The following is a 71,816-nucleotide window of genomic DNA, read 5'->3' as shown; positions in this document are numbered from 1 at the left end:
ACTGAGCTGTATTTCTTTTGTCACATAAAATCCAATACCGTCTTGTACATGAGAAGAAAATGGTGATAAATAAATGTAAAATATTTGTTCTTATAAAAACAGATCTTACATTAGGGGAAAGAACTTTCCTGCTTTTGAACCTGAAAGAACACTATCAACCTATTTTGCATATTGAGATTTAACATATAATCACACAATTATTTTAAAACATACAATTTGTAAAAATGTAAGTATCTTATCTATTACTAATCATTAGCTGAATACAGGCAAAACCTTTCAAACTTAAAGCAGCATTATGCAAGAATTGTTTTTTTGAGCTCCCCCTACAGTTGCAGAGTGTAACTGACTCTTACGCAACTGTCATTAATACATGCTTTGAGGTCCCTTTCATGGACAGCTATAAACATGCATTTGTCAAGCTAAAAAAATCCGGCATGTTAAAGGAAAGACGCATGTGGACTAAGGCAGTAGAGTAATGTTACCAGATTTTACACAAATTGCAGTTGGCAAAAGGTCTTGTGCTCATTTTATTTGCTATATATGTGCCATGCACTGCTGGACATGTGTAGCACACACATGTGCTTTGCAACTGCTGTCCAATAAAGTGCCAAAATAAACAAAGCCTAATTGATTGCGTGGCCCACTGACCTATTATTCAGCACTATGTCAGCTCCACTAACACCCAAGCTGATAATGGCCTGAAGTCCAAACATGGTTTGTATGTAGGAAAGATACTGTGGTCATTTCCCAGGAGATGAACAAAAGTACATATATCACATAGCTATATGAGCAGGATTGGGTAGTAATGGAATACATGTAATGGCGTTACATAATCTGGATAAAAACTAGTTAATTCATTACTTTTTGTTTCTTTATTAATGACTTACAGTGCTCTAGTTGAGTCTAACAGCGCCCCTGGTGGAGACTCTTCAGCTTGCCTTCCCTGTCATGCTGTAAAAATACATTAAGGAATTGTCAGAATAATTTGTTTAAAGTGAAAAGAATATCACTCTCTACTGTAAGTTAGGCCTTCCAGCAGTAAATATACTCATACTTAGATGTGCTGTCATAACCCCATGAATATGGGGTTAGCTTACATGCTTACCTCATTTACATCAAGCAAATGAGGACAATTTGTACACACCTTAAATAAGGGCCCACATCTCAAAACTAAAGTGTACCCTAGCTACCCAGCCAACATGCCCATGTGGGGCTTGCATGAGTGGAACATAGGCTAGATGGGTTCCAGGTGGGCATGAGCTCTGAGTGAGTTTGTACATGGATAGTAACTGGGACCCAGTTGGGCTTTACCCCTACTGTTTAACTCCTACTGGTCCCATCTCTGACACTAGTGAGTATCCATATGTATATGGACAGCTGTATAACAAGTTAGCACTGAGGTTAACTTAAGTTTGCCTGCATAGATACCTGGCATACAATCCTCTGACTCTATGTCTGTGTTCAATGTGTTAAATGGATAAAGTATTAAATGGCATTGAGAGAAGTTCGACACTGGGTAATCAAACTGTTAATCAATATCAGTTAACTTCACATCCACATAAAATCCACATAAATGGCTGGTGGTCATTTGAAATCCAGTCTTCTCTCTTCATTCATCCAGTGATTGAAGTAAGGAGGCCCAGGAGCCTCAACAAGGAACAGTTAGTCTCACACTCCATATACAGTGTTTGTTTAGAACTTAACGGAAGGGGAAATTCTGGCCTGTGTTGAGACAGCGTGCCGTGCACAGGTAAACAGAGATCAAGGAGAAAAACTGAGTGTAAAAACTTGATTCATACAGAACACACAGTCCTGTGTTCTCGAGGATCTCCCAGAAGCCTAGAAACACCAGGGATGTGTTGAGTCAGTGATTTGATTTCTGTTAATCTGGCACCAGGATCACATCATTCCAGAGAAGCTTAGCTCAGTAAGAGTGATGACTTTTAAGTTCAGGCATGCGGCTGCGTCCAGACTGCCAGATGGAGCTGTTAGATGTGCTCTGTTAGAATATGCCCTGTTTTTATCTCTTTTGTAATATACCAGGCAGAGTAAATCCAGCAGGGTAGAGAAAGTGCAGTACTTTTTCTAGTCTGCAGTTTGGAAAACAAATCTATTCTCTAACTTTCAGAACATTCAATACTTATTACTGAATTCAGTTTTTTCTATATTAAAATGGGAATTCAAATGTTTTTCCAAAATTGCTGAGGTGATGAAGTTGAAAAGAATTTGAGTGGGGTAATGTGAAATGGCACAGAGAAAGTTACTGATTCAGATTTCTTTACATGTGGATTTTAAAAGCATTGTTTTAAACATCTGAAAAAATTGACATTTTAAATCTCGTGATTTAGATCTGGTCAATTTTACTAAACTAAAGGAAACCAGTGTTTATATGTAACATATTTTATTTATGTGTAACCATGATCACAATTGATCATGAACCAATCTTTTGATGTATCACCACCAGTCTACCTGACACTCTTATCCAGAGCAACTTGCATTGGAATCATGTTACACAGGTAGGATAATGCAGTGTTAGGAGTAAGTCTTGCCCAGGGACTCTTAATGGTGTAGTGTGGTGGAATTACCCGGCCTGGGAATCAGACCCTCGTTGGATCCTGCTAGTGTTAACCTTTACAAAAGCTGTAGAAATGGAAGTTTTTGTTTTTTTTGTTCAATCCAGTAAACATTAACATTACAAAATTAACTAAATTAGCATTACATTAGGTTTAGGAATCCAGCCATTTGTGTTTAGACAATGATGAGTGTTTCTAATGTTTTTGCAGTGGTATAATTTAGAACCGACCATAGCAATAAAACACTTGTATCAATCAAAATAGGGAAATGCCATGTATGAAAGTGTCCTGCTGTGGGTCCTATTTGTGTCCTGTATGAAAACACTGTTGCATCAGCTTTGTCTATGTATTTGTTGTTTGAGTGTGCTGGACGATGCAGCAGGACAGAAGTCAATTGACTTAATGCAGAACAAAATAAATACTCAGCTTATTTGATTAAAAAACTCTGTATTTACCCAATGGATATTATTAATGCTTAATCTTTCAGACATAAAAAGCCCCACTCCTGCTGTAGACTAGATTAATACACTTCTAGTAACATACTATGTGTGTTTGTGGTTCTGCTCGGGCTCACCCCGACTGTCTGTATGTCCCTCCAATGACGCATGAGGGCAATTTTAATACCACTAACAGCATCTGTCGTATATAAACAGTACAGCGTTGACCCTATTATAGTGAGGAAAAATACACTCATTCATTCATCCAGCATGTTTGTGCAAAGTGTTTGAGAGCAGGGTTACTAATCTAGAATCTGACTTCAGCTCCAGTATCAGGAAATACTTTGGAAAGAAATCTGATCCTAGGTCAGATCTCCTACTTTTGAATGTTTGTGAATATCTGAATAGACTTTAGTGTTTCTACAGATAGTAAAGACAAGTGAGGACAAAGCAGATGCTAAGATACAACTCAGTATAGACTTTTGGTTTTCTGCCCACATTTACAATAGAAAATTTATAATAGTAATAACAGGATTTGCAGTTCCACTCATTTGTCTTTTTGTCTTTTGACATGTCTGATCAGTCATAGGCACCCAGTGAAATAAAGTCCTCGTTTCTTAGATTCCTTGTATGTTTCTAAATCTTCCCTAAAAGCCATAGAAGGAAAACACTGAGAATTAAACCCCAGTTATTTCTAACCTTGTGATGTGGTTTACTGAGAGACGTTCTAAGAGTGCCAGTATTGCATGATAATGGTACTCTAACCAATTAAAGCTCTTCAAGGACTACTCCGTCACATACACATGCAACCTAGCAACGACACCATCACTTACAAGACAAAAACACCAGCCATAACAAAGCAGCACTGTTATTATTATACAAGTAAAAAACTGCCAACACGGATTATAATGAGCATAAAATTTATTGGATTTTTTCATTTATTTTGATTTTAAGTTTAGAAGATGATTAATGACTAGTCTGATACTTCCAAGGAAAACTAAAAGAACAAATGAAAGCTAAATGCTGGAGATTTCACGCTGTTATTCGCATGGCGTCCCAGAATGCACATAAGTAGACTAAACACAGACACTCTTGGCCCTATCTTACCCCCTGCGCAAGGCTCGTTGCGATGCTCATTGCTGTTTTACACCCCACCAACAATCTATTTTCACACCTTCCGCCTACATTGTTTAAATAGCAAATATATCTATGCAGATGGCACAGGCACATGCCCAATGCGCATACACTCCCGCTTTGCGCCATTGAAATAGCAATCCGCCCAACTCAGACCTCACCTGGCTCTTAAAGGGGAATTGCTGATTGGTTTATTGCACATTACGCCCAAAACAAACACATGAATTATTAAGAGACTATTAAGAGAGTACATGCCTTTTGTGGCGTTTTGAGGCACGCAAGTACGCCTTCTGGTCGTTACTATAGTCTACTAAAACGATCTCTACTAAAACGATCTCTAAAACAGGGCCCTGTGGGTTTAAAGCAGAACAATACTGATAAGAAGTGTTGCTAGGTACGTAGGTAGGGTACATCATGTAGTTTGAGACATGCAATTAGATCAGCCAATCAGAGGGAGCATGATCTGCTCTACAGAGTACAGAGTGGCCTAATACTAAACAAAGGATGTGTCCCGATTGCATACTAGTTTCTGAGTATGAACTATGTAGTATAGATCAGGTTTTGAGTGTGGTTACGCCAGACGCTATTATTATTATAATACACTCGAGGTTCATGCTACAATATAATATTACATACTGGCACTGGTTTGCTACGGTGGACTACGGCCATAGTGTAAACTGGCTTAGAAAACATTGAGCTCTCATTGCCCTATACCCACACACAAGTGGTATTTTGTGAAAAGTGACACTGTACAAGAGCTTTTACACTGAATGGCTGTTTTGCACGGTAAAGGCCAACACAACTTTGTTCATAAACATTAATTATACATTATTATTTATATTTTAATACAAACCTTGAAGAGTATGTTTGTGTTCTCTGTGCTTCATGCTTTGTCTCTGTTTGTGAGGGTCATCTTTACAAGGGCTGGTAGGCTACATGCACCTACCTTGCACCTTCTTCTGCAGGGCTTCACTAGCCATTTAAAGTAGTTGATAAGAAGCTGCTAAATGAAACAGTAGATGTGTTTAATGAGGTAGAATACTAAATACTTGTCTGTTTTCCATTCCTGTTTACCTGTCCTCATGTGCCTTTGTCCATGCACTTCTTCGTTTTGTTTTTTCAGGCATCGCCATAGTCCCACCTACTTCCTGCTCATCCCTCCACCCTCTTGTTATCTCCCTCAGGTGTGCCTTGTTTTGTTTTTACTTGGTCTCTGTTTGATTCCATGTTTTTAGTCAATGCTCCAGTCTAGGTTTGTTTTCTAGTTTTTAGAGATTTCAGTATCAGCTTCAGCTTTTTGTTGGTTTCCTTTGTTCTTTGTTCAGGTTTTTCTTCTTGTCACTCAGATTGAACATAGCTCGCACTTGCATTGTACCTCAACTCAGTTCTGGTTATGTGGCAAAAAAAAAAAGAAGTTGTATCAACATTTTTAAAGCACACTTTTATATAATATGCAATGAGTGCATGCATGTATTCATATATCTGTGCAATATCAAGTGCAACGTCAGATTATATTAAAAGTTATGCTGCAACTTTTTTGCTGCTTATACAAAATACAATTCCACACTGTTCTTAATTTCCATGCCATATCTTACAGAGGTTAGTTATATCTGCTAAATATGCTTTATTTTACTCCAATCATGCCTGCCTCTGTTCTGTCATGCCTGCCTCTGTTTTGTGTCACTATGTGCTCACAAGCAAATGGTTCTGTTTATCTTGTCTGTCCTAGCCCCTCCTGTTCATTAGTGTTCCCGCCTGTGCCTCCTCTGCAGCCACGCCCCTTTGTTAGTCCCAGATGTCCCCTGTTATATATCCCTGTATAAGTATCCCTTTGTTTGAGCATTCCCTTGTCTGGTCTTCTATGTTATCATGTTGGTTTGTGTTCATGGCAGTTTATGGTGTTCTAGCTTGGCCTGGTGTGTTTTGAGTGTTTTGGTTTGTACCTCTTTGTATTCTGTTTGTTCTGTTTAGTTGTATCTTTATTAAAAACCTGTATTTACTTCCGCCTTCAACTCCACACACTATTAATTGCATTATTAATATCATGACATGTAGAATTATTGACTCCTGGTGAAATCTGGTAAAAATATCTGCATTTTTTAATATTACAATACATATCACAGAACAAATATTGCAATTTCCAAAATCGTGCAGCTTTAATTCAAACCTTGTCAGCAAACATCAAACACATCTCCTCTGTACAAATGCAGTGTAAGTGGAATATTGTCAGATATTCTTCTACTGCTTACACCATCTTTCTCAATGCTGTTGATATCATAAAATCATTAATAGCAAGTTTTCAAGAGATTCTATATCTTCTCTGTTCAGTAGACATGTCTGTAGTGGTGGGAGTGCTTGTAACAGACTATTTGTATAAGAGCAAATATGAAACTTGTATGTGTAGCTGATAATAATGAGGAACATTATTTCATAATTAGTATTTTTGATTTTTTCATAAGCTAATAGGTTAATGGGTTAATAGTTTAATTACAGATATCAATTTTCTGATATCACAGCAGAAACAGCTTAAAATGTTACAAACAATGTTATATTACTCACTTTTTGGAGTTTCTTATTACTTACTACTTGATTTTTACAATTTGACTAAGCACATTCTTGGTTATTCTGCCCGGTGGTACATTGGTAAGCTTTAGTGAGCAAGTTGAGATAAAGAGTCTGAACTGTCTGTGTTGGATGCACAGTTCTGCAAGTTCATAGGGTTTGCAGCCTCAAATAGGAGTTCTACATGTCACACTTTTTGCCCTGATTTCTCAGTGGGACATTTCTTAAAGTTAGAGAAGCTGACAGAGCCCTGTGAGAGGCGGGGGACACGGGGCAGGATGGAGGTGGTAGGGGAGCTAAGAGAGCTGGGAGACAATGAAGAACTGGGATCTCTCCTTATTTTTCTGCTGGTGGCCAAGACATGGGGTCCGGCTTCCTCCACCAACCCCTCGAATAGCAACCCTAGACTCTGGCGAATCCGTGTGCAGAAGTGCGGGCAGCTGAAGGTATAGATGATGGGGTTCAGCACAGGGTTCAGAAAGGCGAAGACTGAAGACAAAGGCAACCCCACTTCTACCAGAGCCACCAGTGGTGATCCATTGGGAAAATACTGAGCCGCCACCTCAAGCAAGCAGAAAATATGATATGGTGCCCAGCAGAGGGCAAAGGTTGTGATCACTGAAGCAACCATCTTGGTGAAGCCTTTAGAGAATCTCTCAGCACCAGCTGATGACCTGTCCATTTTTTCATTAGTCGTTATGCTCAGCTTGCGGCTCTCCCGCCTCTGTCTGCGTACCCGGAGCTGTTGGCAGAAGTATCTATAACTCACGATGATGATGGCCAGAGGTACAAAGAATGCCAAAAGTGCCTTCGACACTGCAGTTGCTGTCTGCCGTACCTTGCAGTCCCACTCCAGTGTGGTGCGTGAGGAGTAGAGCGCAAAGTCATGGTAGCAGAGCTTCCGTTTGTCCTGTTTAATTGTCACGTGACGGAACAGGAAGTAAGGTAACGTGTTAAATGCTGCCCACAGCCAGCCCAGAATACATACCTTCCAGGCAGCTTCCACTGTACGCCGGTTCTGGCTCCAAACAGGCTTGACCACCAGCAGGCAGCGGTCCAGAGATATAGCAGCCAGCAGAAAAGCAGAGACAAACATGTTGAGGAAGAAGATGGAGGCCTCGGCAGAGCAGAGCGTCTGCCCCAGCTCCCAGCTGTGTCTCACTGACAGGTAGTATGTGAAGAGCGGTAGTGTCAGTGTGGCCAGGAAGTCGGAGAATGCCAGGTTGATGACCCACACTGCTGCCACAGTCTTCCTCCTTAGACGAAAGCCCAGCACCCACAGGACTAGAGCATTCTCCAGGATGCCCAGGCAAGACACCACTCCAAGCACGCTGACCACCACCAGGTTGACATGTGTGTCATTGTTTAGGGACTGGTTAAGCATCTTCTCCAGAAGGGGGCAGTGGAGTTCAGGGGAGGACACATTGTTGAGGGCAGAATTTAAAGGCATTGAGGTTGTCATGGCTGGAGACATAGCTGACAGACACAGAAAAAAAAAAAAATCACTGATTAGAGCAAAGTTATTGCCACAAATCAAAAATAAAATTGCACAATTTTACCCATCAAAATCCCATAAATTTCATACAAAACATTTGCACAAAGACATTCATACATATATTATGAGTCACAAGGAGATCCCGTCCACTGGTGGTGCTGTTTTGCCAACCTGTTATGTACTTGAAGGAGAATTGAGAAAACAGTATTCCGCATTTCTCTGTTATGGAGCTTACACTAACTGATAAATAGACTGAAACTCCTGCAGAAATGTTATGTTTAGGGTCAGGGTTAGGGTAAATATAGGTAATGGCTAGAGTTAGAACTGTGTTTTGGTGTAGTAGATTATGTTTAAGTGTGTGTGTGTGTGTGTGTGTGTGTGTGTGTGTGTGTTTAACATAAGTGTAAGGCTATTTTGCTCTCCAGAAAGAAAGAAGAAATCTCTCAAACTAAGCATATTGGGGAAACAGTGCTTGAGAACATCAGTATATCATTGCGAATTCAGAGCTAGGTCACAGTGTCCTCATGGTTGTCATAATTTTTCTAATATATTTAGACACACTGGCATAAATAGGTCAAATCATGACATTGAAAACAGCCAGTCTGACATTTATGCATCACACATCTGCCCGTTTGCATCTGATTTTTTAACCAATGTATATTTGGTCAGTATTGATATTTGGTGGTCTTCTTCTTTGCGTGTTTTTGATTTTTTTCAGAGCACATTGAGTGTACAGTTACTCGGTTTCTCATTGACCTCATACTTAATTGTATTCGTATTTCATTACTATACCTTCAGGACGCCTAAAACATCAACCTGTATTTAGCTTGGCTTAAGTGAGTTTAGTATTAGTATAAATCAGTACATAAAAAGCTTTTTAAAAACCCATGTAAGCAAAACTGGACTGTAAAAGAGACTAACTCCAAAACCACAAAACTGTCATGTACCAGTTTTGACTCATTATATTTATGCCCCCAGAATTTACACACATCTAGCTCACTAGCGAAAAACCTTCAAGGCTAAAATCCATGGTTACTTAGGAGAATAGTCACGGGGAGAGCCAGAGAAGTGGAGCACATGCTGGGCTAAAGCTTACTCTACCAGACCTTACTACTAAAGCAGGGCTCATCCTTATTTTTCACGATCCACAATAAAAGTCATAACCACTTGTTTCATTCTGATGAAAAACAACCGGTTTGGAAATATGCTTGTAAAACCGAACATTTCACACCCCAAACCCCAATACTCAATACATTCATTTATGTATTATTTTGGAAGCTTTGTAGCCTTAAACAGGCCAAATGCGTTTTTATTGATAACTTCTATTACCAAAGAATAGTCTCAACAGTTTGTACAGAAGTCCCTGTAGTTACTGAATAATACACCTTACTGTGTAATAAGCCTTGCTACGTTAAGAGGTTAAGTGGTCATTAGAAATTTCACAGACAATGAATGTTTATCATTTCAGTCACTTTCTGTTGTATTGAATTATTATTAAAACATTTACAGTATTATGTACAATTCTTATTGTGTAAAAACAGCAAACAACTACACCAGTTCAGCTTTATGAATGAATCAGTAGCTGCACTAAGTCATTCATAAAGTTAAATTGGTGTTAGTTTCTGCATCAGACTCTCTGTGCTGTCTGTGTGTTATTATTATAATACACTCAGCTGAGGCTAACGCTATCCTGATTTTCGGTGAGATGTCAAAGTGAAGAAAACAGACTCTTTATTACAGTAAAGAACAGCCTTAAACTCTGACTTCCTTATACCCACATAATTCTACAGAAACTCTTCTAAGGACGTGTGTTCAAGTGTAACTAAACTGACTGGCCATACATCATTACTGTCTGCCTGGGGCTTTTTGTGTTATTTTAAAGTGAGAGTGTGAAAGGAAAGGTTGCCAGATTTGAGACAGGTTGTGGCAGCAATTGAAATGTGTTGTGCATGTGTGTTTTTTTCAATGGCTAATCAGTTAGATTGTGTCCATAACACATCATTTGTTGGCCTTTTTTGTTGTGTCCAGTCATTTATAGTATTATTTAATCATACTTTTATTAAAATCTTCACCAGTCTTTTTTTTTAACAGTTCTTCTTCTTTCAGTGACAGGACATGTCACTGCTTGCCTCTGACATACCAGCTCTTTGGCAAGAGCAGCACACAGAGATGAGTGTGTGTGCGTGTGAAAATAAGGGGGGGCGCTACATAAAGAGCAATAATTATCTGTGTTGCTTAGCATACCTGTGTCTCAGTGATGGAGTGAGAAAACCACAATAGCAGAAAGTCAGCTATCACTCGTTACTGTGCTCCAAAACGGCAAGCACCTGGAAGACAATACAGCAGTTAAAATTGCGTAAGTGAGCTGCTCTATTGTGAAAATGCACCAGATGTTCAGCTCCTAACAAACATCTGCCCTTGACCCTTAAAACCACACCTTAGTTGTGTGTCCACAACTTAGTCCCTCACTCTCATAACTTGTCATTTATTTAATAGCAATAAGTCTTTAAATGTTTGGTGTGGTGAAGTGGGAAACATCGTCTTCTCGTTTTAGACTGGGGTTCGATTCCCCGGCTGGACCAGCACACCACACTACACTAATAAGAGTCCTAGGCCAGACGCCTTACACTACATTCACCTACCTGTCTAACATGATTCAAATACAAGTCACCCTGGATAAGAGCGTCAGCCAATGAATAACTAATCAATGACCCCCCCGGCTGGCTCAAGAGGTGATGCCATGTCTTAATGCTACACATCCGTGAATGTGCTCATGGAAAGTCCCCTATCTGAACAACAGAAAGAACACACGCCTATCAGTGAGATCACAGTGGGAGTGAAGACTAATTTGTGTGGGTGATGTTTTTACAAACCTATAATTTAATCGTTTACTCTGGGAACTCAGGGAACTCATTAGTGGGTTCAGATTTAGAAAGCTTTGCTATCAAAAATAAATAATTAATAAAAAAAACATTACTGGATAATAAGGTTTGATTAACACATTTGAATAATATCCTCTCCTGTATTGTTTTATTATTAATGAATAAAATGACTTTTGTAGAGGCCTGTATTATTTATCTGTAAATAGTCTCTGTTGGGACAAACATTGTTACTTATGAATGTAAGCTGTTCTTCACATTGCATACAAATTTCATGATGAATGGACCAACAACAATGGTCCACAATTACATGGAATCATACATTTTACATTAAAGGGGCTCTGCCAGGCAAAAAACTTAGTTTGAGGTAGTATGTAATTCATGGCCTCTTTTTGGTCCATGCAGTCCAAATATGGAAACTAAGCTAAGTGTTTCTGTGACGTCATAAAAAACTAGTTCCTGCATGTATCCAACTACTCAGCCTACAGTAGTTTAGGGTTGCAGTGGTATGAGAGTTTCACGGTATGGTAACCGTCTCACAAAATATCACGGTTTTATTGGATCATGGTATACACTATTTCACAGTTTTAATTGTTGTTGTTCTTCTTCTAAATTATTTTTTATTTTCTATTATTTTGTAAATTGATCCTGAAAACAGGATTTGTCTTTGTGGTTAAACAAAACCCCGTCTATATTTATAGCTTGAAATCCCAGATGGGTATTCGAACCCCAGTCTCCCACATGTTGTGGTAGCTCAGTGGCAGGTAGTGGTGTTATCTGTTGCGCCACACCAGCCATAAATACATGAAAAAGCTACATGAGGGGTGGATTTATTGTTTGTTTTTTAAAATAGAAATTCCCTGTTAGGTTGTACAAGATATGTTAATATATATGGTATACTGCTGCAACCCTACAGCAGTTTAACCCCGCTCATTCACACTAAAGGTTGAAGAGGTGGTTTAACCTGTGTCAATCTAACGGATAAAGAAAGGTGGGGCTGTTTGGTTTCTAAAACCACACAGCTGCCATAAGGCAACCCAGTGGGCTCTTTAAAGTTCCAATTTTAGAAATACAAGATTAAAAGATTGTGCAACTGAGTAACGTAAAGTGTAACATATCACACTGTATCACTGTATCATGAGTAGCTTTTTGCAAATGTGTTATGTTAGCTTGTAAATAAAGTGTTTGATGAATACACTATAAAACACAAGCTTTTGTATTTTTATAGTGTTAAATGCTCAAAAAGAATGTAAATGCAATATTTATATATTAAGAAGATATCTTTTAAGCCAATTCTTATATTTGATTTACTGAAAAGTGAATCAAATCTAGGCATCACTTCAGTTTATCTAATTGAATTATGAATTTTGTGAACCATTATAATACAAGGTCTCCAACTTGGTAATGAGTCCACATCTAATAGCCTAAACTAAACAGGATATTTAATAATAAAAAGGTGCACATTAGTCCAAAGCTTAATCTCCCAAGTAAATCATAGTGTAAGAATGGCCAATTTTCATTTCTTGTTACTGTTTCATTTTCATTTAGTGTTACTTTAGGTAATTCTGGGAGGATCGTCTGAACACGTTTTACAGCATCAATGTCAATTGGTGGTCCCTGGCTTTACATTTACATGTTAATCCTTAAGGTGTAGTAAAAGTCAAAGAGCCTGTGTGCATGTACACAGAGAGATTTTACTCACCATCGTTGAAGCATGTTGGGTTTCTCTTCTCTTCTGGGGCATTCCTTCTTCTTCTCTCCTTCTTCCTTCTGTCTGTTTCTCACTGCTTTTCTCTGCATCTGTTTTGGCTGGTTGTATCACTTTTATGTCGTACACCAACTGCCTTCTTTTCCTCTAGGGGAGGGGCAGGAAAACATGGGAGAGGAAGGTGTGTGTGGCTGAGGGGTTTAGTTAAGCATCAACATGTGGTGGGTGGAATCCCTTCATGTATTCTACTTCTGGGGGATTCCACATACACACATAGACGGATAGTCCTTACACAGATTTACAAATTACATTATGTGTCATTTCTTTAAGGCCAGTTTTACGTCCTGTTTGTCATTCTTCAACACTTTTATTTTATATTCCGTATTAGATGGATTTGTACTTTCCTGATTGTTTTCTAGAGAGGTACTTTTACATCCACTGCAACTGATGTAGCATGTTGGAGTCTTTATTTCACAGAAATTATAAAAGCCTATAAAAACAATGGGCTTTAAAGTTTACATAATTAAAATGGGTGAAATGATCACACATCAATATGCCAAAAGAGTGTGCAAAGGCCACAGCAAATGTACTAATACAAATATTTTTATAGCAAAGCAGGCCTAGAGGCAGTATGCAAATGTGAATAGTCTGTGTATGAGAAGTCAATGACGTGAGCAGAAACAAGCAAAGCAGGAGCATCTATGAAAAATAGAATCTCACAAAAGCAAAAAACTGAAACAAATAAACTAGACATGTAAGATATAAGATATAGGCATTCATAAGAAGCCCCGAAGTCCCGTCCACAGGCATTTGGATATTAAATTTTATTATTATTTAAGTTTTTGTCCACTTTTGTTAAGTGTTTTGGCCTCTTGTGTACACATAAATGCCATTATTGTGCAATGAAAACATAGCTTTTCATAAACACTCTCCAAAGCAGAGAATTTTGAAAACTCTGTTTCCAGTGTTGTCATGTGGACATGGAAAGCAGAGCTTTATAAAAATGCTGACCTCACAACGCAAGCGTATATATCTGGCTGAATCTCCAATACCTAATTACTCCCTATATAGTGAACTACATAAGTCATAAAACTACAACAAGTCCAATTTCCATATAAATATATGAATAAATGTAAATACTGTTCTGTTGTAGATATATTATATTGCTGTATTTAGATTCACAATCCATACATAGTACATAGTACTATAGTACACTACAGTATAGTACACTACTTAGGGAGTAGAGTGTCACTTGGCATTAAACCTGATATGTTTCCTTCTTTTGCAGTGTTTTGATTTCTCCCTTTTTGAGGCACTGTCACCTTATATATAAGCTGCCACTGTTGGGCCCTTGAGCAAGGCCCTTTACCCTCTCTGCTCCCCGGGCGCTGGAGTTGGCTGCCCACCGCTCTGGGTGTGTGTGTGTGTACTCACTGCCCTTAACACGTGTGTGTGTGTGTGTGTGTGTGTGCATGAGTGTGTGTTCACTACCAGATGGGTTAAATGCGGAGGACACATTTTGCTGTACAGTGTACACTGTACAGTGACAAATACGTGCACCTTTATTTTACCTTTACCTTTTTATAAAGAACTAGCATGCTCGGACAGAGGAGCTACAGAGGAGAACTAGCATGCTCGGACAGAGGAGCTACAGAGGAGAACTAGCATGCTCGGACATGCTCGGACAACAGGACAGAGGAGCATCCAAATAGGGTTAAATACACTGAACATGAAAAAGAAACACCTGGGAGGGACACAGGTGGGAATGGCCGTGAAAGAGCAGAAAGAGGGAGGTTGCCCAGAACAAAACCTGGGACAAGACCTGGGACAGGAGGGACATGACCAGAGAGGAAATGAAAGAAAGGAGACTTTATGTAGAAAATAGCTGTTTCCAGTTGATAAGTGAGGCTTTGCCCTTCAGCTCATCACCCGCCAAGCTCAAGTCCAACCAAAAACAGTGTCAGCTAAAAATCATGAACCACATGTTTTCATCAGTTTCCTGTATCTTCTTAGTCAAGCATGGTATGGATTCAGATAGCTGTTACTCAGCTCCCTGCAGATGTTTGAGATAACGTGCTTTTCCTTAATGCATGCTGGTAACAAATTTAGCATGAAACTGAAATTATGCATGACAGCTGAGACTTGTTGAGAATTGATCTGGCATGATTTTGTCCAGCACATGATCAAATACAATTTTAAGGGTTATTTGGGAGCCTAACCAGGGGTCTGCATGCCACCGGGCCTTCTCATGTACAAGACAAAAAATACCCAACCAGTTCTGCGTATTACTGATTGATGTAGTACTGATTGACTCAGAGAAGAGTGAACAGAATGAAAATAAGGTGGAGATCTCCACCTACTGGCAGAATTTAGTACTGTCACCAGTTCTTAGTAGAACAAACTCAGTCAATTGTGCAATCCTCTTGGTGCACTGGTGGAGTTGAGGTAGTGCTTACACAGAATAGTTCTTTTTGGAACTACACAGAATCATTCAGTGCTATATAGAACCATCTCCTAAAGGTTTTCAACCATAGGAATAAAGATTTTAACCAGGCAAGGAACTATTTAAGCATCCTTATGGTTCTTTGAGTAGTCATTTACTAAAGAAACCTGTAAGAGTCTAGTGATGTATGAATTGTCCCATGTCCCATGTCCCATGTCCCCTTCCCCCACTTTGAAATGCTTTTATTAGATGTAACAAACAGATTACTGTTTATAGTGACTTTTCCTGATTTTTATTAAACAATTCACATGATTATTTCATTGTCATGGTTTTACATAGTATCCCTTTATGTAAGATTGTACATCAAACTCCATTTTTAGTTAACTCTACACTGTGAGAGTTATAGTGTAGTACAGTTGGCTCAACGGTTACAGTGCCGGGCTATAAATGATGAGATTGTGGGTTCGATACCTGGGCGATAATCTGACATTGTTGGGCCTATGCGCAAGGTCCTTCATCCTCTCTGCCCTCCGGGCACTGCAACAATGGCTGCCCACCACTCTGTGCACGTGTGCTCACTGTCTACTGTGTGTGTTTCACTGGTGTGTATGTGTGTTAAGTGCACGGATGGGTTAAATGTGGAAGCCAAATTCCATTCCAACACAAATTGTGAATATAGTTGTCTTGTCTTAACTATTCAAATGTGAATTGAGAATATGAATATTGGGGCATTTTAGGTATTGGAGACAGTGCTGTACAGTGGAGCTTGAAAGTTTGTGAAACCTAGAATTGTATGTATTTCTGCATAAATTGAACCTAAATCTTCATCAGATTTTCCCACCTAAAAGTAGATAGAAGATAGAAATAGGAGAATCAAACAAATCATACAAAAAGACCAGACTCTGTCATTTATTTACTAAAGAACATGATACAATATTATAGTGAGTGGGAAATGTGTGTGAACCTTTAGGATTAGCAGATAATTTGAAGGTGAAATTAGAGTCAGGTGTTCTCAGTCAATTTGATGATCAGATCAGGTGTGAGTGGGTGGCCTGTTTTATTTAGGGAATCGGGATCTATCAAAATGTGATCTTCATAACACAGGTTTGTGAAAGTGTATCATGGCACGAGCAAAGGAGGTTTCTAAGGACTTCAGAAGAAGAGCTGTTGGTATTCTTCAGTCTGGAAAAGGTTATGAAACCATCTCTAAAGACTTTGGACTCATATCAGCCCACAGTTAGACAGATTGTGTACAAATGGAGGAAATTCAAGACCATTATTACCCTCCCTAGGAGTGGTTCACCAACAGAAATCCTGCCAAGATCACAGAGGGACCTAAGGTAACTTCTAAGCAACTAAAGGCCTTTCTCACATTGGCTAATGTTAATGTTTATGAGTTCACCATCAGGAGAACACTGAACAACAACGATGTGCATGGTGGGGTTGCAAGGAGAAATTTTCAAAAAGAGCATTACTGCTTGTCTGTAGTTTGCTAAAGATGCCATGGACAAGCCAGAAGGCTGATGGAATCATATTTTGTTGATGGATAAGACCTAAATTGATGTTTTAAATGTTTTAGCATTTCAGCACGAAAATCTTATTCAGTCTGTGAAACACAGTGGTGATAGTATCATGGTTCGGGCCTGCTTTGTTGCATCTGGGCCAGGACGGCTTGCCATCATTAATGGAGCAATGAATTCTGAATTATACCAGCAAATTCTAAAGGACATATCATCGGCCTGTGAGCTGAATCTCAAGAGAATGTGGGTCATGCAGCAAGACAACGACCCTAAGCACACAAGTTGTTCTACCAAATCATGGCCAAGGAAGAATGCAGTTACTGTTTTGGAATGGCCAAGTCAAAGTCCTGACATTAATCCAGCAGTCCTTGAATTATATAATTCTTGTAGCAAAAACTAATAACAGGTACTGGAAATGTTTAGTTGCAGTTATTTGCTGCGCAATGGGGTCTACTCTTGACATTCACAGTGATGTAATATTAGATCATTTTCCCTCAATAAATAAATGACAGAGTGTAATATTTTTTCTTTGATTTGGTTCTCCTTATCTACTTTTAGGACCTCACATTTGTCCACTGACAAACATGAATTAACCTCTTATGATGCTAGCTAGCTAGCAAGTAGCTAATATGATAACGAATCTGACATTAAGACAAATGTGGATTCCTTAAACATGAACACTAAGTTTTATCTATCTAGCTATCTAAAACATAATTAAGCTACTTTAAAAAGTAATTTTTAAAAAGTAATTAAGCTACTTTAGGAACAATGTTCCTAGGAACCCAGTGTTTTGTAGTTCTTATCTTAAACCCTCTACACTGGGTTTGATTACATAAATGGAAAGCGTGAACTTTTACTCTGAAGCCAAGTAGTGTAATGAAATTGAGAGAGGACACTTTAGAAATAATGACAAATAGTCAGCTCATATAAGCCATGATAAACTATCATAATCTGGAAAATGTCATTTAAGGTAGCAGCTTCAATAACCAAGTTCCTCCCAGTACTGGAAATAGGTCTACTAAAGGCCCTGATAAAAGCTTCACACAGGGTGAAGGAACCTCTGGAGCAGGGAAGATGGAGGAGGTTTTATGAAATTATGATGTGGTCTCCTTTTTAGAACCCTTCTTTGTTGCTGAGACGACCTTTGAATAGAGCTTCACCCATGAATGACCCTCATAAAGCAAAATGCTTCAACACAGAACATCATTAGGGGAAGGGCGGAGACACTGCCAGGTAGGTTAAGTCCATCATGTTATCTATAGATTTTTTTATTGCTTTAATTGCATTTACTATTACATACTTTATGATGCCTGTGCAGAGCTGAATCAGCAGCTTCTGAGGCAGGTGGAACTTCTTCAGCTGGTGGAGGAAGTACATCCTCTGCTGGGTCTTCTTTGTGATATGTGTGATAAATGCTGACATTTTACTTCTGGTAACTGGCAAATGTAGTTTCTTCATGGGACTTCATGATATCAAAAATGTAGAGGAGGGCACCATCTTTGCCTCTGTTTCGAGCGTATTGAGCTGCAGGTTGGGATGCTCCAAAGCATCAGCTGTTTAACCAACTGTAAGCAGACTCAAAATCTTTGATGAGACCAGAGACTTTAGTGTTATTCACAAACATGAAGAAGAATTTGACAGAGGGGTCTGTGGAGGTGCAGTTATTAAAGTACAGTCCAACTGTAATGTTCAACTTGTGTATTGACTTAATTTAAATGTGTGCATCAAATGTGTGTTAATCAATATATAGAACTGTTAAAACTAAAGTCATCCAAACTATGAAGAAAAACATTTAGTTATTTAGTAAACAAAAAGTGTTAAACAAACCAGAATATGTTTTGTATTTTAGATTCTTCAAAGTAGGCACCTCTTGCTTAGATGACGTCTTTGCACATCGTGGCATTTTCTCAGTCAGCTTTATGAGGCAGTCACCTGGAATGGCTTTCAGTTAATTACTTCAATTCCTTGCCCCTAATGTGTTTGAGACCATCAGGTGTGAAGAGGTAGAGTTGAAGAGCCTCTCTCTCCCAGTGAGAATGATCTTAACACTAATCATCACTCAAGTGATGATTTCTGAATTCAATTATGGAGCATCACCATTTTTAAAAAGAACAATAAATAATTATGTCTAAGTGTCAATAAAGTGTTTATAATTAGTTTTGCATGCAAGTGACTTTCAAATTTGTGCAGTACTTTTTTGTATATGTTGTCTGTGTGTATTTAACAATGTTTAAAAAAAGTTGTTGTTACCTTCAGTTTTATTGGACTGATTGATTGAATTTCTTTAATATTTACAATAAATACATTTAAAACAAGGATTAAAATACAATAAGGCTAATTTCATACAAGATTAAATTCATATATCAATAAAAATACAATAAAAACTTTTTTAATTGCAGTAAAATAACCAGTGCAATTGCAGCAAAATGGCTGTTGTTTATGTTATGTTGTTAAGAGGTAGAGTTGGTATACAGTGAATAGCCCTATGTGAGTAATGTTCTAATCCATATTATGGCAAGAACTACTCAACTAAGTCAAGAAAAAGACAGTCCATCATTACATTAAGAAATAAAGGCCAGTCAATTCCAAAAAAATCAAGAACTTCAAGAACTCCTCAAGTGCAGTCGCAAAGACCATCAAACGATGGTTATGATGAAACTGGCTCTCATCAGGACCACCCCAGGAAAGGAAGACCAAGAGTTACCTCTGTTGTACATGATAAGTTCATCAGAGTTTCCATCTCATAAAAACCACAAGTTAACAGCACCCTTAGATAATATTTTGGTTTTGGTTGAACACTTTTACGTTTACTATTAAATTCTTTATGTGTTCCTTCATAGTCTGGATGACCATGAAATTAATTTGCAATGTAGGGGGAAAAGTCCAGTATTATTTGAATTTTCCAATTATTTAATACTTCATTAGATACTTCATGAGTTGGGTGAACTGCTGGTGAAATCTGAATGAATGTGATTGCTGAGGGGATCAGTGGTAATAACAACAATACATACAATTGTGAAATCCTTAAACAGTCTAAAAAAACAGAAGGAGTCCAACATCTGTCCTGTGTAGACAAATTCAGAAGTCACTTTAGTTGTTCAGTACTTTGTGTGTAAATAAACTGCCAACATACAAACCGTGAGGGCAAAGTTTAGCACAAATGGAGAACTGTCTGCTTAGTTACACAGCAGTAAAAAAGGAAAACTCCTGTGTTCCTCGTTATGAGGAAATTCTGTACATTCAGTATTTGACTACTGTGATTGCAACATTATAGAGCAACTCCTGCGTAATCATCACAGTGAGGCTAAACAGTTAATAATTAGTCAACATTCAATTACCACACCTTCCAACTCCACACCCTGCTTGTTAATCTACATAAATACAGAAGAGTGCACTGTAGCACATGATATCACAGACAGTCCAGTGTGTCCAGAGAGTAACAGAGAGAAAGTTGGATCTTAAACTAGAAGGTATGAAAAATTCCATTTTAACATTTAAAATGATGCTGTAATTGTAGTGCGCTGCACATTTAGTATTGGCTCTCAGTGTTACAGTAATGATCTGATATAGACAGATATAAAAGTAGTAACAGTAATACAATAATTACAATACTGAGTAAATGTAAACATATGCATTTGAAACTAACCAGAGATGAAAGGCAGTGCAGTTATAAAGACGTGTTGGAGGAGTGGGTATCAACAGATAGATGACAACACTAAATAAACATGTGCATATAATGGGATTTAAGTAAAGTCTCAGTAGTGTACTCCATCCTCCTCTGTCCACCTCCCTCTTCCGGCCCCACTGGGAAGGTGTTGAAGAGCTTGTTGGCTCTCTGAGGAAGGATCTCCAGAGTCTGTGCGTAGAGCAACTCTGTGTTTAGATGGTCAGGTTTTCCAAAAGCACAAAGATTATTCTTCAGAAGGTTGAGCGAGCATCAAACTGAACGCTCTCTCTCTCCTAGTGAGGATCATCTTACCACTAATAAGTGGTAACTGGCCTCGAGTGATGATTTCTGAATTCAGTTACGGAGCATCACAATTTTTAATAATAATTTTAAATAATTTTTAATGTCAATAAAGTGTCTATAATTAGTTTTGCATGCAAGTGACTCATTTGAAATTTGTGCAGTACTTTTATTGTATATGTTGTCTGTGTGTATTTAACAATGTTTAAAAAAAGTTGTTGTTACCTGCAGTTTCATTGGACTGACTGATTGAATTTCTTTAATAATTACAATAAATACATTTTGTTAGTGTTAAAATACAATGAAGTGTTATTGCAGTAAAATAACTGTTGTTATTGCAGTAAAATAACCAGTGTTTCTGCAGTACAATGCCTGTTGTTTATGTTGTAAAATACCTTTTTTAATTACAGTAAAATACTTTTTTTATCACAGTAAAATAACTGTTGTTATTGCAGTAAAATAACTGTTTTTTTAAACAGTAAAACAGTGTTATTGCAGTACAACAACTGTTGAAATATTAGGTAGAATAACCAGTGTTCTTGCAGTAAAATAACTGTTGTTATTGCAGTAAGATAACCAGTGTTATTGCAGTAAAATAACTGTTGTTTATGCAATATAATACTGGTTATTACACTGCATAAACAACAGTTATTTTACTGCAATAACACTGGTTATCTATGGTTATCTTTTTTGTGATTGCATTAAAATAAACTGTGTTGTTGCAGTGAAATAAATATTGTTTACGCAGTAAAAAAAAACTTTTTTGATAACTGTAAAATAACTATTGTTTATGCAGTATAATAACCAGTGGTATTACAGTAAAATAACTGTTGTTATTTCAATAAAATAACTGTTGTTATTGCATTAAAATAGCCAGCGTTGTTGCAGTAAAATAACTGTTGTTTATGCAGAATAATAACCAGTGTTATTACAGTAAAATGACTGTTGTTATTGCAGTAAAATGACTGTTTTTGCATATTGGTTTATTCCTAGAAGAAAAACTAGTTACAGGGTGTAACTTACAGGAATGTGAACAGATTTATCAGACTTTTATCAGAAGGTGCAAAGTTCATTTTATTGTCTCGATAATGAGAAAATCCTTTTTTACTGCTCACAGATGTAGGCAAATGTAATCTGCAGTGATTATTTTAACAGCAGGTGTGTTTCCCGCTCACTCAGCTGGAGATGAGGTCAGCAGTGTGTGTTATCACTCTGGGCGTGCTGTTGTCCAGAGTGCAGGCGTTTGTGCCGGTCGGGGGTGGAGGTAACACACATGTGACCATCACCGGAGATGCGGTGATGAATAAAGTCTACAAAGTGTGTAAAGCAGTGGCTGAATCAGAGGGGAGAGAGTTCAAGCCAACGGTAAGGGTGTATGTGTGTGTACATGTGTAATGTACATTTAAATTCACCTTATAATTATATTCATTAATGATGCTATAAATAGATCTGTGTGTGCATGTGTGTGTGTACCTCTTAACTGATTAACTGCTCTCTCTCTCTCTCTCTCTCTCTCTCTCTCTCTTTGTCAGGGTTCCTCAGTAGAGGAGCTGCTGCGTGCTTGTCTTGGTTCAGCCACTGGTCAGGTGTCTGCTGCCAAGTTCCGTGAAGCCCTGAATCAGATCTACATGCAGAACGGCATGGTGGACCGAGACTTCATGTCCAGTGACCGGCATCACTTCAACAGTGAGACTTTCACTGAGGGACGTGCTCTAATTACGCAGGGCATGGCCGCCATCAAAGCCAACATCCGCAATGGCAACTTCCAGGCTGCAAGAGAAACACTAGGCCGAGTCCTACACACTCTTCAGGTGAGAGATAGAGAGAGCCCCATATTCAGCTCTTGGATATACTCTCAAACCTTCTGTAAAAGTCTGCAAAACACTATATGTCCGAAACGAATGCATTCAGCTACTGGAGAAGAAACTGGACCATAGAGACAGCTACTCCTTAAAAAACAGGAAAACTTATTTTTTTAAATACCCTGATTTCAGAAGAAACAATAAATGAGCAGGTGTCCCAAAACTTTTGTCCATATAGTTTATGTTTGGAGATACAAACAAGCAATATTAGATGAAAAACACTACTTGTAAAATAACCAGCTTTGGGTTTGTGTGGCAGTCAGTGGCAGTCAGGTAGATAGAAGAATGAATTCCAACTAAATATCAACAAATCTAGAAGCAAATGTGATACAATCAGTCAAGAAACTCAAACTGAAAAGTGACAATTCTGGAACAGAACAATGATCCATAATATTCCTCAACATCCAGCATGAGCATCGCTCAGTGTTTTCTGGGCAGGCCACGGGTGGTTAAGTAGAATATTACACAAAATGTCACTTTTCAGCTCTCATTTTCCACCAACAGCCTAATAACTTTTTTCTTCGTTTATTACTTTTGTTATTAGTATAAATCAGTTTAGTATGTTCAATGATCTTTTTCAGCAACGCCATTTTCGACTAAATAATTTTTTCTTATTTTATAATATTTGTCATACTTTATATTACTAAAATAAATGTCTTTGTGACTTTAAAATTAGTTTGGAAAGAGAGCTAGTTAGATCTTGACAATTATCTGGGTGGTCCATGGGTAGAAAAACAAGCCAAACAGCCAGTTTGGTGCTGAGCTTATCAAGCCAGTGGACCGATAAATGCCTGCTATCTGCGATGCTGGGCAAAACGTTCGCATAATATCGCTAAGCTGTGTGTTCCTAATGCATTTATAAGCTTTGATATTTGCCAACGCTGGTGTTACTAACTACTGACTAAGTAGGGTATTTTTCTACAATTGTACAGACTCTTTCCTGACACTATGCGTTAATATATCCCTCAACACTGACAAAATCCTTAACAAGGAAATAGACCAGCATGGAAAAAAGCAGTGAAACAGAACTGATACTGACTGATGATACTGACAGTAATTTGCAGCTTTGCACAGAAAAGGGTGAAGCCATAAACACTTACAAAAATCCTATGAGTAACCATATGACTGTTCTTGCAGGATTTTTACAGCCACAGTAACTGGGTTGAGTTGGGTAACAAAAAGCCATATCCCAACCTTATCAGACCTGACCTCACCATCAGCAATGTCGCAGGTAATGTGAGACTGAATGTGACACATGCATGGTGAAGGAAAACTAAAAGAGACCACCCCACCCCACACCCTACATCATACAACAGTTTTAACATTATAACCACTGTAATACAGCTTTTAGCATAATCATAATTCAGCTTACTGCTGTAACCGCCACTGTTCATTACACCCATGTGTGTGTGTATGTTTGTGTGTGTCTGTGTAGATGTGAACACACCAACCTGCAGTGACTGTGCCAGTGGTACATGTTCAAACCCGCTGTTGCCCGCCATTGTGAATGAGAAGAAACTCACGTCTGGGTACATGGGCCTGTTTTCTGCCAACAAACCTAAAGGTCAGATTTAACATGTGGACAAACAAACACACACTCAGCTATAAAGAGCTAATGGTCCCACACACACTACCAGCCCACTGACCGGGACTGATGTTGTTTAATAATACAGCACCAGTTTTGCAGGTGAGATGTGTGTACGATCTACAGCTTCACTCTTACAAAGGTGCGTTAAATTGTTGTGGGAGTGATGGCGTAGAAGAACCATAGTGGTCCTATGGATAGTCCCATGTACGTAAAAGACGTGTATGAGGGTGAAGAACCATTGAACTGGTAAAGAACCCTTACATTAAATAAAGTTCTGATACTCACGCATGACCGTTACAAACTTGGGGCCTCTTTCATCAATATCTCCTTGAAAAAAGGACAAACAAAGTCCACATTAGATTCATGATGTGGTTTTAAACCACATATTTTTGCTCTGATGCTCTCATAAGGATGAATTACACTGTCCTCATAATTGGCCAAATCCCAAATAAGAAAAAAAATTAGTGAATGTCAAAATCATCCTGAAAACTGCATAATAATAATTTCACCTTTTAACCCCTTTAAGGCTTATTACACAGTAAGGTGTATTACCCAGTAACTACAGGAGTTATTACAAATAGGAGTTTGTAATAACACTTTCGGCCCGCTGGCAAGACATGGGCTTTTTAAGGGGTTAAACTCCTTAGAACCACCAGTGGTTCCAGGCTTTTTCCTACTACTGACTTAGAAACAACTAAACTAGTTGTATTGCTTTACATGTAGTTACTGACTGGTAATCCTCAGGGTGTAATAAAAATCATGCACAATAAGGGGTTCAGAAAAAATCAGTTCCTAACCCCTTCGTGCAGAAAGGTTTATTACACACTAAGGTGTATTACTCACCTCTGTACAAACTGGTGGTGCTGTTCTCTGGCAAAAGAAGTTTGTAATAACACTTTCTGCCCTTTTTAAGAGCACAAACAGCACAAAGGAAGGATGTTAGCCGTGTACAGAATGAAGCTCAGAGCTGTAGTTGACTATGAGAAAGCCGTATAGTGTCACGGTATGTATATGAGCTTGGAGAGGTGGACATACACAAAGGATATTTATTAAGGAATATAAAAAAAAAAATAAAAAAAAAAACTAACAGAAACAAAACCAGCACTAAGATTTCCAAAGAAAACTATACAAGAATCACACAAACAGGCCAAGTCCACAAACCATATAATCGACGTGAACACACACCGACATGAACATGCACAAGACCAGACAAAGGAAGGCTGAAACAAAGGGGTACTTATAGGAAGTATAACAAGAAACACCTGGGAGTAACAAGGGGGCGTGGTTACAAAGAAGACACAGGTGGAAAAACAAATTGACAGGCGGGACTAGGACAGACAGGACAGGAACAGAGGCAGACCTAACGGAACAGGGGCAGGCATGACATATAGCTTCAGGAAAGCTGTGTGTAGTGTCTTCAGAATTAGTTATTATTATTATTAATTGAACTGCTAGAGGGTAGAAATAAGTGGCAGGCTGCTCCTAAATCCCAGTGTGACTCTGAATGTTAAACTGTGTGTTTGTGTGTGTGTGTATGTTCAGGTAAATGCAGTCACGGTGGGGATGCTGACCTCAGCAGTACCCAGAACCCTCGGGGTGGGATCAATAAAGATGAGCGGCGGGCCCACAACGCGGACCTGCACAACACCGCTGTTGCCATAGCAACAGAGGCATCACTCCATCTCCTGGAGGACATTCAAGGGGCAGCTGGCAATAAGGACTATCTGAGGTAACGGACAGGACAGAGAGCAGTGTGTTAGTGTGTGTATTTCCCCAGTCCTTACAGTCCATATGTAGAAACTAAGTTATGAAAACAGGCTGTTTTGAATGTACTGTTTTTGTCATTTCATAAAAAAAACACATGCATTTACTTCTACCTGCTTGTTCAGCCTGCAGCAGTTTAACTTATGTCGATGTTGAGAGGAGTGCTTTTAGAATACAGGAAAACAGAACAGAGCATTTATATTAATAGCTGACTATTACTTTTGGTAATAGAATTTGTACTAACACTTTCGGCCCGCCGGTGGTCCAAATAAGCAATAAGCACAATGTCACTGCACACGTTATCAGTGTTTTTTTAAATCGGCTGTTTCATGAGAGTTGTTGCCACATTAGGCTTCACATTTTGTAACCAAGTTAGAAACCATTTAGCTTCCTGGAATTGATAATTAACTAAAGCAGTATTCATTTAAAGAGTCTCTCGTTCTCTCTCTCTTTCTCTCTTTCTTTCTCTCTCGTTTTCTCTCTCTCTCTTTCTCTCTCTTTCTCTCTTTCTCTTTCCTCTTTTTCTCTCTCTTGTTCTCTCTCTCTTTCTCTCTGTCTCTCTCTTTCTTTCTCTCTGTCTCTCTCTCTCTTTCTCTCTCTCTCTCTCTCTCTCTCATTCTCTCTCTCTCTTTCTCTCGTTCTCTCTCTCTTTTCTTTCTCTCTGTCTCTCTCTCTCTCTCTCTTTCTCTTTCTCTCTCTCTCTCTCTCTCTCTCTCTCTCTCTCTCTCTCGTTCTCTCTCTCTCTCTCGTTCTCTCTCTCTCTTTCTCTTCCAGGTTAATGGGTATTGCTCGCTCTGCTGTCCTGTGCTTTGTGATTGACACTACAGGCAGTATGGCTGATGACATCGCTGAGGCTAAACGAGTTGCACACAACATCATTGACAGCAAGAAAGGCACCCAGGATGAACCTTCAGAATACATCCTGGTCCCATTCAACGATCCACGTACGCTTCCTGAGACATTTCACAACAGTGGCATTATTTACAAATCACAACCCACCTTCCTTCTCCTTTTCCTCAGATCACTAAAAGCACCACTGTCTTCAGCCACTGATTTTCAACTGCATATCACTGCTGTCCAGTGAAAAACATGCATCGTCATTTTTTTAGTTTTTAGTTTTCTACATGGTTTGAACCCTGTAGCTGCTTCTGTACACTGTGTAAGTAATTCTGGATGAATAGACCAATAGAAATGTTCCAAAATGACATTAGCTTTAATTGAAAGTGAAGTAGGCTTTTCCATTCTCCTGTACAGTTGCTGTTTTGGAGATACATGTTTTTTTTATATGGACAGTGACTTTTACTGCTCTAACACACACCTTATTCAAGGCATGGCTTCCCAAAATCATCTCAACAGAAAGAGGAGTCCTAAATGGTAGAATGAACATCACATTAAACCCTCTCTCCACCAGTTAAAGCAGCATTATGTAGCAGCGTCAGAATCATTTTGATGCCCTACTGACTTGTAATAGAGGGAATTGCTTCTTTGTCATTGTCATTCCGGGCTCAGCATGCAGGCTACTGCACTCTGTAACTGTGGTGTAGCAGCCCAGACTATGCAACACTGAGCCATGTTTGTGTAAAATCCTGTAATATTGCAATATTGAAATATTGCAATGCTGGTTCTGCATCTCCCAGCTTGTCAACAAATGCACGTGCAGAGTCCATGAGAGGGTGTGACTTTGTGATTTTGTCATTTGTCTTTACTGCAGTGTGTGGGATGTATTTAGTCTAAACCACCCAAATACTCATTAAAATCACTCCAGCTCTAAAGTCAATGAAAAGGCAGGTATATAACTTTATGCAAACATCAAGGTTCCAAAAAAGGTTTAAGGACTAAGGTGCCTAAGACAGCCAGTGTTCCCCAATGCAGCCTGAATAATTCTGATTCTGCATGTGATTTATATAACTTCTTTACCTGGACTCTGAATTGTCATTGATTTAGTCCCACTTGCATCCAATCAAAAAGGTGCTTTTAGTAATGCGTAATGCTCATCTTAGATACAAATCCACTTTGATTGCATTTTAAAAATATGCTGACATCCTCAAAACCTGGGATGCTCTGGCATACATGTCCCTGGCATAGCATGTCCCTATCAGGCATGCTTCACCTCACATTCACCCCAGATCAAACACCCCGTGTGAATCCCCTTGTAAATATAAAGGTCTGGACTTTATTCAATTGTCACCCTACTCATATGTTTTGGTTGGGCATCCCTAGCTTTCTCATCCCAAAGCCTGGGTGCTCATACACATTATAAATGCACAATGACACACATGACACTCCCCACTTGTAGGGGAAGTTCAGGAACACAGACCAATACCAATTCTCTTATAATGCTGCTTTAATATGATCTTAAAACCAAGCTGCTTTGGCAAGACTGGGTCTTAACAAGTAAGAAGACTAAAATATGCAGATATGCAGATCAGAGTTGGGAACTGCTGGCTTGTATGTTATTACTAAAATATTTATATGTAATATAAAGATGTGTTATATGTATATTTCATATTAATTTGTTCTTTTGTAGAGTTTGGACCACTTATACGGACCACTAACCCTGATGTGATGAAGGCAGAGATTGCGAAGCTTGGTGCCAGTGGGGGTGGGGATATACCAGAGATGTGCCTGTCTGGACTGCAGGTACAGAGGAAGGACTCCTCTTCTTAGTCCTCTTAGTGAATATTACTGTATTAAGCCATTTAGGACCTTTTCTCCATAATATGATTATATTTAACCCCCCCCCCCCCTCTCTCTCTCTCTGTCCCTCTCTCTTTCTCAGTTGGCTCTGACTGGAGCACCTGCCTCCTCTCACATCTATGTTTTTACTGACGCTCCAGCTAAAGACACACACTTAGAGAAAACCATCATCGCCCTCATCCGCAGCACTAAATCTACAGTAAGTGTCTCTTCTCCTACATGAAGATAAAGCCCCAAAAAGGTCCACAATTATATATTTATAATTTATAATCCATATTTCCTGGGCCGCTACCTAAAAGAACGAAGAGCAGTGATTGTGCTGTACAAAATACAAAGCAGATGGCTCAAGCTCTTACACAGTCTCAAGGAATACTAATATTATATCATCAGTGTCCAGTGAAAAACATGTATCTCCAACATACTGAACAGAAGTTAATGTAAAATAAGAGTTTATTCCAAGTCATTAAAGCATTTCTATTGGTCTGTTAATCCAGAATTACTTACACAGTGTACAGAGGAGCTACAGGGTTCAAATCATTGAGAAAACTAAAAACAAAAAATGGAGTATATTAAAAGCAGTATATATATATATATATATATATATATATATATATATATATATATATATATATATATACAATATATATATAGTGACAAAGCATGTTTACATTGAACATCTTGTCCTTAACTGTACATTTACTCCTACAATTTTGGCATTTGTCTCAGTCGTGCACTCACTCTTTTATGCTTAGGTGTCCTACTTCATGACACCAGGGAAAAGATCAGCAAGAGCAGTGAGGGATGAGGTGCCCTCAATTTTCCAGCTGTATTATGACTTGGCTTTGGCCTCTGGAGGTCAAGCTATAGAGGTGTCCAAGGCTCAGCTGCCCAGCGCCACTGATATCATTGCTGACACCTCTACATCCGCTCTGGTAAGAAATCATGTTCTGCCTGGTTCTGAAGGCATCATTAGTTGCTGCGTCTCTTATCCAGTTGACAATTTTATGAGTAAACAACTTTTACAAAATCAGAAATTTCAGTGAAATCTGATGTGTGTAGTTGATCAGACAAGATCTGTTTGATGCCCTGAATTGAGCTTTTCAACTTTATACTGAAGCTACAAGGCTAAAGTAGCTCAGAAACAATAGAAGCTCTCTGTCTCTGTCTCTCAGCTGGCTCTGATCGGAGCTAAAGAATTTAGATTTTTACTGAATTTAATAATGTTCAGAATCGTCTGTATTTTCTGTTCACATAGTCTAAACCCTCTCTGTATCTTAGGTGACAATTCTACAGCGGGCCAGGAACCCAGGCCGCATAGAGAGTTTCCCCTTCCTGCTGGACGCATCTGTGTCCAATGTCACCGCCTATATCACAGGACATTCACTCAAATTCACTCTGCGTAGCCCGTCAGGTGAGGGTGAAAGCTGGCACATGCACTAAACAGATGGGAATACACTATATGTCCAAATGTTTTTGGACACCCCTTCTAATGAATGCATTTAACTACTTTAAACCGCACCAATTACTGATACCGATGTGCAAATGTACACATACAGCTTGTCTAGTCCCTGCAGAGAAGTACTGTCAATAGAATAGTACTCTCTAAAGCAGATAAACATGAACATATTGGCATCATGCCTAATGTCAGGCGTGGGCTGGCAGGGTACAAAGCTCCCTGTATTCAACTGTGGAGCAGTGGAGCTGCAATAATTGTTGGTTCTTAATTCAATACTTTTGGGATTAGTTAGAAATGTGGTGGGATGGTCATCATCCAACATCCTGATCTCACTAATGCTCTTGTTGATGAATGCAATCAAATACTCACAGCAATGCTCCAATATCTAGTAGAAAATCTTTCCTGGACAGTAGAGACAGTTACTCAACAAAATGAACTTCAGTTGCCTCGTATTCAATTAGAATACATCATCGAACACGATGCGTGTACCCAGCTGTATAATGTATGTAATTAGTCAAAATGATAAATGTTTATTGATGACTATGATGACTTGATGTTTAATAGCAATAGGCCTATTTTATATAAGCGTGCAGTGTGGAGTGGTAAATTAGCCTCTTAAACAGCTTATGCCGAGTTATTACAAACTTCTATTACCAGAGAATAGCCCCACCAGTTTGAACAGAAGTCTCTGTAGTTACTGAGTAATACACCTTAGCCTGCAATAAGCCTTTCTGCATGATCCAAACCTCAGACTACCACACTAAGCAGTAGGTCAAATCGTGCACCACTATTAGAGGTGCATTCACTAGTGTAACACATAAAGAAGTGTGTGTGTGTGTGTGTGTGTTGGGACACAGAATGTGAAAGATAAATGTCAAATAATGTTTTTTACTATGATAGTTGGTGCAGCATGAAATTAAAATCACAATACAATATACACCTCTTCTACCTCTTAACTTAAAGTGTAATTGATTACAGGTTTGGATTTTTTTATATTATAATAATTATTATGAATTATGGTATGTTTTTATTGTAATTACAGCTTGACATGAATCAAACCACTCTTATCTGATATCACCTGCTTGTGTTTTTCAGGTGTGTCTCAGTCTAACACTGCCAGTACTGGCTCTCTGGCTGTGATTCAGACTGTAGGGAACCTGCGGCGCATTCAGTTCAGCTCTCCCATAGAGACAGGACTGTGGAATATCAGCATAGAGTCCACACTGTCCTACGCCATCAAAGTCACCGGTGAGCTTTACCCTAGGGCTACAATATTAGGCAAAGACACCTTAGAAAATTATATGTAAAGGCATTTATCTATGCAATAAGTGTTTGTTACAAAAATGCGATTACAGATAAACAACACACACCCGTAAAGCTTCTGTTAAATGGCCCATTAAAATAGCCTCAGGTTATGAAAACAATCAACATGTGGGACAAATATTCCTTCATATCCTCAGTTAAATACAGAAGACAAGCCATTGAACTCCCCAGAGACACAACGCTTCTGGTTGCTTTAGTCAAGTCATTGTGTAGCGTAGTCTATAGCCTACATTTGTGCTGAAAATGTAGCAAATATATAACAGTTCGTAAATCGAGTAGCCACTCAGTCAGTCATGCAGAGATTTCTTATTCCATGTGAATGGGTCATAAATTTTACAGACATCCTGTAGTAAACTTACATTTCTTCACCGCCCCATGTGAAACTAACCCCATCCGAATGTTTACCAATTTCCAAAGCCCTCTTTAAGAAAACATAGTTGCCTAGTTCAGTCCTCCATTAAAGCAAATAGGGTGATCTGCTGGCGCACTGTTCACAGAATCTTCTTACAGACTGAAATCAAGAGATTCACGTAAACAATTTTATAACTTCCTAAGCAATTTACTCAGTAATGTACATGACTGTGCAACCTAACTGTAACTGAGGCAGTACTTTGAAACTTTCAGTATAGTATAGTTTAGTATACTATACAGTATTAACATATAGTATTTATGCATATTTGGTCATTAACATTAGTTTGAAAAGTGTAAAAAAGATTGCTGATGTGTGTGTGTGTGTGTGTGTGTGTGTGTGTGTGTGTGTGTGTGTGTGTGTGCGTTTGTGTTTCAGGTCAAAGTGCCATCACATTCATTTATAACTTTGTGGAGGAATTTATAGGGCCTCACCCAGGTTATGCTGCAATCGAGGGTCGTCCACAGACAGGTTGGTATTGTCATTATATCTACGGCTGCTTGTAAATGATGTATATTATCTCTTAAGAGAAATCCCAGAACACTGTACACAACATTGCCCTCTATTTGGTAGGCTCACACCTCTGTTTTCTGTACTTTGGCCTTCATTTACAACAAAATGATTCTCTTATAATATCTCATTGAACATGATGACTCTCAGACACAGAAGCTTAAATAGAGAATATGCTCCACCAGAGAGGAGCAGCTGTGTGTGTGTGTGGGGGGGGGGATAATTGGGTAAAAGGGAAGAGTAAAAGAATGATAGTTAGTTATGAGATTTAATCCATATTTCAGCAAAAATAAAGTGTAATTTTTTTATTTTTTTATTTATTTTTCTTTTATCAAGTTTGGTCCCAACTTGCTCCCTTGTTAGATATTGCAACTTGCTAGGCCACTCTCTTTACAAAGCCTAGTGATGTATTCGCAGTTTTCTTTAGGTTTAATGGGATTAGTTTTACATGGGGAGGTGGGGTAACGTAATTATCGTTTGTTTCTCAGTGATTTTAGTTCCGTCCGAATGTGCCATTCAGTCATTTTTACAGACTGTGACATTCTGCCACCTTTTACCTTCTGTCAAAGGGCCGTAAAAATTAGGTTATTAAAACAATCTAGTGCAAATCTACATATGGGACAAAATCCATCATATCCTTAGTTAAATCCAGAAGACGAGCCATAGAACTCCCCAGAGACCCAATGCTTCTGGAAACTTTAGGCAAGTCATTGTGTAGCATAGCTTATAGCCTACATAAGATAAGAGATAAGATAAGATAAGATAGTCCTTTATTAGTCCCGCAGTGGGGAAATTCACAGTGTAACAGCAGAAAGGGATAGCAGGACACTCAGTTACAAAAAATTTAGATAAATAAATAATTTACACTATATACACACAATATAGATAAGAATTAAAAAAGCAATAAACAATATTATTTACAGTAAAAGACTCTTAATTGCACATGGGGGTGGGATATTGCACATAGTATACCCTGAACATGAACATGTGTGTGTAGTTAAGTGTGTGTGTATGTGGTTAAGTGTGTGTGTATGTGGTCCGCTGGGAGCAGTGCTGGTTGTGTAGTCTGACGGCAGCAGGAAGGAAGGACCTGCGATACCGCTCCTTCACACACTTGGGGTGAAGCAGCCTGTCGCTAAAGGAGCTGCCCAGTGCTGCCAGAGTCTCATGCATGGGGTGGGAGCTGTTCTCCAGCATGGATGCCAGCTTGGTTGTCATCCTCCTGTCTCCCACCACCTGCACTGGGTCTAAGAAGCACCCCAGGACAGAGCCGGCCCTCTTTATAAGTTTGTCCAGTCTCTTCTTATCTGCCGTCGAGATGCTACTGCCCCAGCAGACCACTCCATAAAAGATGGCAGATGCCACCACTGTGTCGAAGAACGTCCTCAGGAGCGCTCCCTGCACTCCAAAGGACCTCAATCTCCTCAGCAGGTAGAGTCTTCTCTGGCCTTTCTTGTAGAGAGCTGCAGTGTTGACTGACCAGTCCAGTTTGTTGTTCAGATGAACACCCAGGTATTTATAAGAGTCCACACTCTCGATGTTCATACCGCGGATGTTCACTGATGGAGAGGGGTGTCTGCACCTGCGGAAATCCACCACCAGTTCTTTGGTTTTTCCAGCGTTTATCTGCAGATGGTTCTGCAGACACCAGTCCACAAAGTCCTGAATAAGTTCTCTGTACTCGCTGTCCTCCTCATTGGATATGAGGCCGACGATCGCTGAGTCATCAGAGAACTTCTGGAGGTGACAGGTCGGTGAGATGTACATGAAGTCAGCAGTGTACAGGGTGAAGAGGAACGGTGCCAAGACCGTTCCTTGAGGGGCTCCTGTGCTGCTGACCACCAAGTCAGAGACACAGTCCCGTGCCCTCACATACTGGGGTCGGTTGGTGAGGTAGTCCAGTATCCAGTTTGACAGGTGACTGTCCACTCCACAATGTCCCAACTTGTCCTTTAGAAGCCCTGGCTGTATGGTGTTAAAAGCACTGGAGAAATCGAAGAAGGTGATCCTCACAGTGCTGCCGGGCTTCTCCAGGTGAGAAAGAGCTCTGTGTAGAAGATAGATGACAGCATCATCCACCCCGACACCAGGCTGGTAGGCGAACTGAAGAGGGTCCATGGATGGGCTCACCAGAGGGCGGATGTGGTTGAGGACCAGCCTCTCCAGTGACTTCATCAGATGGGAAGTCAGTGCCACCGGCCTGTAGCTGTTTAGGTCCTTTGGGTGCTGTGTTTTGGGCACAGGTACCACACAAGATGTTTTTTACTTAGTATGTTTACAGTATGTTTTTCATACTGTATGTGCTGAACATGTAGCTAATTTTCAAACAAAAAACGCTAAATAATGTCATTGCTAAATAATGTCATCGCATAAATGTCCATAAATTAAGTGTTGTGTAGTAATAAGAAACAGGGAAAAAGTACTGAACACATGAAGAAAGAGAGTTTGATTTAGTAAGTTAAATTATGGAGATCTATAGTTTGATTTGTTTGCATGTGTGGGTTGTGTGGGTTGTATTTGACATCTGGTGAGAATTTCATGTCAGTAGCACCTTTAGAAGTATATGTACTTAGAAAATCGGTGACGTGTTTAATACTTATTTATATATGCACATGATATATATGAAACTGAAAGGGCCTGTGTGTGAGCCCACACTGGAATGCCTCACTCTTCATTCAACATTAGTTTAATAGTAACTGCATTTCATAGAAATTAAAGAACAGAATGAACATGAAAGCAGAATAACTTTTACAACTTCTACAATTACACACACACACTGTAGAAGTTGTAAAAGTTATTCTCAGTGTGGGTTCACACAAAGGCCCTTTCAGTTTCAGAGGTTAAGAATGTAACACCACGCCTTCAAAATACTGGACATGAGTCTAATGACGTTTTTCTGTTTTTTATACATCAGGCTTACCCGCCAAGCTGATGCTAACAGTAACAGGGCAGAAGGGCGCAGAGGCTCTGAAGATACAAGAGGTTGCTCTTGTGGAGGTTTCAGGGACGCGAGTGGCTGTTGGAAACACACAGCAGATGGGAGGTGGGGATTTCTTGGTGACCGTGAGTGAAGTTCCAGAAGGAGAATTTGTGGTCATGATGAAAGGAGAAGAGACGGCCACCTCAAGCCGCTTCCAAAGGCAGAGCACTACACAGATGTCCCTGTCTAAAGTCATTATCAAGGTACACACAGCCTGAAAACACCAGTAACTGATAAAACCACAGTAACACATGGCCTACCATGCCATATTGCTTCATTTTGTTTTGGTGAGGCGTTAAAGTTTAAGCTTAAGAAAATGAACCTGGCATCATTGAATCGTGATAAAAAATGACTTAATCATGGCTAAACTAAAATAAAATGTACCAATCCATGACATTGTGATACCTGTGTCATTTCTCTGCTTCTCCTGTCTCTCTAGGCTACAGTAGACAGCACCCTGCTGCCTGGAGAGGATTTTAAGCTGCCTTTTATTGTAACAACCAATGGAACCGGAGGCACCTACACTATCAGTGCCAGAAATGACAGAGACATTCCTCTTACCTATAACACAAAGTAGGCAAGACTAAAAGCATTCAATAAACCTGTGCAAGGTCATAAGTACTCTTGTCAACTAACAAAGTTTACATTTACATTTAAGGCATTTAGCAGACGCTCTTCTCCAGAGCGACTTCACTGTTTAATCAGAAAAATCACCCTTAGCTAGTTTGTATCGGCTCCAAAAAGATACCTCTAAGCTTAAAAGCTACTAAATTGTCAACATACACTACACTTTGCCCAAGTACTCTTGGAAGAGTTGGTTCCTTAGTCTGCCTTTGAAGAAAGCGGGTGACACTGCCGTTCAGACACAAAGGAGAAGTTTGTTTTACCACTGATGACCATTGTCATCAAGTACGGAGGAGTTGGGCCATTTTTGGCTTTGCAGGCCAGCAAAATGACAAGAGACTGAACAAGCACCTGGGTGGGTGGCCTCTTTAGAGAGGAAAGGTAGAATTCTCTGGATGTTGTATAAAGGAGAAATTTGCATGACTGAGTCAGATTTGCAACCTGATTCGAGAGTGATAACTGGTCATCCATGACTACACCAAGGCTTTGTTATACTGCAGGCTTATTATGCACAAGTTACTACAATGTTAAAGTGAATTATATAGTAACAACAGTGAGGAAAGTCAAGTCACTTTACTACAACACTTGTCTTTGGTTTCAGGCTGAACCTGGTGCCTGGGGTTAGTGCAGAAAGCACAGTGACTCTGAAAACACCTGCAAACACTCCGTCAGGGACTGATATCACTCTGACCATCGCGGCAGAAGGGCCAGGAGGCTCGGATTCTAATTATGCTGTGCTTCACCTTTCTGTCCTTGCCAAGGTAACTTCTGTAAATATCAGAAGGACTACACTTCCTACCACAAGGGACAGAAAGGAGTGAAAGTGGAGCAAATAGTAAAAAGTTATTAAGTATACCCAGAGACCTGTTCGTTATACCCTCTCCTTAAATGGAAAAGGACCACCATAGCACCACTGACGACCAGTCATGATTTGGGTTGTGGACCATTCTATGCAAAGCAGTGAGACTGACATGGTACTGGCATGTTAGTGAGTTCTGCACTGGTAGACTCTAAACAAATAGGGTTCAGTATGTGGGACTATAAAGAGGAACCATTTAAGCATCCAAATGGCTATTTGAGTTGGCATAGTTCTGCATAGAACCCCTAAAAAACCTTATCTTTTGAAAGTGTGTTAGGTAGACAGGGGCACAGCAGCATTGCTGGGCTTTTACACACCTTCCACACATGCTGACTGATTTATTAGACTCTTGCTGGTACATCTTGTGGGTGTACAGTCTTTTGCTTCTTTATTGCTGGTTTGGTGTAGTGAATTTTCTATAGGGCCTTGCCTTATTGTATAATAGAAATTTAAAGTGTTTCCACACTAATGACTATTTAGATATCTTTGCTGTTGTAGCTTCAGTGGCCATGTCGAAAGTGCTAGAGTTTGTTGCACTCTGAGAAGAGGAGACATGCAGGCCTGTAATGAATTTATAATGAATTAAATAAACTGTAAATAACATTATATTTAGTATTTATATTTAATCATATATTTTGTGGCTAAATACTAATTACAGCAATAAATACCTGTTTAATTTATGAGTACACCAGCTCTGGTGTGCACACTTGGTTTTTAATTTCATGTCCTCCATTTCAAACAGATGACTGATATCACTCCTCCGGTGTGCGAGATAACTGGAGTAAGTGGAATCTGCCCATCTGACTGCACCCAGTCAACCTGGGACCTGTCTGTCAACATCACTGACGGCAACGGCTCGGGTATTGAAACCATTTCCATCCAGGAAGGCAGAGGAAACTTCTCCCAGAAAACGGTGGTGAATGGGGGCATAACTGTAGTGATGGGGAACTACAGCGCCTCCTGCTGCTCACCTGATGTAACTCTGTCCATTGTGGATAAGGAAGGAAATGTGGGTAAATGCTCATACTCTGTCGAGAAGAGCGGAGGGGTCACCCTCAGTCTGTCTCTGTCTCTGTGGGCCTGTCTGCTGGTCTCTACCTTAAATACACTGTGGGATGTTAAAAGAGTTTGCTAAATTCTAGCAGTCTTTTGGGTTGCCAGAGTGCTGAAGACATGAACAAACATGCCGAATCATATTAGCAGAATGTCTGTTGATTTAAGTATTCAGGATTTTGTCAGTGCTTCTATTTAACTAACATTAACAGTGTACTGTATTTGTTGGGTCATACACTTGTAGCAAACTCTCTGACAACTGGTTCAGATTCAGATTGTGTTAAATATATTTTCACTTCCTTTTTATTTTGCTCAAGTTAATAGAGTTCCCTAGGGTCCTAATGAAATGCCTGTGACTTGCTTTGGCCAATCCAGCAACACCCATTAAGATATTAAAACCATGAGACTATGAAATAATGCAGGAGGATAGCAAAGTCATGCACCTACTAACTGGGGTTACTCATAGGGCCCAGCCCATTCCCTTTCCACATACTTTAATCACCCACTACATAGCAAAATCAGGTAAGTCTTCCCTTCAGCAGGATTTTGCTGAATTCATGTCCCTCTCATAGGTGACTGTGGCCATTTATGACCCAATTAGCATAATTTTTGTATTGATCATTTGTTAAACATTTAGCTGTTTGAAGTGAAATAATGCACGAAAATGACAAGATCCTACATATAAGCACAAGGTTTAGACATAGCCTTTCCTTCACCCATATTCTAATAACTCACTACATCATAGAATATTTTAAGATTATATATTCAGGCCAGAAAAAAAGGGGCCACAAAAATATATATTATTTAAAATATATGTGATCTGTTTGTTGTAAAAAGGTGCAAAATTACATGAAAAGAACACCTCTCCAACTTTTAAGCACAAGGGTGGGTCAATCACACTTTGAGCTCATGTTGCTCTGGAAATAGTTCACTGGTAGGAAAGTACAACTTCCATTAAACACCACTGTATTCTGGAATCAAACATCAGACCATCTGTAAAAAAGCCTCTACATCAGAATATTGATTAACTGATTCATACGGTGTAATCTGAAGGTTTTGCCATGGCCCTCAAATCAATCAAATCAAATCACATTTATTGTCACGTCACATTAAACAGGTAAAACATTGGTGCATTGTCTCTCATGGTAGTAGAAACACCGATATTTACAAAATAGAGAATATACAGAATATATACACACACATGTACGCTATACACAGGTTTGATATAATCTGCTGACATAATCTGAAATGTTTACATTACTATTTACATATAGACACTGGATAAGGTGTGAATTCAGTTGTAGTGTGAGTCACTGTTACATGACCTAAACATCATCACCTCAAAAGAGCAGTGCATATGTGACAACCTGGAAATCTTACAGCACTAGAAGCTGTTTGCTAGGGAAAAAAGGGTGAAAATCCCCTAAACAAGACTTTTAGCTGGCTACAAAAAGTATTCCCAAGTTGTACTGATCATGCAGGATGCCCAGACCTTGCCTTCAGACTTTTTTTCTTATTTTGAAACTGTATAAGATAAAAATAAAAAAGCAATTCTGCTTAAGGAAATGTGTCGTCTTTAATTTAAGGCTTTTTGGAAATCAGGTCATCTTTTGCTCACCTGGCCTTTCACAGTAATAAACCTTGTTTTTCTACTGTTTCACATCATTTGAATCTGGTAATTGTTCTTGATATTGTGTCAAACGTCCAGGATGAATGGACAAAAACCTCCTGTGTTTTCTGTTATGATGCAGTATAATGCTGATCTAATTACGGTGATTACAACATTACACAGCTCTGCAGAATCATCACAGTAAGACAAAACAGTTCATAACGGCCAAGGTTTTACTACCACCCCACACCCTGTGTCTATGTATATATAAACATGTATACATCTGCATAGACTGTAGATCCAGAGGACACTGAGAGTCGGGCCAAGAAGGTAGGAAAAATTACATTACCATTCAAATGTGTGCTACAAATATTGTATTGTGTTGTCATTTTTTTTGCTCTTGGTTTGACAGTGATTTTTAACCCCTTTGTCACTGTACATCTTATTACTATTTAACAAGTACTATAAATATTTCAGCTATTCTGTAATTCTAGTAGTTCGTGTCCACATTTGTTTGCTGTATGCCACTTGCTTTGGCCAATCCAGCAACACCCATTAAGATACTGAAGCTATTTTTATTTTTTACTGAATGATTGATTGCGTGATGGATAGATAGACTGATTACTTAACATCAGCAAATACATTTGCTTAAATATATGCATCAATACATTTGTATAAACATATATACACATTGTATAAATATATATACACATTTATGCATTCAAACATGTCCCAAAAAAACTAAGGAGATGTAATATGATCAAAATCACAGTGACATGCTAAACTATGCATAGGTAAGTATGTAAAAATAAAATGTGCATGTTATGTTTTTACCCTGCATGATGTTGTTCATGTTAATGTTCATGCCCTCAGTTCAAGTTCTGAATCAGTAGGTGCAGCACTTGTCTGGCAACCGGTCCCACCTACACTGTAAAAAAAAAAAGTTCAGCCAACAAAAAAAAAAATGTCAACTTATTACAAGTGAATTTTTGAGTAAACTGAACTTTTGGAGTCAAAAGTCTTCCCAACTCAAAATATCAAGTTAAGTGATGAGTCCACTTAACAAAAATAATTTTGTCCACTGAACCAATTACAGAACTAAGCAATGTTAGTTGGTAGAACAAAAGCTACCACAACGGTAAAAAATGAGTCCAGATGGTTTACTTAATATTTTAAGCCGAAGTAACAAAGAAAATATGAGCATTAATAAAACACTTTATTAATCAGAATGGAGTAAAATTCAATATGCATGGGCTACAATACATGGAACATGCCCAGGACTGTACAAATAGTGTGATCTATAAGCAGAAAAATTAAAAGCATTAAATCTCCATTCCATATACAACTTAAATCATTTATAAAATTTTACAAATATTTAAATGCTATGGATTTGTGTAGGAAGAAAATGTGATAAAACCAGCACTTTTTAAACTTGTTAACCTGCAAAAACTGAACAGACAAAATGTTTACACTTTAACATGCAACCTACATTACAATTCATCTTGGACATCGTAAAAGTATGGTGCAATATGGTCATAACATTTTTAAACGCCACACATTTGTGGCTTTAACAATGGTACAACAAAAATGTGAGCTTTTCCAATGTTACAAAACCTTTTGTTAACCTGAAATAACTGAACTGATAAAGATGTTCAAAACTTTAAACTTTTTTAAATAGCAAAATGCAACCTGCATTTCAATTTTGCTTTGACACCTTATTTAAAGTATGGTCCTTTTTCTTTCTTTTTGGAAAGAAAAAAACGAACTCCATGAATCTAATAAAAATGTGTTCCTTCTACTCACATTTCTGGAAACCAAGAGTATTGATATTATGCGTAATGCAGACAATTTTGCATACAGAAAGGTATGGTGACAAGGATTGCAAGGAGGATTAAGCATCCATCAGTCCATCTAGCACAGCTTAACCTTTAGGGAATGGACTCTTGCAGTGCAAGATTCACCAAGATCCATGAAAATCTTCTGTATTGCCTCAAAGGTGTACCTGAGTTCTTGGGGATATTCCATATTAATGGCAAACAGAAGGCCAAACAAGTATGCAAATGCTGTTGGCAGATCAACAATATCCTGAAGAACAACAACCTCTTCTAGGATAATTGCAATGTTCGTGACATTTGGCAGGGACGTTGAGGCAGCTACATCATCTTCCATCACTGTGAGAATGGCAACCTTGACATCTTTGGTGTAGTGGTCTTCAGTGTCTGTGTCCTGAGAAATTAGAAAAGGGGGAGTGGAGATGGAATGTGAGAAAAAGAGAGACAGCTTAAAATTTTGTATTATACATTCAGAAATCATGTAACTGATCTACATAGGTACACAGAAGGCTACTTACCAGACATTTCTTCAGCAAGCTAGATGGATTTTCCCGCAAAAAAAGGGCAACCCTTCAAGAACTGTTCTTTGTCGTTTGGCAACAATGTCATTCACCTAAGGGAAAACATACTGTTGACAATACTTGCAGCAATATTCAAGCAGCTCTGTGTTCAGTGTTTATCAAGTGTGTCAAGAATCACGTTCATCTACAAAGCAACATTTAACATGGAAGTGGCTACTCCAGCCCACTACAGAAAAAAAACATCAACACAGCCATTACCATATCGTTGCTGTCCATTAAAAAACATGAACGAATCATTAGAACCCAGCAGATGACATTTGTGTTGTGCCAAAACTGGGCTGCATCTGGAAAAAAGCAAAACAACCATTCAAGAACAAATAAGCACAAGTAAAACCACATTCTATAAATTGGCTTTTTAATTCTAAGAAGCATCATGTCCCTCAGTGAGTCCTCACTCACTGAAGCTTAACATCTGGGGAAAAACACAGACATTTCAGATTCAGACAGAAATAAAATTACAGAGGAATCCCAGATATGGCTACAGGTATATTAAAAAACACAATTACCTGAATTCCAGGCACGGTGATCAAAAAAGTCGAAGGAATCCAGAAAAAAACCAGAACAGGAAAATGGCTACATCCTAGAGTAAAAAAATATGCAGATTCAAATGGACAATTCATAACATGTAATTTTGTGCTGCACTTGAGGTTAACTGTGAAAGAAAAGCAGTGCTGAGAAGTGCAGAATGGAAAGATTTAAATGAAAGTCGGATGAGAAGCCTTAAGCCTCGGATACACAAGTTTTAAAATCGGTGCAGATTATGAACAGACTAGGTATCAACATTTGATTTTTTATGACGAATTAAATTATATCCATCGCACAACAAACGGCTGTACCACAGCTCGCTGTCGTCGCGTGCGGCTATACTGCACGATTAAACCCAGCGTCTCTCGCTCTCAAGTTCTCTCTTCTCTCTCTCTCACTCACACACCACAGCAATAACAATCTAGACAACTGACAATATGCCCTCTATATACTCTCTTTCTCAGCAATAATCCAACAGTTACAAAGCCACAGAGCTACCGTTATAAAGCAGTCAGCTACCATAGCGAGCTAGCATTTCTTAACCACCGTGTATAGGGTGCGCCTGAATAGTGAGTGGTGTGTTAATCAGCTTTAAGCAGTGTCAGGGCTGCTGTCCGTTATGGCGTACGGCGCATAAATTCTGCACGTTTTAACGTGGCCTAAAAATGACCAAGGAATATATATTACTCGAGTCCCCTCACAAATACTAGGTTTTATATAATTTGCTCGTGAGTCGTTTTAGGGACAGATTTGTTCGCATTGCGCAAATATAGAGGTCACTTACATTTGTTAGTGAGCCGTAAAGGTCCGAGCTAAAATAATCTGAGCTAAAAATCAGATTTGAGCAATGTAGCAACTCTGACTAATAAAGTCTGCAGACTGCGCCAACTATTTACTTCGACACAATTACAAAAACAACTGTATGGCAACGAATATGCCATGCCTCGTCCCCTTTAGTTAAAAAAGCAGCATTAGCTAGCTAACTAAAATATATGGAAAAACCGTCGAAAGTGACATTTGAAAACAACGTTTTTTCTAGAAACTCCGACATATTAAAACCGAATTTAAAAAAGCGTTGAAAAACCAACCTATTCTGTGGGAAAATAATCACAACAGCAAAATGTTAATGTTAGTTAATCTAGCAAGCTGGCTAGCGAGCTAACACACTGCCAGAGAAACACTACTTTAACCCCGAGCAGTTCTGGGCTTGCAAACATTGTTTTACAAAGATAATTTATTTTCACATATTACTCCAGCTAATATATCCACATTAACAATAGTCGTAGTCAAAGATACCTTCATCAGCTGTTGTAAATGACTTTCTGTACTCTACGCTAGCTGTTCTCAGGAACGTGCTTAAGCCCCTGCCAAGACTGGGAAACCCCATAGCAACTTCCACTGACATGAAGTGCGCATGCGTTAACTAAATTACTTGGTATTGTGGATCAGAAACATAGAATTGTAAGTTACACGAACAAAGAGAAATTAGTTTATAATAAATTTGAGCTGAATTTGCTTAAATTACTCATTATGACATGTAAACTTCATCTACTCACTTATTTTAGTTCAAATTACATTCTTATTTTAGTTTAGAGAACAGTTTGAAAAAAGGATTTTTTACAGTGTAAGCAATCCGGTGCATAACAGAGCCTACAGCACAGTCAAGGCAAGACAGTAATTGTTGTATAAAAAGCTTCTCCAAAAAGCTTGGCAATGTAAAAAGGTTACAGATTTTCCAACTCATTGAAGTCAGGTATCATTACGACATAATGTTACCTAGCGAGTTTTCCTCATGATAATTACAATCCTACTATCCACACTAATGTTTGCTAGCTCCCCATGCTAATGACTGAAAAGGTAAACTAGTTAATATGTTAAATAATGTTTTCAAATAATGAATATTTAGTTATAAATGATATTTATTACCAAAAGGCACAGAGAAACTGAAAATTTTTACATTAGGAAATGTTTTCTCAGAGGCAGCAGTTGAAAATGAAGAATCAACATCACCTTGTTATCTGGGTTAGAGCCAGATCTGACATAGAGCCAGGGCTCCCGAGTAGTGCTGTCTAAGTGTTGGCCCTGGGATTGTGGGTTTGATCCAGGGTGATCCATGGCCAGAAGTTTCGCACCTCCAGATGGGTAGGATGACACGATGATAGTCATATTGTGATGAATTTCGCATTAGCAGCAGCTCAAAAACATGCAGTTGTCCCATTCTGTTAGATTTTAAAATGTAGATACAGGGTTTTGATGTGACAGTGATGAAATTTTAAAGTTTGTGATTTATGTGTTATATAAGCTCTTGAGTTTTATGTGACACCTTTAATACTAAAATTGTGTCTTTTTATTTATTAGATATTTACTGTGCTTGTTCTATAAGTCATTCTATAACGGCTGGTGTGTTTCCCTCTCACTCAGGTGGAGATGAGGTCAACAGTGTGTGTTATCGTTCTGGGCGTGCTGTTGTCTGGAGTGCGGGCGTTTTTGCCTGTTGGAAGTGGAGGTCACACACATGTGACCATCACCAGAGATGCTGTGATGAAGTCGATCAATGAAGTGTGCAAGGCTGAGGCTGAGTCTGAGGGGAGAGAGTTCAAGCCAACAGTAAGGGTGTATGTGTGTTTGTCTTTTGTACAAATGTCTCCTGCTCTGTGGGGATGCTACATGTGTATTTATGCATGTGTGTGAGTGTGTGTGTGCATGTATTGCTGTTTGCTGTATGTAGTGCAACTGTTAATTGATTGTTAATATATATATCTCTCTCTCTCTTTCTCTCTAATTGTGTGTGTATAACAGGATTCCTCAGTGGAGGAACTACTGAATGCATGTCTCGGTTCTACCACAGGTTTGGTCTCTGCAACGAAGTTCCATGAAGCCCTGAATCAGATCTACCTGCAGCATGGCTTGGTGGACAGAGACTTCATGGCCAGTAACATGCATCACTTTAATGGTGAGACCTTCACTGAGGGCCAAATTCTTATTACACAGGGCATGGCTGCCGTCAAATCCAACACCCTCAAAGGCAACGTCCAGGCTGCCAGAGAAACGCTGGGTCGAGTCCTACACACTCTTCAGGTGAGTGAGAGAGAAAAACAACTTTGGGTTTGGGTTGAGAGCCTTGCTCAAGGGCCTAACAATGGTAGCTTGCTTAGCCCAAATGTCAAACCCACACTTCTGTCATCAATAGCTGTGCTCTAACTAATAAGTGCTGAGCCACTGAGCACTGCGACCGTTACCTGTAGTAGATAACCACGCCTATGTATTTCAAAACTTCTTTTTATAAAAAACTTTATAACTTGCTTAAGAGTGACAGCAGTGAATTGACATGAATTAGCATTCGTTTTGATTGAGACATTAACCCAACAGGATTCTCACCCTGATGTTGAGCTTTCAAACGGAGTGTTGTGTCATCTGCAAGTTGGCCAATATTGGTTTCCTTTACAACTATACAGCAAATTGTCTGCTGATTTTCTGCAGCATCTTTTCTGAAAGGAATGAGATGAAATGGCACATCTTTCTCTAATATCACATACAGTATTAAATATTTGCGATGCTTCATATGCAAGTGAAATACACCTAACTTTTCCTTTTATAATTATACAATAGTTTCATTGTAGTTAGAAATTTCATCCAAACCCATACGTTTCAAGACAAGATACTTTTGATGAAGATGTGTCAAATGCCTGTTTTGATAATAAAATAGAATTTATCATTCAAAAATAGGAAATAATAATAAAATAATGCTTAAATGCATAAATAAAATAAACTCATTATCTTACATTTGCTTGCACAAAAAAACGTATGAGTTATACTGACTGATTGATCTTTTTTGTCAACACTAACAGAAATATGTAGTTTAGCTAACATGAGAACATGTGGTAATAACAAGTACAACTAGTCTTGAACAAAATCAAAAGTTTTACTGACTTTTTGATTTTTTCTTTGTTTATCAAACTTACTTTTAAATGTACTTAATGTAACCATTACACTATTACTTACTAAACAAAGCTTTCTGAAGTTAACTAACTTATAAATCTGAAATCAGCACAAATAAACATTATGATTTGTTATTAGACTTAAAGAACACAGAGTACTCTGGAGTGAAGTGTAAAGACACAGAAACACATTCTACCTTGAAAAAAAGCTTTTGTTTCATTAATTTCAGCAGCAAGAATGTGTAATACTAACACCAACAACACCAGAATCTTCTCATTCTGTCAACAAGCCTTTAATCCCACCATTGAGAGGAGACAAACTGCAAATGTGCTGTGGGACAGTGTCTTTAGTTTAGAAGAGTCAAATACAAACTATTAATAATTATAATGAATGCATTCACCGTGTTAAACAGTGAGTGTTGTTAAATTGCCAAAACAGACCGTCTGCAACTGACAGAAATTGTAGGCTCTCTCGGGGGACAAAATGTCTGAGACCTTCTTACTTGGCACACTGCCAGTCAATTTCCCACATGCTGACATTGGGCAGAAAGCTTTTTGAAACATTCAAATAGTCAATTTAACCTAGGATGTTAAGATATTATATACTGCTCGTCAAAATTATTGTCTTGATTGAAATGAAAGACATCTTGGTTTAAGAAACTTGTTTAGTTGCTTAGTTTGTTTAGTTTACTTGTTTAGTTTAGAGTTTTATTAAAGTTTTTGGCTCAACCAAGTGGGTTAATATGATCATTAAAGTGGATTTTTGACAGTGTAGTCATAACATTGTAGAAGACCCCATACTAACTAATTCTGTCATAAATGAACCTTGTCTTTATAAATCCTGATTGTGACTCACGTATGAGCTGGGGAGCAGTATAGTATAAAAGCTGAGTGCTAATAGTCATTGGTAAGTAACATCATTGGTTTAGGTAATAAGATGATTAACCGTTCGTTTATATTTTGTAGAAAGTGTGAAATGTGAGTTTTATAATAAAAAAAAAAAAGAAAAAGTGTAGCACTACGACTTTTGAATGATTTATTTTGGTCAGACATCGGACAATTTTCATTCTCCTTCCAATGAAAAACTACTTTATATCATTCAAGTGAAACCCCACGTATACATCTCATCTCCACAGCCTCCTAGAATGCTGGATTAACTTCAGCTAGAAATATTCGCTTACAGTACCTGTAACATACCTCTTTGAATATAGGTTTGAAGGATAGAATTTTACGGCACCCCTACAGCAGAGAGGGTTGAGGGCCTTGATCAGTGCAGTTATATGTGTTTACTGTACTGATTTCCAGGTTTGTTTACAGGAAGAGTGATCTGAATATGCCTGTTCTTTCAGGATTTTTACAGCCACAGTAACTGGGTTGAGCTGGGTAACAAAAAAACACACCCCAACCTCATCAGACGTGACTTTACCATCAGCAACGTTGCAGGTAATGAGAGAGCAAAAAAGACCACTTGCAACTTACATAATAAACAATTAAAATAATCATAATGCTGCTTACACCATTACACACAAGCAGACATTGTTATAATTACTAGCTCCTGTGTTTTATATTCAAACTGAAGCAAACTGTAACAGTGTCACCAGTATGTGTGTGTGTGTGTGCATATGTGTTTGCATGTACGTGTGTGTAGATGTGGACACTCCAACCTGCAGTGACTGTGCCAGTGGTACTTGTCCAAACCAACTGTTGCCTTCCATTTTAAGCAAGAAGGAACTCACATCTGGGTACTTGGGCCTGTCTTCTCCCAACAAACCTAAAGGTCAGATTTAACACCTGGACAAACAAACACACACTCAGCTAATAAGAGCTAATAGTCCTACACACACTACCTGGGATTATTTTCACTACTGTTTAATAACACAACACCAGTTTTGTTAAAGATATTTTACAGTGCCCTACAGTTTCATTGGTTTTATGTAGCTAAATAGTGGGAAACAGAGCTGTAGCTACCTCTGAAGTAAGTAAGATAGCTGTATGAGAATGCACATGAACATACAGTATGCAATAAATTAAATACAGTGTGTATTTAAAAGTGATGATCAAATCTTGGGAATTTCATGCAAATTTATATAATTATATTATTTCAATTATTTGTTGTTCCAATAATTATTGTAATGCTGAATTAATAAGACTCGTGCTCTTGTGTGCTGATCACAAAATTTCATTGCTTTGTGTAAATGAAGTTCACCACAAAGTTATGTGTGTTCAGGTAAATGCAGTCATGGTGGGGATTCTGACCTGAGCAGTACCCAGGATCCTCGAGGAGGGATCAATAAAGATGAGCTGCGGGCCCATAATGCAGACCTGCACAAGGCAGCTGTTACTCTGGCAACAGAGGCCTCATTTGAGTTGTTGGAGAACATTCTTGGGGCAGTCGGCAATAAGGACTATCTGAGGTGAGGGACAGGACAGGAACTGTATCATTTATCAAGGTTACTGGATGTTATAGAGGTTAGTGGATCATTTATAGTGGTTGCTGGATATTTCTCATAGCAGTTGATGGATCATTTATAGAGGTCACAGGGTAGTTTATGGTAGCTACTGAATGATGTATATAGGTTACTGGATAGTTTATAGTAGTTAGTAGCTAATGTATAGTAGTGACTGAATATTTTATAGTAGTTGACAATTTGTAATGGCTACTGGGTAATTTATAGCAGTTACTGGATCATTTATAGTGATTACTGAGTAATCTTTAAAGTTTACTGGATTATTTATAGTAGTTACTGTGTCATTTATAGTAGATTCTATATAATTTGTAGCAGTTGCTGGATCATCTATAGTAGTTACTGTGTCATTTATAGTTGCTTGATCATTTATAGTAGGTAATGGATAATTTATAGTACTTACATATAATTTATAGAGATTATTGGATGATTTATAGTAATTTAGTAAAGTTAATTACTAAATTTAATTTAATATAATTAATTAGTATAGTAATATAGTACAATTATTGGATCATTTTTATTAATTGCTTAAATAATGTCTATGTATTACTGAATAAATAATAATAGTTACAAATATTTAACAGTGGCTACTGGATAATCTATAGTAGTTCCTGGATAGTTTAAACTAGTTACAGGATCATTTATAGAGGTCACTGGATGATATAAACAACGCTGGCAAAAGCAGCTGTTATTAGGCCGCAATGTTATCTCATGGTTCGTTATTGCAGTTTCCAAAGACTGTTGCAACAGTGCTTCACAATGTCACATTATGCAACACAAATGACATTTAGTTTCCTGTGTGCTTCAAGTAACTAAGCTGTTGAAAAAAAGCTAGTAAAGCTAGTCTTAATGAGTAATGACTGAATACTGAGACTAGTTTGATGATTTAACATCTCTCTCTCTCTCTCTCTCTCTCAGGCTAATGGGCATCACTCGCTCTGTTGTTCTGTGCTTTGTGATTGACACTACAGGCAGTATGGCTGATGACATCGCTGAGGCTAAACGAGTTGCACACAACATTATTGACGAAAAGAAAGGCACCCAGGATGAACCTTCAGAATACATCCTGGTCCCATTCAACGATCCAGGTAATTGACCTGGCATTTTTCCCTCCACACAAATGAGTGCAACAACATTGCTTAAACAAGGGTCTTCCTTCTCTTGTCCAAATTCAATAAAAGATTTATGTGATGATTTATCATAATGTTTTGATTTAGAACTATATTAGAATATGCTGAATATTTGACTTGACTTTGACTTGAGGTCATTTTATACAGTAATTGTTTAAAAGTCATTTTTGTTATTATTATTTAATTTTCAGTGTTTTAATGAGAACTGGTGGTGAACCTCATATTGATGTGTATCAACCAGTAAGCAAAATTGTTGTAAATGGTTGGGTTTTGGAATAAAACTGTTCATTTGTAGAATTTGGACCACTTATGAGGACCACTGACCCAAATAAGATGAAGGCAGAGATCTCAAAGCTTGGTGCACACGGAGGCGGGGATGCACCAGAGATGTGTATGTCTGGACTGCAGGTACTGAGGATGGACACTGACAATCTCGAATGAAAGCAGTGCTGAATATGACATAGCAGGCCTCTTCACACTCTGAGGCTATAATGCTGTATTATGCCTGTCAGGACCTTTCATGCACATGGCATTACATTTTACTACTGTGTCTATCTGTCCCTCAGCTGGCTCTGACTGGATCGCCCACCTCCTCTGAGATCTATGTTTTTACTGACGCTCCAGCTAAAGACACCCACCTAGAAAAAACCGTCTTCGCCCTCATCGACAGCACCCAGTCTACGGTAGGACCTCTTCCTACATGAAGATTAAGCCCCAAGTTAAACCTAAGTAAACTAGTCACTAGTCACCTATGCTGAATCCTTTGCTTACAGTGCCAACCAGAATCTTTGGTACAAAAGGTGAACATTGTTTATTTGCAAGTTCAGGAAAACTGACCTTGCAGCAGAGGGAGACATTACACCACTATAGCCCATTACTGTACCTTAAAAGGGGGGGGGGGGTATAAAAAGTGGTACAACTAAACTGTAAACAACTAAATTGTATAAAATCATAACCTTTATTAAATTATACATATGTGAAATTTGGATTATTTAACTACAAATGTACAAAAGCTAATTATGTTATGAAGGTCATTAATAAATGCACCCCTTTTTCTATAATTATGCCTTTTTACTTTTTCCCTTCTGTCCATTTTTCTCATCTTCTCCTAACTTATTCACACTAGGTGTCCTTTTATCAGACGTCAGAAGGTAGATCCCGAAGATCAACTGTTCATTCAGATTTCCAGCTGTATTCTGACTTAGCTTTGGCCTCTGGAGGTCAAGCTATAAAGGTGTCCAAGTCTGAACTGCCAAGTGCCACTGACATCATCATTGACACCTCCACATCTGCTCTGGTAGGATATCTTACTGATGCTTGACCCTAAATGCATAATCAAGATTTGAAAAATGTCTATAAATGATGTGTGTCCTAGGCAGTTTAAACATTTCAGTAAATGAATTAACATTACATTTCTACACATTTTTTACCTTTCTTAAATGTACTTTGGCAGCCAAGAGATATTTGGTGTCCAGAGCTCTTTTAATTGGACACTGGAGCACTGGAGCTATGATGCTAATGTAGTTAACAGTTCTGGAAGTGCATATGCACCAGCTTGCCCTGTGTTGTGTTGTTAAAAGAACACTCCAGGCTACACAAACAGCCCTGACTTTGTGGGCTCCTAGTGGTGGCTCAGCGGTCTAATGCGCTACCACAATGACCGCAAGTTTGAATCCCGAGCTGTGCAGCTTTGCCATCAGCAGCTAGAGTCTGAGAGAGCACAATTGACCATGCTCTCTTTCTTCATCACTCTTAAGCAATGTTGATTACTTTCCCCCAAGCATGTTGGCTGCCTGGTGCTGTCGATGACGAATTGGAAGAAAAAAGGAAAAAGTCGACAAACAACAAAAAAAAGCCCACAAATAATCCTGATTGCTAACCTAGCCACTGATCTATATAAGCAAGCTAGCATTTTTACAAACTAGAGTTTTTCCTGATTAAAGATTGAATTGAATGAAACTGAATTAAAGTGCACACAGTTCATCGGAAGTGCATTAGGTCTTTACAATCCACAGACGTCTCTCTTTCTGCGGTTAATTTGCCAGTGCCTATGCCCGTATTAGATATCTGGCTGACAAAAAAATTTATCAGCTTACATAGTTCTTTAACCAGAAAATCTCATTCTAGAAATGGGGCTCCAGTGAAGGACGCACACAGACATGTTTGCAGCAGTTGTAGAAATGGGAGTCCCCCCATAGGTATTCTCAAACAGACTTGCTGGTGCACCTTTCTAGCATACCTAAACAACAGATAGGTAAATCTATCATTGCTGCATTCTCTTTAAAACATGCCTGTCGAAAGTTTATGATCAATGAACCTTTAGCCTTTAGTTTTACGTTCTTATTGTAGTCTGTTCAGAAAGTGTTTGGAACCCCCATCCAGGTGTGTGTGTGTGTAGAGAGAGAGAGAAAGATATGTTGAGTTGTTAGCTAAAGCTTCTCTTGTGTTCGGTAAGGCTGTGGCTGAAATGTCTCACTGACCCATTGGTTGAGACTTTATCTCTACAGACTGTAATCATGAGTTAGCTTAAAGGTAAAGTTATTCGTCACTGTACATCGAAATGTGTCCTCTGTATTTGACTCATCCATGGTAGCGAACACACACACACACACACAGCGGTGGGCAGCCAACTCCAGGGCCTGGGGAGCAGATAGGGTGAAGGGTCTTGCTCAAAGGCCCAACAGTGGCAGCTTGCCGAGCCTGGTATCGAACCCACAACGCTATCAGCAATAGCCTAGAGCTCTAAGCGCTGAGCCACCACTACCCCACGCTTGTAGTAGCGGTGGGTTAATCTCCTCCATGATTGCGAGTTTAGAGCAGGTTAACTTGAAATGAGACAGATGTGAAAACAGCCTGGAGGTGCTTGGGAAGTGAGTGTGTGTGCTAGTCTTCTGTCAATAGCAACAAATTATGTCTAAGCATTTGTGCTGTTTGTAATGTGTCTAAATTACACAGCACTGAAGCTTGTTCTGGACTTTTTTGTTGCATAACAATGTTATGGTATATAAGAAATGCAGACCAAGGATGGATTTAAATGGTATACTTAATGAACTGGTATACCGGTATAGAAGACTTCTGAGTTTCTGGTAATAGCCATCTGTAGCCAGCACATTTGGCCTCGCTATTTCTGGGTGGTTAGGATGGCTATCCCTCTAAGCACTTTATAGACTGATACTAACCAGTGTGGACATCTGTTAAACAAAGCAGCACCAGCACATTCATCTGTCCACTGAAGAATAGCTTTGAAAAGATGCAGTGACTAGCGCCATGTAGCTGTCAGCTCTAGTAAGGAAAGATGTAAAGAATCTTCTGCATTGTCTGTTAATGGAGTGCAAGTCCTCTCTGTATCTCAGGTGACAATTCTGCAGCGGGCCAGGAAAACAGGCAATGAGGAGAGTTTCTCTTTCCTGCTGGATTCGTCAGTGTCCAAAGTCATCGCCTACATCACAGGAGATTCACTTAAATTCACTCTGCAAAGCCCATCAGGTGAGGGTGAAACCATTTACAGACTTTTTCTGCCACAAAAAACACTGAAAATATAAGCATGGTGTCAATAATATAGGAAATGAATAAATATTAAGGCAGCATTATGGAGAAATGGTATATTGTGCTCCTGGGCTCCCCCTAGAGACCGAGAGTGTTATTCACGCTTTTAGACACTCCTAAAGGACACCCCTTACACTTGCCTTTCTGGACATGCTGAGCCTGGAGTAGCAAAGATAGAGAGGATGTTCTCCTTTTTTAAGTCACTTAATAATTTTAAGCTGTTTTTAAGGTAAACATACTACATAATGTTGCTTTAACCCCTAACACTCCAAGGCGTAATACACACTAAGGCATATTATTCAGGAACTACATGGACTTCAGTACAAACTAAACTATTCTTTGGTAATAGGAGTTTGTTATAACGCTTTTTGCCTGCTGGCAGGTAATTGGCTTTTGAAGGGATTAATGCATTAGTAGATCAGACTCTTTATCTGTTGTTTTGCCTTAAAACTCTCATGCTAAAATTAGCATTAACATATACAGACACAAATAGGATTCATTGAAGCTTGGAATCTAAACCTTCTCTAGCATTTCTCTGCTTATAAAAAAAAAAACTAGAAGTGTGAAATAATTTATATTGAATTAAACCATGCTTTTGTCAATGGAGAGGATAACCTTGAGTTTAAACATTAACCAGAAATCAGCTCTGACCTGACATTATCTATTTGTGTTTTTAGGGGTGTCTCAGTCTGACGGTGTTGGTCCTGGGTCTCTTGCCAAGGTTCAGACTGTGGGGAACCTGTGGCGCCTTCAGTTCAACTCTCCCACAGAGACTGGCCTGTGGACTGTCAGAATAGTGTCCAAAAAGACCTACACCATCAGAATCATTGGTGAGCTGGGGTACCATGCAAAGATATTAGGCGAATGAATACTCAGAAACAAGAACAGTCCATTGTGGCTTTATGAGTGTGAGATCAACCATTTACAAAGCTTTGCTCGAGAAGGCCCAATGTTTACAGTTACCATCCAGTACCTAGTTATCTAATCAGTCCTTCGTTAAAGTAAATCAGGTGAGCTGCTGGTGGAACTGAGCAAATCCCTATAGTGTCTGGAGTTCACAGAGAAGTCAGCAACCAAACCTGTGTTCATTTAATTGTTTTCAATACAAAATACCAGATTTAAAAATGTAAAAATATGTACAAAAAAATGGAGCTGCAAGATTTTGTTCCGGCAGCAGATGATACATGAAGCCAAATATGACAAATATGTGCAATGGTACTTAAAAACTGTCAGTATTATGCAAATAATATGTGTGCATATTTAGTTATTTTATGTGTAAAAAAGTGGTTTGTGTGTGTGTGTGTGTGTTTCAGGTCAAAGTGACATTACATTCATTTATAACTTTGTGGAGAAATTTGAAGGGCCTCATCCAGGTTTTGCTATAATCGAGGGTCGTCCACAGACAGGTTGGAATAGTTATCAAATCTACTGCTGCTTTTAAACTAACTACATTAAGTCTGGAGAGAAATCCAGGAACACTGTGCACAACACTGCCCTCTGTTTGACTGTCTGACACCTCTGTTTTCTGTTCTTTGGCCTATTTTCAACTCTTTCTTCCTGTTCTTTCTTCTGTTAGTTAAATAGCAGTTATACAGTAGTTATGTATATGCAGAATTGTGTTCAATGGGAAAACACAAAGCCATTTAAATCAGTTACACTATGAATGTGAATACATGACTATGTAAATTATGGAGATGAGATCTGATGGAAATAGTAACAGTAGTGTTGTTGAGGATGAATAATGAAATCAACACATCCGTTCCTCTCATACCTCAGGCAAACCCACTACGCTGTGGCTCACAGTAACAGGGCAAAAGGTCGCAGAAGATCTAAAGATACAGGAGGTTGGTCTAGTGGATGTTTCAGGGACCCGTGTGGTAGATGGAAAAATACATCCGATGGGAGGTGGGGATTTCTTGGTGACTGTGAGTGAAGTTCCAGAAGGAGAATTTGTGATCATGTTGAAAGGAGAAGAGACGGCCACCTCGAGTCGCTTCCAAAGACAGAGCACTACACAGATGTCTCTGTCTAAAATCACTGTCAAGGTACACACAGCCTCCTGTTGTGCATTCTGTTATGCAGCATGCAAGCCATGTCCTCAGAATTGGGCCACAGTTCCTTCAATGCATAGATATAGCCTTTGTCCTACCCAGCAAAACCTCCAGTGCTGAATAAGCAGATATTTTAGTTCATAGTTATATGTTTACTTATAGTTATATAAGAGTTATATAGTGATTATAATACTAGTAAAGTCATTTGTCTTATTTATTTCGAGATATCTAATTCTCCCAAGATAAAGAAACATGTTCTGTCCCAAACTAATGATATAAACAATTAAAAATAATTATTTTTCAGAATAAAGAGGTAGAGGGGGTACAGTAGCCTGAGCCTAATGCAAAACGCAACATGAATTGATATAATGTATATAACAATTACAAATGTAGCACATTACAAATGTAGAATTAAGAATATATTATTAAGGCATCAAACCTAACACTATGCCTATGACAAGTTAAATTTGAGTACCAGTGATTCTCAACAGACCTCTGCCCATTTGATATATCATTTACATTTACATTTATGGCATTTAGCAGACGCTCTTATCCAGAGCGACTTACAAAGTGCTTTGCTATTACCCAAGAAAAACCTTAGCTAGTTAGAATAAACCAATATATCAGAAAATTTTCTTAAACTAAATTACATTTTCTGAGGAATCAAAGTTCCACTGGAAAATAAAAGTGACTCTGATTTAAATAGTGAGTTTTGTGATCCGTTAAACCCCTACTTCTAACTGCACTAGTCTGATGAAGTGGGCAGACGAACACTCATGGGAACTGTGTAACACTGCACAACAGTTTGTATATTTGTGTAAAATCCTGTAATATTCCACCATTACTCCACCATCAGTCTACTTTCAGTGACAGTTCTGTATCTCTCAGCTCGTCCAGAAAAGTGTGTCTTAGGGGTGGTTCAAAGTGCAAATTACACTTCCCGACAGTAAGGGGAGCCCAGGAGCAAAAAAAAACAAAAAAACACTGCAATCTTTTTCTGTGTCATTATCCTGTTTCTGAAGGCTACAGTAGACAGCACCCTTCTGCCAGGAGAACCCTTCAAACTGCCCTTCACTGTAATAACCACTGGAGCCGGAGGCACCTACACTATCAGTGCCAGAAACGACAGAGGCTTTCCTCTTACCTATAACACAAAGTAAGCAAGACTGAGAAAACAAGACAAATACATAATACAATAATTGATTATGTTGGTAAAAGCAGCCAACAGTGAGGTACATTAATAGCATTAATAATTATTATTATAATTATTAACAGTTTTAAAAAGCTCTTCTTTACATTTCTACTGATATATCTATTATATACAAACTATTTTGTCATTGTGAAAATACAGACCGCATCATTTCTGTTATTTCAGGCTGAACCTGGAGACTGGGGTCAGTGCTAAAAGCACAGTGGTTGTGAAACCACCTGCTAATACTGAGTCAGGGACTGATATTGCTCTGACCATTGTGGCTGAAGGGCCAGGAGGATTTGAAACCAACTATGCTGTGCTGCGTCTTACTGTTCTTTCCAAGGTAACTTCTGTAAACAATTAAATACTTACACTTATTGCCACAGTCAGACCTCGATAGTGTGAAAAGGTCAGAGAACTATTAAAGAAGAAACAGGATCAAATACAGAACAGCTACAACCCATTTCTTGAACCTTGCATTCACCTGAAGCTCTTATGCTCAGCATATTAGGCACGCCAGCCTTTTATCTGCCTCAGGTATTTTATCAGGTACACCTACAATATAAAAACACAATTACAGACTGTAGCCCATCTGTTCTTGCACATTTTGTCAGCCCCCCCTCCACCCTGTCTATTAATAGAAGGGGGCCAACATGTGTGTGTTGGTGTGGGTTGGTGTGTGTGTGTGTGTGTGTGTATGTGTGAGGGGAGGTAATAAACAGTGTAACAGATAAGGCTATAATCAGTCATTTATAGGGTTTCGTTTATAAGAAGCAGGCCTACCTAATAAGTATATGATGTGGAATAGTGTATACATTATGGGATAGTGATATAGTGGGATTCTCCTTTCCAATTACAGACAAGCTGTCATTATATATAAATCTGGCTCTATTCAATAACATAACGTTGCTGTCATGCAAAAACCTTGGAACTCCATTTTTGCTGTTTGTCAGTTTTTGAAATAATGTGAATCTGGTGGTTGTATTAAAATATTGAAACTTTTATTGAAAAATTTAATTTATTAAAAATTTTCAATGAAAGTTTCAATATTTTTTAGCACTCCAAAGCTCTTACAGTAGGTGGAGCCCACTGTAAAAGTGTCTGAAATCTGAAATCTACTTCTATGTTCTATGTGATACCAGAAATGGTTAAAAACCATCATGCCCTGCATACATTTATGCTGATTTATGGTGTTATTCTTTCTGTGTAAATGTAAAACAGGTGACTGATATCACACCTCCAGTGTGTGAGATTGTGGGTGTAAATGCTCACTGCCCATCTGACTGCACCCAGTCAAATTGGGACCTGGCTGTTAACATTACCGACGGCAACGGCGTAGGTATTGAAAACATCTTCATCCAACAAGGCAGGGGAAACTTCTCCCAGGAAACAGTGGTGAACGGGGGCATAACAGTAGTGAATGGGAACTACAGTGCCTCCTGCTGCTCACCTGATGTGACTTTGTCCATTGTGGACAAGGAAGGAAATGTGGGTAAATGCTCGCATTCTGTTTCTGAGGAGACTGGTGGGCTTGCTTTTCATTTCTATCTGTCACTGCAGGCCTGGTTTGGAATACATGGAGGATACATGCAGGATATATTTCCACTGTTATGAGAAATAACTGATGTTACCAATGCAAATAAAAAATATGAATAAATTAAATGTGTCCTTCCTGATTACTGATGCCTAGTTTGAGGCATGGACTTCAGTAGACCTCTGAAGGCATCATGTGGTATCTGGTACCAAGAAGTTAGCAGCAGATCTTTTAAGTCCTGAAAGTTGTGAGGCGGGGCCTCTATAGATCGCACCTGTTGTCCTTTCTTAAGTTGTGAGGTGGGGCCTCTATAGATCGCACCCATTGTCCTTTCTTGGACTGCTTTTGGTAGGTACTGACCACTGCATACCAGAAAAACCCCACAACACCTGTCTGATTTTTTGGAGATGCTGTGACCCAGACATTAAGCCATCACAATTTGGTCCTTGTCAAAGTGGCTCAGATTCTAATGCTTGCCCATTTTTCCTGCTTCAAGACCTGACTGCTTACCTCCTGCACTACTTGCAGCAATTAATAAACTATGAAATGGTGACAACTTAAAACAAACAGTAACCAGGCTGCCTAATATTTTGAGGTTTTTGAAGGTTTAGATTATAAATTAAGAGAAAATAAGAGACAGATTCCTGTTACACTCCTAGTTGAACTTTCTATTGAACTTTTTAGGCAGTCCGGTTGATAATTTTACATAACAAAAAAGTCTAAATCACTATAATTGTAAGTTTTACTGTTTCAGATGACTAAGGATCCCAAGGGTATAACCCAGGGTGTCCAATCTCATCTGGAAAGGATCGATGTGACTGCAGATTTCATTGTGTAATCAGTTGGTCTCAGTCAACGGTTGATTTTGTGTGCTTCTTGCTTGGCTTGGCCAAAAGATTGAACAAAAACAATATTGGTCATGATTTTACCTGAGTGAATCTGTAAACGAAAGGCTCTACAACATGCAGAGAGAAGAAAGGGCTTTATTAGGCTTCATCAGAGCATAGCAGCTTCTAGAAACAGAAGTGAAAAAGAAAAACAAGGCCTGTTTAATGACAACAAATGGCTTAATACTTCTCCTGCAAACAGCCAGGCACAACAGAACAACTGTAGCACATAACCAACTGGTGTTTTCAGCAAGGCTCCTAAAGGCTCGAGAGACTAAGAAGTGTGTTAAAGCATCATTTCCTGTTTCACAACTCTCTTATGGGGATTGTAGGTTTGTCTGTTGGCTTAAAGTAAAGTATGACAGATTAATCAACCACTGCATCATAAACTATTAGTTTAATACTGTATTGGTTATCAGTATATAAAATATGAAAATTCCAAAATTCACAGTCAAGCCTTTTAAAGCATGTACATGAAAAAAAAACTTCATCTTCAACTTCATCAACCTCATAATTTAATCTTTCCTTCAGTGCTCATCATAGTCAAAATGCTTGATGGTTCAGGGGAAAATGGCACAAAGAAATTCCCAAATGGTGCAATTTATGTTTTTTTAAAATCATATTAAAAATCATCACACTTCTTTATAAAGAAATACAACTTCACAAAACAAAAACTCATTCAACAGCACACTGCTTAATGACAATAATATAGAAAACAACATGCATCCACCTTTGCATTACTTGCATGTTAACTTCCAAGTATTCATAAGTGCATAATCACTTTGGATATTAACTTAAACGTAATTGTGAATTATTACACAATTAAGGTAATTCCGTTTTTTAAAAAAGTAACCAAGCTGCCTTTACATTTCTTTTTTTTTTAACAAACAGATAAGTAGAATGTAAGACACAGATTCTAGTATTGTTCATTTTCTATTAGTTCACTGATCTCAACATTTCAAAGCAACCTTTTTACATTTTTTAAAAGTTAAAACACCAAAAGTGAACATCACCAGCATTCTCATTTTCACAGTTTTTCCAGTCATTGAGGTTCTCAAGAGTTTATTGCTGCGCTCCATTTGAACCGGTATGTTGAATTATCCGAGTTCCAAATAGGAAATTTCAGTTGAAACACCCCCAAAAGTTGGATTTTCTACTCAGAAAGTCGGGAGAGCCTCACCAGCCACTGAGCACTTTTATCTATTCATGTTTCCTTAAATCAGTCATACTGATTTCCATGGACATTCTTCTATCCATGGACATTTTTCCAAGATGTCTGAATGCACAAAATACAGCATAATGCTAACAATGCTAACCTGGGACAAGCTGTTTTTTGGAAGTGTTGTGAAATAGTGTACAGTTATCTGAAGGTTTAACTGGAACACGGTCACCTCGGGTGTGACGTCATTCCCGGCTCTGCTTTCTGACTTCTATGGTAAATGGAATGCAGCATAACTCAGGAATATCCAATCTCAACTTTAAAGGTCTGATGTGGATGCAGGTGTAATTCCAACGAAGCCAGAGCACACCAGATTCCACTTGTTTATTTAGTTGGTTTTTAAATAATTAATCAAGTGGAATGAAACTCTGCTGTCACACTGGCCCTTTTCGTCTAAGACTGGACATCCTTGGCATTTGACCAAAATATACATGTATGTGGTTAAACATGAACAATAAATAAGTAAAAAATAGTACATAAATATTATTAGACCCATTATTAGATTTATTTGACTTAAACTGATTATCTTGTTACCTTTTTAAAACCCTTATCATGTAGTAACTCAAAGCTTAAAATCGCTACAGTAAAATGTAAACATGTGACCTGAAATGTTCAAGGCAGTAGCACTCTGTCACAGTGACCATCTTAACAGCATAGAAGAAATTCTATGCTAAAATGGATTGAAAAAGGAAGCAGAGCATTAATTGGCTAAACATTTGCAGAAATACTGCAGTTAAAAAAGGGTTGAATTAATCAGTAACCTTTGCAGGAATAATATATTAACATTTGTACTCACAAAGCAATCTGGTATAAAGATGACCACCTAGCTCACTCTGACTAGTTACGGTGGACTTATTTTTGACACTGCATGCTGTGTGTTGACATGCTTCTTGAGGTGCGCTGACTGAGTAAACCGCTTACCACAGTCTTTGCATTCGAAAGGTTTCTCCCCTGTGTGGATACGCTTGTGTCTCTTAAAATTACCCAAATCCACAAAGCCTTTCTCACAATGTGGGCACACATAACGTTTCTCACCTTTATGTCCCTGTAAATGCATGTTCAGCGCAACTCTGTGCTTGAATGTCTTCCCACACTGACTGCAGAAGAACGGCTTCTCACCTGTATGCATGCGCATATGAGTGGACCTGTCGGCCTTGGCCAAGAACTTCTTGCCGCATATTTTACAGGGGTAGGGCCTGTCCCCAGAGTGGATGAGTTTGTGTTTCGTTAGTGTGAACTGGTACACAAAACACCTGCCACACTCCTCACACTTGTAACCTTTCTCCTCTGCGTGGACCTTTACGTGCCGATTGAGGCCTCGGACACTGGGAAAGGCCTTTCCGCATTGGGAGCAGTTGTATGGCCTCTCACCTCTATGGAGCCTCATGTGGTTCTCCAGTGAAGACGCATTGCTAAGAATCCTGCCACATTCAGAGCACTCAGTATTCCTCTCCAGTACTCTCCGCGAAGCCTTCTGCAGTGTGCGACCCCTGTTTGGTGCAGAACCACTAAGAGCTGAATGCGGAAACGCGCTACATGAATCCGTTGGTTCCCAAACTAGACCAGCTGCATCGCATCCAGTCTGGTTCTGCTCAGCAACCTCACTGTTAATATGCAGATCCTTAACTGTGTTCATTCTGAAGGTTTGCTGTTCTTTTGTGGAATCTAACATTCTGAAATCTGATTCAGGCTTGGAAAGAACCTTATATTGTTCTCTCGCTCCAGGCATAAATGCAATACGGCCGTCCTGATCTGAGGAGTCTCCATTGTGCATCTCATTGGTGATGGATTCATTGCCCTCACAACTGATGGTTGGGCTTGAGCAAGGGAGAAACCTTTGCATATGCTCCTCAAAGTTATTAACAGAAGGCACCATTATTTCCCCAGGTATGGCAGGTTCTCCCTTGGACACATTACCTTGGTTGGAGGCTGCTACTTGCTGTTCCGTCTGGGTAAGATGTGGTGCAAGCTGCAGAGGTTGTCCTGATGACTGTGAATGAACCCTGGATGATGAATTTGACTCCGGCTTGGAAAGAACCTTATAATGTTCTCTCACTCCAGGCTTGAGTGCTGTACTGCTATCCTGATCATTTTCAGAGGAGTTTTCATTGTGCATCTCATTAGTGATGGAATCTTTGCCCTCACAACTGATGGTTGAGCTGGAGCAAGGGAGATACTTTTGTAGATGTTCCTCAAAGTTACTAACACCAGACAGCATTGTTTCCCCAGGTATGACAGGTCCTCTCTTGAACACACTGCCTTGGTTGGAGGCTGCTAATTGCTGTTCCTTCAAAGTGAGAAGTGGTGCAAGCTGCAAGGGTTGTCCGGATGACTGTAAATGGATCATTGATGGTTGCTCTAATGCAGCTTCCTGCTGGGTTAGAACAATCGGTGATTGGAAAGGCATGGGAGGCAAGGCCTGCAGCAAATCCGATGTATTGTCGGGCGGAGAGAAAAATTGGTCTGAAGATGAACAGAGAGGGTCAGACAGGATTTGATAGTGGGATGTAGTAACTGGTATTTGTTCTAATGGAGATGGAGCATTGGTCTGGGAGATTGATACTGGAGACACAGAGGACTTCATTGATTGAACTGGAATGTAGGACTTGGCAAATGGAATCTGAGTCTGAGGATAATGTGGGCGGGCTGATGTGGTTCCAGTGTGACAAGGAACACAAGGAAAATGAGCTTGTTGAGTTAAGCTCTGTGAGTTTGGTGGAAGCGTCTCATTTGATCGAGCATGCACTTGAGCATGGATTGGTGTCACTGGAACTAAGCCTTGGATAGGTAGAACTGTGCCATGGACAGATGAAATTGGGCTTTGGAGAGAAGGAACTAAGCTTTGGACAGGTGGAATTTGACCATGGACAGATGACACTGGGCTGCGGATAGGCGGAACTGGGCCAGGGACAGATGAAACTGGGTTTTGGACAGGTGGAACTGGACCTTGGACAAGTGGGCGTGGACCTGGAATAGGTGGAACTGAACCTTGGATAGGTGGAAGTAAGCCTTGGACAGGTGGAAGCCGAATTTGTACAGGTGGAGATGGACCTTGCATGGGTAGAATTCTGCTTTGTTCAGGTGGAAGAGGTCCTCGGACAGATGGAACTGGGCCTTGAATAGGCGGCATGGGGTCTTTGACAGATGTAAGCGGGCCATGGACAGATGGGACTGGGCCTTGGACGGATGGATTTGTGGCATGGTTTAGTGGAGGTGGAATCTGAGATAGTGGCTTAGGAACCTGGCCTGGCACAGCTGTGTGCTGATCTGGAGAAAATGGAGTCTGGACTCTAGGACCTAAAACACTACCTTGTGGAGTCATCTTCTGTACTTGAGGAATAACAGATTCAAATGGAGGGAGTAATGGACGTCTGGGCTGAGTGGAAGACTGAGCTAGTGGTGTCACAGTGTGGTTAACTGAGGCTGGTAAAACTCTTTTTTTTGCCATTGCAACTGGGGCTTGTAATGACTGAATAGAAGTGCAAGAGCCTGTCACTAGATTCTGCCGTTGAGGAAGAGGATGCGGCACCGGCTGAGGATTGAGGTATGTCCCTGCAGCTGGATGCTGGATGTTCTTAACATTTTGCTGAGGTTGGGGGGTGTTGAGGTTGGCTCGTGGTTTAGTGGGCCGATTCATTTGAACCGAAATAGCTGGAGCTGTTGGATGACTTCTAGGTGTTGGCATCTGACCTACTTTGCTGGACAAAGACAATGAGACTGTTGGTGCAGATGAGTTAACTACAGGAACAGATGACTGAGAATTAGCTGGTTGTTCTGGTAAAGTTAATTTCTTAGTCGATGTAGAGTTTTTTTGTCTGTCTTTATCACTTGGAGGAGTCAATCCTCTGAATGTAGATGTGCTTGTAGTCTGGGTGACTTTGTCATTAGAGGCATCTACTCTATGGCTGCAGGACACTGAATTAGAGGCTGAGGTTGGATTAGTAGTTGAGATGGTGTTAGCAATTGATACTTCTTTGGGATTTCCATTACATCTGCTCACTGTTTGGAATGTTGAAGGGATCATAACTGTGGACATGCAGAAATATGAAAGAGAAAGCAGAGTTAGCTGCAAGCGTAGGAAGCAGAATGTAAATCTGACATTGAGGTCGTGGCCTACAGAAAGCTATTGTCAAAAACATGAATACACTATTAAAAAATACTCCAAATATCTAATTATGATTCTGAACTTTCACACCTCTTTCCATTGTGTTCTTAAAGGGCTCCTTACGAACAAGTATTGGCTCAGCACCCTCTTGTTTTAGTAGAAAGTATCCAGGTGCGTAGTCATCACATTCAGTCTCCTGAGGCTAAAGATGGACAGATCAATAGATAAATAAATACACAACGTATATGCAAATGCTTGGACAACCCTATTCAAATGATGTTTGTTGATCTTGGAAAAATAACACATCCTGTATAAAATAAGTTTAAACATGGCATTTTAGGCAAATTGTAAAGCACAAATTCTATGTATTTTTTCTGATATGTTAAATTAAGCAAGATATCAGTTATCATGCACTAGTGCAGAGAATGTGTACTTATTTTCACATAGAAAATCAAAACAAAATGTGTAATCTGACCAGAGGGTATTTTACAAAGCTGGAATTTTCTGAATTTTCACCTGGGCTTTTGTATTAAATCTCATTCTGCCCTAAAAGAATAACATTAACTGAAAACAACATTGCAATGACATTCCAGCCACAACCGTAACTTACACTCGCCCAATAGGAGAAGAGCTGAGGGACATTCCTATTGGACAGTCTTTTGGGCTCAAGTTAGTTGGCTTACTGGAAAATCGTGCTTTGTGAAATACCCTCCAGAAGGTTCCCAAACTTTGCATACATACAACAGGAACACCTCCTAACGCTATAATTACACAATTAAACAGCAGAAATTACAACCCATTTTTTCATTTCACAGATTATTTTAATTGAACAGGCAAAAAAGACAAAATCTTACTGGAACTATTATACTATTATATTACTACCTGACCTCTTTTTTAATGAGCAGCAAAGCAAGCTGACGGTTTCCGTCCTCTGAAGCACTGGAACACAAATCTGCAAGACGATCACTTGTGATGTGTTGTAGCTGAAGAGGGTGTTCACCAAACTGTGCTGGGCTACAGCATCTTTCAACCATGAGGGGCTTTTCTGCAATATAAATATAAAACACCTTTATGTCATGCTGTTAGCAGAACAATGGAGGCGTTACACACTAAATAGTGTTGTGTGTGTGTGTGTGTGTGTGTGTGTGTGTGTGGGTGGGCATATCAAATTCAATCAAAACAAATACTTTTTATTGTAGTAGTAAAAATATACACTATCTATATGGTACTGTTTAAAGCTTTGAAATCAGCTGTCATTAATGTTTTTACTATCCTACTCAATCTTACAGACTGACGGCACATTTCCATGTTCTCTTAATTCAGTATTGTTTTATTATTGTTTTTTTCTGCTTTGCTTTTTACTGTGCTATCCGTCGTCTACCAGAGGAGGATGGGTTCCCCTTTTGAGCCTAGGTTCCTCTAAAGGTTTCTTCCTCTCAGTCTGAGGGAGTTTTTCCTAGCCACTGTCACCACTGGCTCGGACTTGGATCTCTGTAAAGCTACTTTGTGAGCCTATACAAATAAATTTGAATTGAACTGGATTAAATTGACTGTCGATTTATGTTTCATAAACTATATTCTATAGATGTTCTATTCAATATTACAATGATACAGACCAAATTTAAAATCTTTCTGCAATTCATAGTGTATTTCTTATTCTGAAATCTACTCTGAAATCATATTCTGAAATCATACCAACATTATTACATTACATTACATAACAAACTCACTTTTTTTGCATTTTTGCAAGGTAACACCAGTTAAAGCAAAACCAGTAAGGTGAAACGAAAGGACCACTGTATGGTACCAAACTGAATGTAGTCATGGCAGTTATGTATGTAATTTAATCCACGCTCCAAAGAATAATGTAGGTGATTTTAACAAAACTCTGTATGACATTATATGATAACTGCGAAAAGTCCTGATTGCTGAAAAGAGACAGTGGATTCACAATGTGTCTTTCATCCCAGATCTTCAGGAATTTGGTAAAAGAAAGTGAAGTGATGTCATCATTGTGATGAATATTGTTTTAAACAAAAGATTATTCTTACCTAGTACCATCAGTGACATGAGTCTAGAGGGCACTGCTTTGAGGGCACTCATTATATATTTTACAATATTTGTTTGCTATTTTGTTTTTTAATGTCATTTATTTAATATATCTGATCATTTATTTCATATATTTGATCATGTATCATGTATACATTACTGCAGTTTAAATAAATTTCTCTGGCCTCAAAATACGGTACTTGTTCTCTATAAATGTCCTCTACAACTATATATAACTTTATAGGTTAAAGTTACGTTAGGGTTGGTTAGGGTTAGGTTAGAGTTATGGTCAGGGTTATAGTTAGCTTAGGGTTATGGTTAGGGTTATAGTTAGGGTTATATTTAGGGTTATTGTTAGTAGGTTAGGGTTAGAGTAATAGTTAGGTTAGGGTTATGGTTAGGTTAGGGTTATGATTACAGTTAGGTCAGGGTTATAGTTAGGTTAGGGTTATGTTTAAGGTTATAGTTAGGTTAGGGTTATGTTTAGGTTAGGATTATAGTTAGATTAGGGTTATAGTTAGGATTAGGGTTATGGTAATAGTTAGGGTTAGGGTTATCGTTAGGGTTAGGGTTATAGTTAGGATTAGGGTTATAGTTAGGTTAGGGTTAGGATTATAGTTAGATTAGGGTTATAGTTAGGATTAGGGTTATGGTAATAGTTAGGGTTAGGGTTATAGTTAGGATTAGGGTTATAGTTAGGTTAGGGTTAGGGTAATAGTTAGGGTTAGGGTTATAGTTAGGGTAATAGTTAGGGTCAGGGTTATAATTAGATTAGGGTTATAGTTGGGTTAGGGTTATAGTTAGGGTTAGGGTTATAATTAGATTAGGGTTAGGGTTATAGTTAGGGTTAGGGTAATAGTTAGGGTTAGGGTTATAATTAGATTAGGGTTATAGTTAGGGTTAGGGTTAGGGTGATAGTTAGGGTCAGTGTTATAGTTAGGTTAGGGTTATAATTAGATTAGGGTTATAGTTAGGTTAGGGTTATAGTTATGTTAGGATTAGGGTTAAAATTAAGGTTATAATTATGTTAGGGTCATAATTAGGTTAGGGTTAGGGTTAGGGTCATGGTTAGGTTAGGTTATGGTCATGGTTAGGTTATGGTTATGGTAATAGTTAGGGTTATGGGGATATTTGGGTTAGGTGCAGGTGCTGTCAGATATTGTTTTTGTGTTTTTGTTTTGATCTCTTTAAGACTGAATATTAATGCAGTTAAACATTTCAGAATTATGACAACAAATCAAATCAAATGTATTTGTATATCACATTTTACAACTGATGTTATCGCATAGCAGCTTTACAGGAGTCCAGTAATTAAGCAAAAGATAAACAACAAATACGGTGATGAAAGGCCAGAGCATCTTCATGTTCCACCAGCCTGTACAATGAAGTGGCCCTTTGTAACTACAGTCATATAAAATTAATTAGGCCCCTCATTAAAAAAAACATCTTTAAACATCTGTACCTTTATCTTCATTTATTTAAACAGCACTGAGACAAAACTACAGATGATCAGAATGTGGTTTTAAAAGAGTTTCTTCTTTAATCATCATTTAGTTCCTCATGCATCTTGCGGTCTGCTCTTGGGCTGCACTTGCGAGGAAGGCCTGACCTGGCCACACTGGCAGGTCTTAAACTTAGTGTTAAAAGTAATGTTGTGGATCGTCTGATCTCTAACTGCTGAGATGTTTTTTTAACCCCCTTCCCGGACTCGTCTGCTTCTGCAAACATCTTTCTAACGGCCACACAGAGCTCTTTGGATCTGGCCATGGTGGTGATCCCACTCACTTTAACAATCAAGAGCAAACCACAGTAAACGTCTGAAGCTTAAGTAAGACGGGCTCCTCCAGAAACCTCTCTAGCCACGTTCTAATAGTCTGCAGCTGCTGATGTTCTGCACCTGATTCTTTCTCTAGGACGTGAAGCACCTTTTCCTCACAAGACTTTTCATTACATTTCTGTTCATTACATTTCACAGACATTATTACCTCCATCTCTCAGTATGATGAGTTTATGGGGTGTTCTATTTTTTCACATGACCATGTCTGGAGAGTCGTTAATAATTTTCCAGGAAGTGTTTTTTTTTATGCATGTAGTTTATAAATGTGTTTATACTGTACCCTTACCGCACTGTACACCAGTATCACATCTGGGTGGTCCTGGTGAAGGGTCACCCCTTTGAGGTCCATCCCCGGCGTGTCTTGTCTTGAATTGTCGAGCAAAAAGCCCGGTCTTTAAGTCCGCGTTCTCCTGCCTCAAGTGAAGCAGCTCGGCTTTCAGTTGGTGCAAAGTGCGCTCGAACAGCTTGGTCGCCTCTCCCACGGCCGCCTGCAGCACGCTTTCCATCACCGCTGTGAACTGGGTCTGAAACCTGCCGTTCTCCTCCATACTGACACCCAGTGCGATCAGGGGCGACTTGAGCAAACTTGATGAGTTTTGATTAGTTTCTCTTTCGCAGACAGGACGAAGTTTACAGTGACGTATCACTGAGCGACAGCACGGACGCGCTTGGGTTAACGCAGATCTACAAATCACCTCCGCACGCCGCCGTCGCAGCACGATGGCGTGCAGATCGGCGAAGCTGCGCACATCTGCGCGAGCTCCTCACGGCGAACGCTACACATCCAGCACTTCCGCACCATGTTTACCATGTTTCTTTATTTAAAAGCTTTATTTCATCATGCAACATCATGCAGTCCATCCATGCATTTAATCATTCATAATTCACAGCTCGCCTCCGAACCAAACATACTGGAGGGATCTGCTGTAGGGTTCCACCACCTCCAGTCCTGAAGTGCACCTGCTCTACAGCGTAGAGCTCCCTGCCTCAGGAGCAAGTCCTTCTTGAGCTCAATCAAAAAGTGTGCTGGAGCAGGAAAGCAGGGAGAAGACCATGCGTGCCATGCAGGTGGACTGGACTGGAGCTGGGAAACACTGAGCTTCACTGTGCAGGACTAACAAGCCCGCCTGGATCTGTAAAGGCACAGCTGTGGATGTTGCCCTGCACCTTCAGGGAATGTCCCAATCCCAGTCATATAAGGCATGTTGGAAAAGGCACGTTCTGGAAAAGGCTACCATCAGTACAGTACAACACTGTAAATAATATCCCATATATAAATAAATGTAGGTGATATAAATTGTAAAGTAAAAAATATTTAAAAATATATATATATATATTTACAGCAAGAAGAATATTACTAAGCAGATTCACTTTCTCCTACAATGACAGATACGTTTCACAGGCACTTCAACAATGACTGCAATGATCACGAATAAGCAATTTCACTGACTGTGTAGTTGGACACCCTACAAGCTAAACCCCACCCCCCTCATCCACACAAACACACACACACACACACACACACACGCACACATGTTTGGGGGAAAAACAAGCTACATTAGTGTGTTTTTACTGATGGAATACCAGTGACAGAACTTTTGGTACTTTAACCACGTTCTCCCACATTTCCCCAAATTCACGTTTTTCAGAGTTCCCCTATTTTGCTCTTCTTGTTTCCCCCCAGTCCTCCGCGTTCTAGAATATCTTAAAAATGTCCCCCTTTTTACGGTTCTAGACCGTTTACCCTCACACCACAGTGTTCTGGAGGAAGCATTCTAGAACAGCGTGAATGAGAAGAACATTCTAGAACCCAGGTCTTCAAATCTGGACCTTGAATCCAGTCTCCACTCCTGGGTGTTAATTAACAAATGTTAATCAGTTACTTGACATAAACTTCCAGCAAACACAAAATCCAGGACTGAAAACAAGATCATGGTCCAGATTTGAAGATCTGGGTTCTAGAATGTTCCTCCCATTCACATTGTCCTAGAATGTTCCCCCAATCAACGCACATTTCCCCCAATTCACGTTTTTTAGTTCCCCTATTATTGTTTCTCCCATTTTACTGTTCTAGAATGTTTACCCTCACTCACAGTGTTCTGGAGGTTCTAGAATAGTGTGAATGAGAAGAACATTCTAGAACATCATGGATTTGGGGAGAACATTCTAGAACAGTGTGAATGAGAAGAACATTCTAGAACAGTGTGAATGGGAGGACCATTCTCGAACATCATGGATTTGGGGAGAACATCCTAGAACAGTGTGAATGGGAGGACCATTCTAGAACATCATGGATTTGGGGAGAACATTTTAGAACAGTGTGAATGAGAAGAACAGTGTGAATGGGAGGACCATTCTAGAACATCATGGATTTGGGGAGAACATTTTAGAACAGTGTGAATGAGAAGAACAGTGTGAATGAGAAGAACATTCTAGAACATCATGGATTTGGGGAGAACATTTTAGAACAGTGTGAATGAGAAGAACAGTGTGAATGAGAAGAACATTCTAGAACATCATGGATTTGGGGAGAACATTCTAGAACAGTGTGAATGAGAAGAACATTCTAGAACCCAGGTCTTCAAATCTGGACCTTGAATCTAGTTTCCACTCCTGGGCTTTGTAATCTTTGTGAGGCGTGACACTAAGTGGCCAATCAGTTCCAGCAAACACAAAATCCAGGACTGGAAACAAGGTCAAGGTCAAGATTTGAAGACGGTGCTCAACCGTTCTCCCCATTCACACTGTTCTAGCATATGTTCCCCTATTCACACTCACCCCTATTTTTGCTGAGGAAGTTTTGTCCTCACTGGCTGTGAATTGTGTGTGTGTGTGTGTGTGTGTCAGTGTGTGCTTTGTTTGCTGTCTGTTGTACTTGTTACTGTTGGCTTGAGTTTGAGAAAGGTGCTTTATCAATGAACCTCTACCATTGTTATCATTATTATTACTATCAACCATAGCTAATGTTATTACCATTAACGCTTGACCATTACGCTGCCCGTCACAACAGCCTAAGAGGCTTTTTTTTTTCAGATCCAGAGACATGTGGCCAGACAAATGCCCGCTTCCGCTGAACATGAGAAATGAGCCTTTTAGTGTAACAGATATCTGTAGGCCTTTTCACAACAGATAATAATTAGACGAATAATCAGACAGATAATCAGACGAAAAATCAGACAAAAAATCAGACGGATAATCAGACGAAAAATCAGACGAAAAATCAGACGAATAATCAGACGAATGCCGTTGGTTAGTTTTTATTTTTATAGTTGAGGTTGCCACATAAAGCACTATCATACAGTAAATCTACCCATAACATCCCTTTCTCACCTAATATCCTAATCAGATGCTGTTTAGCTATTGTCTATTACCTTTGCTACCCCCAATCCCCCCCTTCACTCCCAATCCCCCCCTTCACCCCTTTGTCTCACAAAATCTTCACCCTTGAGTAAAGCATGTGTGACAATGGTACC

At 39.1% G+C, this 71,816-nt stretch overlaps 4 protein-coding genes and 1 long non-coding RNA gene across 5 annotated transcripts; 2 read left to right on the top strand and 3 right to left on the bottom strand.

Annotated features, from left to right (window-relative positions):
• Window positions 1-6,893: 6,893 nt before the first annotated feature.
• LOC140554208 (prostaglandin D2 receptor 2) lies at window positions 6,894-10,508 on the bottom strand. The gene is made up of 2 exons (XM_072677066.1): window positions 10,446-10,508; window positions 6,894-8,182 (listed from the first exon to the last, which is right to left on the bottom strand). The coding sequence occupies exon 2, from the start codon at window positions 8,178-8,180 to the stop codon at window positions 6,894-6,896; it is 1,287 nt and encodes a 428-aa protein (XP_072533167.1). The 5' UTR covers window positions 8,181-8,182; window positions 10,446-10,508.
• An 11,392-nt stretch (window positions 10,509-21,900) lies between these two features.
• LOC140554312 (von Willebrand factor A domain-containing protein 7-like) lies at window positions 21,901-37,925 on the top strand. The gene is made up of 16 exons (XM_072677196.1): window positions 21,901-22,083; window positions 22,251-22,529; window positions 23,718-23,811; window positions 24,016-24,144; window positions 25,711-25,897; window positions 26,707-26,876; window positions 28,460-28,572; window positions 28,712-28,828; window positions 29,382-29,561; window positions 29,908-30,040; window positions 31,181-31,333; window positions 32,196-32,288; window positions 35,242-35,510; window positions 35,747-35,880; window positions 36,533-36,692; window positions 37,533-37,925. The coding sequence occupies exons 1-16, from the start codon at window positions 21,904-21,906 to the stop codon at window positions 37,923-37,925; spliced, it is 2,784 nt and encodes a 927-aa protein (XP_072533297.1). The 5' UTR covers window positions 21,901-21,903.
• A 995-nt stretch (window positions 37,926-38,920) lies between these two features.
• LOC140554919 (uncharacterized) lies at window positions 38,921-43,772 on the bottom strand. Its single transcript, XR_011979648.1, has 5 exons — window positions 43,687-43,772; window positions 42,372-42,445; window positions 42,064-42,149; window positions 41,803-41,897; window positions 38,921-41,678 (listed from the first exon to the last, which is right to left on the bottom strand). It is a non-coding gene; the product is annotated as an uncharacterized lncRNA (long non-coding RNA).
• A 1,043-nt stretch (window positions 43,773-44,815) lies between these two features.
• On the top strand, window positions 44,816-58,339 carry LOC140554917 (von Willebrand factor A domain-containing protein 7-like). Its single transcript, XM_072678434.1, has 16 exons — window positions 44,816-44,997; window positions 45,190-45,468; window positions 47,678-47,771; window positions 47,977-48,105; window positions 48,556-48,742; window positions 49,712-49,881; window positions 50,219-50,331; window positions 50,490-50,606; window positions 51,050-51,220; window positions 53,277-53,409; window positions 54,147-54,299; window positions 54,783-54,875; window positions 55,246-55,514; window positions 56,543-56,676; window positions 56,896-57,055; window positions 57,934-58,339. Exons 1-16 carry the CDS (start codon window positions 44,818-44,820, stop codon window positions 58,324-58,326), a joined length of 2,775 nt encoding a protein of 924 aa, XP_072534535.1. The 5' UTR covers window positions 44,816-44,817; the 3' UTR covers window positions 58,327-58,339.
• An 874-nt stretch (window positions 58,340-59,213) lies between these two features.
• On the bottom strand, window positions 59,214-68,938 carry LOC140554207 (uncharacterized). The gene is made up of 4 exons (XM_072677065.1): window positions 68,630-68,938; window positions 65,345-65,502; window positions 64,548-64,659; window positions 59,214-64,378 (listed from the first exon to the last, which is right to left on the bottom strand). Exons 1-4 carry the CDS (start codon window positions 68,889-68,891, stop codon window positions 61,194-61,196), a joined length of 3,717 nt encoding a protein of 1,238 aa, XP_072533166.1. The 5' UTR covers window positions 68,892-68,938; the 3' UTR covers window positions 59,214-61,193.
• Between the last annotated feature and the right edge of the window lie 2,878 nt (window positions 68,939-71,816).

This window comes from Salminus brasiliensis, chromosome 4 (assembly GCF_030463535.1).
Source record: "Salminus brasiliensis chromosome 4, fSalBra1.hap2, whole genome shotgun sequence".
In the NCBI taxonomy this organism is placed as follows: Eukaryota; Metazoa; Chordata; class Actinopteri; order Characiformes; family Bryconidae; genus Salminus; species Salminus brasiliensis.
The sequence above is the reverse complement of the archived record's forward strand: the minus strand, read 5'-3'. Positions and strand labels throughout refer to the sequence as shown.

Coding starts and splice junctions, on each gene's coding strand:
- LOC140554207 (XM_072677065.1), bottom strand. CDS start 68,891: ATGGAGGAGAACGGCAGGTTTCAGACCCAGTTCACAGCGGTGATGGAA. Junction 65,503..68,629: donor TGATACTGGTGTACAGTGCG/GTAAGGGTACAG, acceptor TTTATATTGCAG/AAAAGCCCCTCATGGTTGAA. Junction 64,660..65,344: donor TGCTGCTCATTAAAAAAGAG/GTCAGGTAGTAA, acceptor GTCCATCTTTAG/CCTCAGGAGACTGAATGTGA.
- LOC140554312 (XM_072677196.1), top strand. CDS start 21,904: ATGAGGTCAGCAGTGTGTGTTATCACTCTGGGCGTGCTGTTGTCCAGA. Junction 32,289..35,241: donor CGAGGGTCGTCCACAGACAG/GTTGGTATTGTC, acceptor TTTATACATCAG/GCTTACCCGCCAAGCTGATG. Junction 35,881..36,532: donor CCTCTTACCTATAACACAAA/GTAGGCAAGACT, acceptor CTTTGGTTTCAG/GCTGAACCTGGTGCCTGGGG.
- LOC140554208 (XM_072677066.1), bottom strand. CDS start 8,180: ATGTCTCCAGCCATGACAACCTCAATGCCTTTAAATTCTGCCCTCAAC.
- LOC140554917 (XM_072678434.1), top strand. CDS start 44,818: ATGAGGTCAACAGTGTGTGTTATCGTTCTGGGCGTGCTGTTGTCTGGA. Junction 50,332..50,489: donor TGTGTATGTCTGGACTGCAG/GTACTGAGGATG, acceptor TCTGTCCCTCAG/CTGGCTCTGACTGGATCGCC. Junction 54,300..54,782: donor CTACACCATCAGAATCATTG/GTGAGCTGGGGT, acceptor TGTGTGTTTCAG/GTCAAAGTGACATTACATTC.